Source organism: Bidens hawaiensis, unplaced genomic scaffold (assembly GCF_021521415.1).
Source record: "Bidens hawaiensis isolate Kalapana, Puna unplaced genomic scaffold, B.hawaiensis_p1.1 tig00000296_1, whole genome shotgun sequence".
Classification (NCBI taxonomy): domain Eukaryota; kingdom Viridiplantae; phylum Streptophyta; class Magnoliopsida; order Asterales; family Asteraceae; genus Bidens; species Bidens hawaiensis.
In genome coordinates, this window is record NW_027491024.1 from 3,798,436 (window position 1) to 3,870,524 (window position 72,089).

Below are 72,089 nucleotides of genomic sequence, written 5' to 3' on the forward strand. Positions count from 1 at the left end.
ACATGTTGCGCACTACTCCCTGGTAACGGTGCCAAAATTTTACGTGAGGTCGAAGACTCACTCAAAAATAAACCGAATACAACTAGTTAGATAGCAGTAAGCGGGTATCGAACACATGGAGTATGTGGAAAATGCGTTACTGAGTAGCTATGAAATTTATCTAAATTAAACTAAGTGCAAAAGTAAATTCAAAGAGTTGGTTGTTTGGTTTTGATTAATAAAAAATTGCTAAAGCAATAAACGAGTTTTAATCAATATGCGAAATATGCTTTCCCTCGGTTTCAGGTTTCCATGAATGTTACGGTTAATGTTTAACTGAGATGAACAATAGATAAAGTTCGTGTTTAAGTAAACGATTGTGATAATTGAAGATCAAGTACTTGGATTATACAACGCAAGGTAATCACTCAAAAACCAATTAGTTTATCCAACCCTAAATCCCTCCCGATAAATCTCAATTACTTAAAGCACCAAGAACTGACGGTTTAGAACACAAAATCGATAAACTAACAATCTATCAACCAATAAATAAACACTATAATAATGAAATCAATAAGATCAAATATTATCTCAGAAATTGTTTAAACATTCAACCAAACAAACATAATAAACCTTACAATCCGAGGGAAAACACAAAGAGATTTAGCCGAGCATGATTCGGTTCATCATTCCTTCAATTAAAGTTTGCATATGAATAAAAAACGAGTCTCTAATGATTACCACGCTCAAAATAATGTTAAATTTGATGTGAGGTCGAAGACTCACTCAAAAATAAACCGAATACAACTAGGTAAATAGCGGTAAGCGGGTATCGAACACAGGGAGTTTATGGAAAATGCGTTACTGAGTAGTTATGAAATTTATCTAAATTAAACTAAGTGCAAAAGTAAATTCAAAGAGTTGGTTGTTTGGTTTTGATTAATAAAAAATACCTAAAGCAATAAACAAGTTTTAATCAATATGCGAAAATATGCCTTCCCTCGGTTTCAGGTTTCCATGAATGTTACGCTTAATGTTTAACTGCGATGTACAATAGATAAAGTTCGTGTTTATGTAAACGATTGCGATAATTGAAGATCAAGTACTTGGATTATACAACGCAAGGTAATCACTCAAAAACCAATTAGTTTATCCAACCCTTAATCCCCCCCGATAAATCTCGATTACTTAAAGCACCAAGAACTAACGGTTTAGAACACAAAATCGATAAACTAACAATCTATCAACCAATACATAAACACCATAATAATGAAATCAATAAGATCTAATATTATCTCAGAAATTGTCTAAACATTCAACCAAACAAACATAATAAACCTTACAATTCGAGGAAAAACACAAAGGGATTTAGCCGAGCATGATTCGGTTCGTCATTCCTTCAATTAAAGTTTGCATATGAATCAAAAACGAGTCTCTAATGATTACCATGCTCAAAATAATGTTCTTTTACTCCAAAATCGCCTCTAGGTTGCTCTAGGATGAAAAGATATGATAATCATACCAAAATCCGTCCAAAATACAAGTAAATAAGGGCAGTTACGATTGCAGCGTTACGCCCACCGTAAGCTACGGTGGCCACCCATGGACCATCCGTCATTCACCACCTAATTCTTTTTTTAAAAAAACAATATCATCCAAATTAAATACACCATTAAAATAATAACATGTTTAATAATTGTAAGGCCCCGTTACCGGTGTCTCACATTTGGACGTTGGATTTACTCATTAACATAGTTCAAATCATCAGAGCTAATAAAAATCTTACGCTATAAAATAAAACTTTCATATAACATACTTAAATCCATAACTTGTTTTAAAACAAGCATCTTGTCTTTCAAAATAAACAAAACATTAAACATAAACGTCTTGAGTCTTCCGATTCCAGCCTCTTATTCAATGCCACGTGTTCCCCTCAAGCGAGCTGCCTCATCCTACTCACCTGCGTGCATACTAAAAGTCAGCTACACTGAGTGAGTTCTAGTTAATCATACATCATACAATACAAACATACTTACATACTTCATTCATACTTTCATATTTTTATCTTTACTTACTTACCTTAATTTCATACGTTATAAAGAGCATTACTCCCTACTTTCCTCGAGTATTATTAGGGCCTGGTTCCCTCTTACCTCGAGTATTGTTAGGGCTCGGTCCCTCATTCCTCGAGTATTATTAGGGCTCGGTACTTCTTTCCTCGAGTATTATTTGGGCTCGGTCCCTCTTTCCTCGAATATTAGTAGGGTTCGATTCCCTCTTCGTTACCATACAACCATACATTCGTTCATATATCATGCATACCATATCATCATTAAACATAACATTATAACTTGACAGTACGTGCAATATCCGAAGATCGTTCACATATTGGCAAGCAATCATTCATACCCTTCACATAATCACATAAGACATACACTTATCTGTTAGGATAAATTTATTAACAAAGACATCAAGTATGCACACAACCCCGAAAACATAACAAGGAAATGGGGATAGAAACTCACCTGGATCCTGTTTCTTTCTCCGTTAATCGTTATCCCTTTCTTTAATTGAGCACGGCTAACTGTCAAATATATATATTTGTTAAATAACTGTATGATTGGTTAAGTTGGTATTTTAGTTAACCAATGTATTTTCTAAGTTGGGCTTGTTTGTTAAGCTCAGATGATGGGCTAGTTTGTTTTAAAAAGGATATGGGCTTAGCATCTTGTGGACTTAGTTAATTCAGGCCCAACTGTCCACTATCTGGGACCAGCTGTCCATTATGGTATGTGGGCCCAACTGGACTCAGACCCAAAACCCAACAGAGAACTGTGGCCGAGAACTCCCGGAAGGGAGCCCATGTTGACCGAGAACCCGTGTGTTGACCGAGAACCCCCTGGTTTGACCGAGAACCCTCAGTTTGACCGAGAACCCACCGAGAACACCATACTTGATGCTTTTCAGCTCATCTTTTTCTATCTTGCCGTCTCTTTCCTAACCTTAATAACTGTTAACGGTGCATATCATAAATTTTAAAAATCATTTCTACTTTTCCTAACCGTTTTACACCCAATACCATTACATCATCCAGATCTAATCCGTTATGGATATAAAGCTTAAACCTTTATAGATTTAAAGCGCCATAGGCTAGATCTAGGGTTTATTTACGAGCCATATCTCCCATTGAGTTTATCTAGTCCATTTTAAACATCAAGTTTGTATTTTTATGAAACATCTAGACCCGATCTACTCCAGGGTCAAGTTTCATAACAAACCGTTCATAAAAATGTAACCTTTAATCGTAGAGAACATACGTTTTGATGTTTCTAGGCTACGGCTAGCTTATGTTCAACAATAATCTTGTATCTTGTTTGTATATCAAGGATCTATCAATATTTGGCTTGGTTTTGGTCTTGGATCTCTCTCTTTCTTGCGGCCGTAAGTTAGTATGTATGTGTTTTGTGTGTGTAGGGAATATTATAGATAAGATGGATGGAAATAGAAAGAATTAGGGTTTAAGGGGGTATTTATACTCCCTTAAGCCCATGGACCTAAGGCCCATCTTTCCTTTTTAGTCCATAATTAATTCCATCAATTTAGCCTACTACATTTCCATCTTTATTATTTTATTATTTCTTTACTAACTCGCGTAAACTTGTCTATCGTAAGAAATAATATATTAAATATTATTATTGAAATTTTGGGATGTTACAAGTGTTCCCTCTATAAAGAGGTTTCGTCCCCGAAACCTAACTATCATCTAAACAAAGTAGGGTAAAACTTGCGTATCTCTTACTCGACTTCCCATGTAGCATCAGACCCTTTGTGGTGCTTCCATATCACTTTCACCATGGGTATAACCTTGTGACAAAGTTGCTTTTCCTTGCGATCAACAATCTCTATCGGTTGCTCAATGTAGGTCAACTGTTCATCAACCTCGATGTCCATCAATGGAACGTGTGACATGTCATAAGCTAGAAACTTTCTAAGATGAGAAACATGGAAGGTTGAATGAATTCCTTCTAACTCATCGGCAAATCCAGTTTATAAGCTACTTCTCCCACGCGATCTACAATCTTAAACGGTCCAATGTACCTTGGACTCAACTTTCCCCTCTTCCTGAGATTCCCTTCCAAGGCGAGACCTTGAGCATCACATTGTCACCAACGTTAAACTCAATCGGTCTTCGCCGCTTATCAGCATACGACTTCTGTCTGTCTTGAGCAACTTTCATTCTAGCCTTAATCTGATCGAACTTTGAAGATGTCTCTTGAACAACCTCTAGGCTTCCCATTTCCTTCTGACCAATCTCTCCATAACATACAGGGGTTCTACATCGCTTACCATAAAGCATCTCAAATGGGGGCATGCCAATGCTTGAATGGTAACTGTTGTTATAGGAGAACTCTGCTAGATGCATATGATCATCCCAACTTCCACCAAAGTCTAAAACACAAGCACATAGCATATCCTCAAGGGTTTGGATTGTCCATTCGGATTGTCCATATTTTTGAGGATGATACGCCGTACTGATGTTTAATCTCGTTCCCATAGCTTCATGGAACCTTTTCCAAAACCTCAAAGTAAACCGAGTATCTCTATCAGACACGATCGATAACAGTACTCCATGCTTAGTCACAACCTCTTTTATGAACAAGCTTTCTAACATTTTTGACGAGATAGCATCTCGTATAGGCAGAAAGTGAGCACTCTTGGTCAAACGGTCCACAATCACCCAGATGGTATCATGATGTTTAGCTGTACGAGGTAGCTTAGTTATGAAATCCACGGTGATGTGTTCCCATTTCCACTCAGGTATCTCAAGCGTTTGCATTTTCCCATAAGGTTTCTAATGTTCGGCTTTGACTTGTAAACAAGTTAAGCACTTACTAACATAATCCACTACATCGTTGTTCATTCCTGGCCACTAGTAGTCTCTTTTCAAATCTTGGTACATCTTTGTAGTTCCTGGATGGATTGAGTAACTTGACTTATGAGCCTCATCTAAGATTCGACCTCTAAGATCTCCATGTCGTGGAATCCACATGCGGTCAAACCTAGTCTTAACACCATGAGTGTTTTCCATCAACTCATCTTGTTGGCCGTAACTTTCTTTCTTCACTAACCCTTCATTACTAACACCTCTGACTGCAATTTGATGATTTATTCAAAAAGACTTGAATTCATAATCAGCTGGTATGATTTTACTGTTGCAATGACTTCCTCATTCTTACGACTTAGCGCGTCGGCGACCACATTAGCTTTACTAGGATAGTATTTAATGTCACAGTCGTAATCCTTAATCAATTCCAACCATCTTCTCTGTCTTATGTTTAATTCCTTCTATTCGAAGAAGTACTTTAAACTCTTATGATCTGTGTAGATGGTACACTTAGTACCAAAGAGATAATGTCTCCATATCTTAAGAGCATGCACTACAGCTGCTAGCTCTAAGTCATGCGTCGGATAAGTACTCTCGTGTACTTTCGACTGTCTAGACGCATAAGCTATCAGTTTTCCTCATTGCATCAACACGCAACCTAACCCACGATACGAAGCATCAGCACAAAAAACCAAATCCTCCTTACCATCGGGTAAAGCAAGGATTAGAGCTTGCGTGAGTCTCTTTTTTAATTACTCAAAAGCTTCTTCCTGGAACTTACCCCAACTGAATACTAATGACTTTCGGGTCATACTGGCCAACGGTGCGGCTATCATGGATAAACCTTCGATGAATCTCCTATAGTAGCCAGCTAACCCTAAGAAGCATCGTATATCAGTCAGATTCTGTCGAGTCTTCCAATTCGTTATCGATTCAATCTTAGTTGGGTTCACGGTAATCCCTTCAGGATTAATCACGTGACCTAGAAATTGCACTTCTCGCAACCAGAACGCGCATTTCGAAAACTTAGCATACAACTTCTCTTCCTTCAGAACTTCCATCACTTCCCTCAGATGCTTAGCATGATCAGACTCGCTCTTTGAATAAATCAATATATCATCAATAAAGACGATTACTGATTTATCCAACATTGGCCGACACACCCTATTCATCATGTCCATAAATGCTGTGGGAGCATTCGTTAGGCCGAATGACATTACGAGGAACTCGTAGTGTCCATACTGCGTCCGAAACACTGTTTTAGGGATGTCTGCCTCTTTTACTTTTAGCTGATGATAGCCTGATCTGAGATCTATTCGCGAGAACCAACTTGAACCTTGCAGTTGGTCAAACAGATCATCGATCCTTGGCAAGGGATATCTATTCTTTACCGTAAGTATGTTCAACTCGCGATAGTCTATGCACATTCTCATGCTTCCATCCTTCTTCTTCACGAACAACACCGGTGCGCCCCACGGGGAAACACTCGGCCTTATGAAACCATTGTCGAGGAGTTCCTGCAGTTGGGACATTAATTATTTCATCTCAGACGGCACTAGACGGTAAGGCGCTTTCACGACGGGTTGGGATCCTGGTACTAAATCTATCCGGAATTCTATCTCTCGTTCTGGTGGCAACCCCGAAAGATCGTCAGGGAATACTTCTGGGTAGTCGCACATGATAGGAACATCTTTCAATTCTTTGGTCTCGGCCATAGCGTTGAAAACATACGCCAGGTAGGCACCACACCCTCGCCTTAACAATCCCTCGGCTTTTATCATCGAAATGACATTAAGCCCAGAACTTTCCTTATCACCATAAACCGTCACCACACTACCATCTAAGGACTTTAAACTTATCATCCTACTCTTACACACTATCTGAGCCTCATACTCAGACAACCAATCCATTCCCAAAATCACATCGAACCCTCCCAGGGTCATAACATACAAAGTAACAGGGAACTCATGTCCCTCTAACTCTATCTTACAGTCCTTAAACATTTTCATTATTTTAACTGAAGTGTCTCTAGCGGTTTCTACTATAAAAGTTTCAGACACTCGACAACATTTCATTTTAGCTAATTTACTAAAGCGCATGGCTACGAAACTTTTGTTCGCACCTGAATCAAATAATACTGAAGCGGAAAAACAGTTTACTAGAAAGGTACATGTGATGACATCTGGAATCTACCTGGTCTTGAGTTAGCTTGTAGGCTCTGGTCTTTGGCCTTGTTGTTTCAACATCTTTCTTTCCACTTCCTCCAGCTTCGCCCTCAGTGCATTCCCTAGCAAAGTGACCTGTCTTCCAATATTTGTAACACGCGGGCTTAGCATTGCACTCATGAGCATAATGACCGGCCTTTCCACACTTATAGCAAGTATTCGATCCAGCTCTGCATTCCCCAGCATGCATCTTTCCACATTTATAACAAGTGTCAGAACCTTTACCCCATCTGCACTCACCACCGTGTGCTTTGCCACAAGTTTTGCGCGATCTTTTTTCCCTCACCTTCTGTTTCTTATCCTTTATGTTCCACAACTGAGTACCGGGTCGTTTAACAGGAGCGACCCACTTCTTATCCTTATTCTCTTCCCCCACAACAACATCGTCCGCAGCTAGGTCCTCATAAACCATCTCTGCGAGTTCGACAGCAGAGTCAAAAGTAGCAGGTTTATTCGCACTAACAAGTATGCGAACTTTCTGTGGCAATCACCTCACATAGCACTGAATTCTCTTATCCTCAGTGTTGACTATATCGGGCACCAAACTAGACATTCGGTTGAACTCGGTGGTATACTCACGGTGTGTCATTGTCCCAGCTTTCAAGTTTAGGAACTTCATCTCCGCCCTCTCAACCTCGGCGCCAGCACAAAATTTCTTCATAACTAGTTCTTTCAGATCCTCCCACTTCATACCCTTGATTTCCTCTTGACTCTTCCTCTGCTCAGTCGATTTCCACCAATACATCGCCTCATCACCAAACGATTGGGTGGCATAATCGACAGCTTGGTCGGGACGACACTCGCTAATGCGGATAACCATGTCCATAGTGGTTATCCATTGAAGAGTAGCGATTACGTCTCTCAACTCAGTCAGTTTCGGCGGGTCGCATCCCTTGAAGGACTTATAGTTGCAGCCACCTCGGCCTCTTTTCCTGTCAACTTTAACAGACTTAACCCCACTCGAGGCCTCCCTCTCTCCTTCCCTATCTCTCCTACCATCACCACCCGCTCCTTCAGCAGTTCTTTCATGGCTTCGAGCAGTTCCTTCAGGACTCAGATTCTTCACAGCAGTGGCTACAGCTTGAACATTAGCTGCTTGGATTGCGGGATCCAGTTGAACCCTTTCTTTGTTGTTCGGGTTTCCTCCAGCTGCGCTTCCTTCATCTCCGGTTTTGGAAGCTGTTTCGACAGAAGATTGTTGGACACAACGAGGCCTGCCGCGACGTCCAGTGCGACCTCCAGCTCTTACAATTCCTCCAAATCCCACATTACCTCCCGTTCCAGACATTGTATTCTAAAAGGGAAACACAAACGTCATCACTCAAGGAACTATTTAGTACAAGGATAGTAAGGCTAACAGGTAATAACAGTGGCCGGTTGTGATTAGCTGATCACGTTACTTTCCGTGTCCTATATACTTCCCTTTATGAGTCTATTTGTGCTGATTCTAATCTTAAACAGTTAATCAATCAAACAATCAAGAAATCCTATCCATATCACTAACATATCCTTTCTTTAGAAATCAAGATAACATTAACATTTATTAACTAACCATACGCTTTATCTTTACTGAGCTTGCTTGAGTGACACATGGCATTCTTGAACTGGCATCTTCCTTACTTAAATCTCATTCTCTGTTCGAGTCTAAGCATGTAGGATGCTTAAATATCTCGAACTTTGCTCTGAAAGATTCATAGAACATTACTTAAATCCCTAACTTGTTTTAAAACAAGCATTTGGATGTTGCATTTACTCATTAACATAGTTCAAATCATCAGAGTTAATAAAAACCTTACGCGGAAAATAAAACTTTTATAGAACATTACTTAAATCCCTAACTTGTTTTTAAACAAGCATCTTGTCTTTCAAAATAAACAAAACATTAAAAATAAACGTCTTGAGTCTTCCGATGCCAGCCTCTTATTCAATGCCATGTGTTCCTTTCAAGCGAGATGCCTCATCCTACTCACCTGCGTGCATACTAAAATTCAGTTACGCTGAGTGAGTTCTAGTTAATCATACATCATACAATACATACATACTTCATTCATACTTTCATATTTTTATCTTTACTTACTCACCTTCATTTCTTACGTTATAAAGAGCATTATGCCATACTTTCCTCGAGTATTATTAGGGCCTGGTTCCCTCTTACCTCAAGTATTGTTATGGCTCAGTCCCTCCTTCCTCGAGTATTATTAGGGCTCGGTCCCTCATTCCTCGAGTATTATTAGGGCTCGGTCCCTCTTTCCTCGAATATTAGTAGGTTTCGATTCCCTCTTCGTTACCATACAACCATACATTCATTCATATATCATGCATACCATATCATCATTAAACATAACATTCTAACTTGACAGTACGTGCAATATCTGAAGATCGTTCACTTATTGACAAGCAATCATTCATACCCTTCACATAATCACATAAGACATACACTTATCTGTTAGGATAAATTTATTAACAAAGACATCGAGTATACACACAGCCCCGAAAACATAACAAGGAAGTGGGGGCTAGAAACTCACCTGAATCCTGTTTCTTTCTCCGTTAATCGTTATCCCTTTCTTTAATTGAGCACGACTAACTATTAAATATATATATTTGTTAATTAACCGTATGATTGATTAAGGTGGTATTTTAGTTAACCAATGTATTTTCTAAGTTGGGCTTGTTTGTTAAGCTCAGATGATGGGCAAGTTTATTTTAAATAAGATATGGGCTTAGCATCTTGTGGACTTAGTTAAGTCAGGCCCAACTGTCCATTATCTGGGCCCAGTTGTCCATTATGGTATCTAGGCGCAACTGGACTCAGGCCTAAAACCCAACAGAGAACTGTGGCCGAGAACTCCTGGCAGGGAGCCCATGTTGACCGAGAACCCGTGTGTTGACCGAGAACCCCCTGGTTTGACCGAGAACCCTCAGTTTAACCGAGAACCCTCATTTTGACCGAGAACCCACCGAGAACTCCATACATGATGCTTTTCATCTCATCTTTTTCTATCTTGCCGTCTCTTTCCTAACCTTAATAACTGTTAACAGTCCATATAATAAATTTTAACCATCATTTCTACTTTTCCTAACCGTTTTACACCCAATACCATTACATCATCAAGATCTAATCCGTTTTGGATATAGAGCTTAAACCTTTATAGATTTAAAGCGCCATAGGCTAGATCTAGGGTTTATTTACGAGCCATATCTCCCATTGAGTTTATCTAGTCCATTTTAAACATCAAGTTTGTATTTTTATGAAACATCTAGACCCGATCTACTATAGGGTCAAGTTTCATAACAAACCGTTCATAAAAATGTAACCTTTAATCGTAGAGAACATACCTTTTGATGTTTCTAGGGTACGGCTAGCTTATGTTCAACAATAATCTTGTATCTTGTTTGTATATCAAGGATCTATCAATATTTGGCTTGGTTTTGGTCTTGGATCTCTCTTTCTTGCGGTCGTAAGTTTGTATGTGTGCGTTTTGAGTGTGTAGGGAATATTATGGATAAGATGGAGGGAAATGGAAAGAATTAGGGTTTAAGGGGGTATTTATACTCCCTTAAGCCCATGGACCTAATGCCCATCTTTCCTTTTTAGTCCATAATTAATTCCATCTAGTTAGCCTACTACATTTCCATCTTTATTATTTTATTATTTCTTTACTAACTCACGTAAACTTGTCTATCGTAAGAAATAATATATTAAATATTATTATTGAAATTTTGGGATGTTACAATAATGAAAGCCCGTGTTACACACGGATGAAAGTTATAATAAAAGTAAAAAAAATATTACATGTAATACGTAAATTGAGTTATATTATATAATGATTTTTATTTATGACTTTTATAATAAGTTTTTGATATTTTTATACACTATTAATTAAAAATTATAATTTGCAAACCAAACCTTGGTGTTTGATTTATTTTAAAACAAAACATTTATCCAGATATTAGTATACATTTTATGTGTATAAAATGATATTTAGAACAAAATGTTGTCACATATTAAAAACGCCTTTCTATAACGTTGGAAGAATTGGAGATGAAGACTCAAACAATAATGTAAAATTTCGATATCTTTCAATAGCTAGTAACCACACGCGTGAAAATTGTATATAAATATATATATATATCGACAATGATAATAATAATAATAATAATAATAATAATAATAATAATAATAATAATAATAATGAAATTATAGTGTAATATTTATAAGAAAAACTAATTTTATATTCATTAGAAAGTATTACATTGTTGTTTTTATTAAAACAAAAATAACATACAACAACAAACAAAGTAAAATGCCAACTTAAAACATTTTTCTAACTTAAACTATGAAGCCAAAAAAATATATCAATAAATACTACATCATGATATATGAAGTCATAAGTCTTGTTTATTAAATAATCATCAAAACATAAAGAAATGTGTTATAATTTTTTATACTTTCAAAGAAGAAAACTAAAATCACACCAAAATCAAATTCAATGTATTACTAATAAATAAGAGAAATAAAGGTACTAATACAATTCACAAACTTATAAACAAATCATAAATCCGTATTTACATCCTTGGAATGAAAGAATGAATTTTATGATAAGAATTATATAGAGATAGTCATCATATTATCACACGGTTAATAATAGAAGTTGTTTGACAAAATGATTACACGATTTTTATTTATAGATGATTTAGATAAACTTTGTAAGGATGTGATCGAATTAATTATGATGTCAGTTTTTGTCTAAATCTGAATATTAAATTTGAATATTAAAGTGCGTCAGTTTCGATTTAATTTGAATATTCATATTTTGTCAAATTTGGTTACGAATGATTTATATATGAAAAATGAATGTCTTTTAGTTAAAAAAAATAGTATAACTTAAAAATAACTTGTGACGACATGAATTCATACCGAACAAATTTGATACTCTTTTAAAATTAGAACAACGCGTTTCAAAATAAATAAAAAAAATATAAAAATTGGTCAATTAGCCAACTTAAATAATTATGGAAAGGTTTTTTATTTTTGAAATATTATAATCGAGGGTTTATTTTAGACATTTAGGCATATTAAAAATGGTTAAATATAAGAAAATGGAAAGTTTGTTGAGATTGAAGACTATGGAAAACTTTGAAAATTTGTATTTAATTTGTAAAATTTCGTATGTAATCGGGTTTAAATATGTTATGACTATTAATCATAAATTAAGCAATTATAGTTACTATTTAAAATTTGAAATTTAAATATAAATTCGAATGATTTATTTCAAATTCAGTATTTAAGCAACAACTTACTATATTTTCAGTAAAATTAAAATTAAAAGTAAGTTATAATGATGATTCTAATTTGAATTTCAAATAAAAGATTGAAATTATTAGTTTGGGGGTTTATTTTTAGACATTAATTTTAACATTTAGGCGTAATTAAAATTAGTCAAATATAAACAAATGGAAAGTTGATTGATATTGAAGAATATGAAAAGCTTTAAAAGTTTGTTAGTAATTAGTCAAATTCCGTATTTAATCAGAATTAAACATGTTATGAATATTAATTATTTATTAATTAAGAATAAATTAAGCAACAAAGATAATACTTCTATTTTGGTCAAACTACGTATTTGAAATCATTAACGTTGGGATTCGATAATAATGCTGGAACATATTTTAGGCATAAAAAATGCTTTAATTTTATACCTATTTAATCTTGATTAATTATGTGATGAATATTAAGCAAAATATAAGTAACAAAGACTTGTATTTTAAGTAAGATTTTAAAAAAAAGTCAAATGACTATCTTTATCTGAAATTTAAATATCAATTGAAATCATTAATTTGTATTTTAAAAGGTAATTCGGTAGTAAACCTGGAAAAGGTTTATGTAAAAAGTATATTAAAAAATACAATGACAAGCATGTTCAAAATTGATAGAAATTTTCAATAACATCCACACATGTTAACAATCAAAATATGTTTACAATTAATAGAAATTTTCAATAACATCCACATTTCTTTGAGGACAATTCTCTAATTTACAATGTTGGACCGCCAGAAGCTTAAATGAATAAAATTATATTAATGTTACATAATAATTTTATAATTTATATATACTAAGTTCAAAAAATAAAAAAAACGCATATTTTGGTTTAGCAAGAACTAACAATGGATTTAACCGGAATATGTAAGACAATAATTCTAATGAGCACCTGACACTTTTACATAAATTATGAAATTAAATTGTTGTTTTAATTCAAATACAAAAACATACAAAGATTAATAAAGATAAATAAAAAGTTAAAACATTTTTATAACTTATAACATAAGAACAAAAACACATATTAATTAAAACATAATCATCTAATTAAATCAACTTCCAAAATGTCATGTCTTATACACAATAACTGAATGTAACATTTAATGTATTACTTGTTAATGATGGAAAAGTTTACTATAATTAGTAGAGCATTAATAAAATAATAAAGATGGGTTAAGTAGGCTAATTAAGTGGAAATAAATATGGACCAAAAAGGAAAGATGAGCCTTGGGTCCATGGGCTTAAGGGAGTATAAATACCCCTTAAATCCTAATCCTTTCCATTTTATACATCTCTACACCATAGCCTACACCATCATAAACACACACTAACACCATCCTATAACCCGAGCCAAGATCCGAAGGTGGAAGCCCGAACCCGTTGGTGCTAGAACGTTGTGACATACCAAACCAACATCAATACCAGATCGTGTTCGTAGATCGACTCGTTTAAGGTACGTTTATAACGAGATATTGTTTATTTAAGTTAGGATTCGCTTAGTAGTCATTAGATCAGCTTGAGGATGGTAAAAACAAATCAAACGTGATGATTCTTGTGAAAATCCTTTAGCATATGATAGGGAAATTGATAGAATGATGACCGTATATGAGTATCTATAAATCGAACCATTTAAAACGAGATGTTTAAGTATTTGGACATTCGGGGTTTGTAGGCGCTTGATAGACGAATCCAATGATACCAAAATCATGTTGTTTCGTTAATAATCAAAGGTTTATTGCAGATCTGAAATATGTTGACTAGTTCGTGTTCTTGACGATTTTAAATTTGACCAGAGTCAAAGTCTGGATAAGAACAGACGCTAATTCGTTACGATAAACGAATCATGTCATTCATTATGTGCCAATTCGTTAAGATAACGAATCAAGTGATTCGCTACTCACCAATTCGTTATGCTAAGATAACGAATCAGGTGATTCGTTACTCACCAATTCGTTATGTTAAGATAACGAATCAGGTGATTCGTTATTCACCAATTAGCTATGTTCAGATAGCGAATCAGGTGATTCGTTATTCACCAATTCGCTATGTTCAGATAACGAATCAGGTTGTGTTCTGAATAACGAATTAGACTTTGAAACAAAGAAATGGTCCCTGGACTTAGAAAAGAATTATTTAATTAAATAATAGTCCTTGGACTTTATTGATTGATGAAAGATACATTCAAGGATTAAAAGGTTAACAATAAAATATTATTATGAATTCCTAATGGAAAATGTGTTAAGACGGTTAATGAAAATAAAATTTTTCCAAGCTGACCTGGGCTCTGCCCCTTGGACCCCGCTAAGGGCTGCCGCCCCTAGAACCCCGCTGCCCCCGGACCCCTGTTCGTTGAGGGTTATAACTAAACTAGAAATGCGATATGGATAGGATATACATATATATTTATATATATTGATACGTATAATTAATGTACAATCAGCCGAGCTCAGTTAAGGAAATGAATAACAATAAACGGAGAATGAAACAGGATTCAGGTGAGTTCCTAGCCCCATTTCCTTGTTATGTTTTCGGGGCTGTGTGCATACTCTACGTGATAGTTAATACACTTACCTTAAATGGTAAGTGTATGTCATGTATGATTTATAGGTTAAGTAATGTATGTCTTGAATGTGAATGAAAGCTTGTCGATACGTGAACAATCTTCGGATATTGCACGTATCGTCTGGGAGTATGGTTGTTAGATGATTGATGTGAATAACACCTAGAGTGTTCGTATGCTACGACGTAATTATCGTATATGTGAGGTATGTGTAAGCAGGTACATGAATGGTATTTGAGATCTACGTCCGACATAGTAAGTTAGGATGTCAGATCCATCTAAACTACTATGGGTCCTAGAAACGATATGTGATAGTGTAAATAAGGACTGCGAACCTTACTAGCGTTCCTTATACAGATATTATATAATTGAGCATGCGTTCTTTCTATGGAGTACCTTCTATGGACAATGTAGACAGTTCCTTCTATGGATCAGGTATAGAGTTCCTTCTATGGATAAAGTATAGTGGTCCTTTTATGAAAAGAATATAGGGTCCCTTCTATGGGTAACGTTAAGGATTCTTCTTTGGATAATATCTAGGGATCCTTTTATGGATAGTTTATATAGACCCTTCTATGGGTGATTCAAGTTGTTACTTCTATGAATGATAGTAATTGTTCTTATAATAGATATTATGCAATGGTCCTCTTACGGATAATTATATAATGTCCGAAATGAAGTTCGGTTAAGTAGGAATATGTGTCTTCGGATACGTATACGTGAATGTATGAGAATGTATTGTGTGTTGCCTGATTAACTAGAACTCACTCAACGTAGCTGACTTTTAGTATGCACGCATGTAATTATGTTTAACAAGCTGGCACGAGGATGACATATGCCATGGATTGAATGGCCGACATATGTAGATGGAAGAAAATGATGTTTTAAATATGATGTTGTATATTGTGTTTTAAAGAAAAGATCGAATGTTTTGTATCGAATGATTAAAGTTAACGTTTTCGCGAAAGTTTTAATAAACTCTGATTATAAAACTGTGTTTATGAGTAAATCCAACGTCCAGAGTAGGGCACCGGTAATGGGGCCTTACACTGAAATACAACAAAAATAAACATTATATAAATTTCAACACAAATACATTAGAAAAAAAAACAATTAGTGATAAGAAAATTAATTGAGAAAAAGAAAATATAAACATAATTGAAGAAAATATACCTTGATGGTGTTTGCGTTATCCAAAGTAATTTGGAACCAGTAAAATACCCAACCTATAAATACAATACCTCAAATTAGTTACAAATTTACATATTAAAACAATACCATACATTATATCCTAAACTATTGCAAAATTAATAATAATAAATCCCATAGTTACTTACAAATTAAATATTTTTGTTAATTAGATTGTATATAGATGTTGTTTTAAAATATTTTGATTTTAATAAAATATATAAATAATTTTGAATGAATAGTAATAAAAGTTTTCATTCTATTTTAAGAAAATATTTATTTTATAGTATAGGTAGATTAGATTTAAGTGTAAATATTATTATAATTGTATTAGTTACGAAATTTTAGTTACATTATAATGTATAACAAGAAAACGTATACCCGCGCGTTGCTGCGGGCCAAGTTGGTGCTATGTTTAGTTTGTGTTAGCCCCTGTTTGGGCAACGAAATGTTCAATAGTATTGAAGTTCTTTTGGTTCACAAAATGTTTAAAGAGTATTGGAATTGGAAACCATTCCTTTAAAAAATCAATTTGACTGGAACATGATAGAACTAAAATTGGAATTTACATACATTCCATCATTCATTGGAATGTAATAATTTCACTATATTGATGGACTTTCAACTTGAATGTTACACATTTATCAAAAATACCATCCATTCATCATCCTCATGCGTTACATGTTTCCAGTTGAAACATATGGTATATGAGTTACGAAATATGTCTTCATACCCAATCCAACCTCTACATCATCTCCTATCTCACAAATTTGAGTCTAATGTGTTCCAAGTATTCAACAACATCAATCAACTCTTTGTTTATGATATAAACTTAATTCCATCAGTAGTTCCCCTAATAAAAAAAATACTTTCCATCATGTTTACTAAATTATCAAACCAAATTTAAATAGAAGGATAAAAGAATAAAAATGTACCATAAAGAGTGATCAATAAAGAATAAGGTACATAGTTCTTCTGAAACATATATGGCTTGCTTCCTTTTAAGACTCTCATCAATAATTTCAAACGTACACATCCCTTGAAAGAAAAACATGTAAGTAGGGTCATATATTATGAGGGCAAAAATGGTTCAACAAAATGTTAATATGTAATACCTTTAATAGACCAGGTTTTGGGTTCAGTAACGATTTCACATATTACAACTAAATAACTGATAGAGTAAATCAAGATATCTTACTTACATCATGAAAATTGAAAATAGTTGATGATTTAACAGCTAACACATCAACAAAAACTCTTGTAATGACCTTGCAACAAAGTGAAATATATATCAAATCCAAGAGCAACTACTAACCATTTCCATGATTATCTGTAAGTACCCAATATGCTCAATATGATTGATTGAACCGAACTTTCTAATTCAGTATGGCTTTGTTAAGAAACATTAATAGTCACTGTTAACAAAGGGGAAAACGAAAGCAAAAAACGACAAACTCAGTCGGGTAAATCCTCAAGAACATAGTGGAAACTCGGGGTGAGTCCGTGGCAAAATTATTTGCGAGTTGCAATCGCTCTCTGCCGCTGCCATAGACAACCGTAAAGCCGCCAGCAAGTTACAATCGACGTCCGTCGCCGGCAACAAAACGATTTGTGAGTGGCCTGTTGAATGTCTCTATATCCCTCATCATCGTTGATCATGTCGGTTTCCAGACAAACGAACCCTTGATCCTAACCCTAGCTGTATAGCACCTACAAAAGATGAAAACTACAACTAAAAGATTCAATCAAATGCATAACCCAATCGTCAAGAGATGAAGCCTGGCGATTACCTGCAGCAATTAGACATACGATCTGACAGAAAGATGAATTCGATTGAATTTGTATGGTGATGCTCCGGTGTTCAAAACCACGGAGATTATGATCAAAAAGAGAAAAGGAAGGTGTCAATGGGAAGACACGTGGTTGCAACTGTAATTTATTACAACGTGGCAGGAAAGGGAAAAATGGTGCTACTGCAATTGTACATGAAGCTTTAAGAGTTATACTATTCACCTACAATAACTTTCCTCTCACAAAGCCAAGATGCATTTTAATTATAATATAAATTATAGTTATTATGACGTGGACTTAATTGACATAAAAAACATTAAGAGTATGATAACTTAATATTTTGAAAAGATTGATAAGTTGATTATGTTCATTGTAGAAGACAATTACAACTGGTAACTTTAATGTCTATAAATATGTATACAAAATTTTAAAAGATTATTACAAGATTTTAGCACATTTTACTTTTGACTTTTAAAAGTATTAATTACAAATGTATAAATTATAGGGGTCAAGTTATTCTATAAAAGGGAACAAGATTGCGAATGATGAGAATGATTTGTAGCCACACAAAAAAACCCTTAAAAGAAATTAAAAATAATAAATAAAAAATCATAACTCAAAATATAATAAAAAAACAAAAAAAGTAAAAACACAAAAATGTTTCATCGCCTTTCTCGTTCTCATAAAAAACACAATGGTAAATGAAAAAATTTGTTGTGTCTTTTTGTTTATCATTGTGTTTTTTGTTTATTTTCATCATTGATTGTGTCTTTTTTTCTTTATATTGTGTTATATTACTTAACATTGTGCTATATTTTGTTCGTCATTGTGTTATATTTTGCGATGTATTGTGTCTTCTGTTCATTTTCGTCATTGTGTCTTTGATCTAACCATTGTTTCTTTTCGTCAATTTTTTTTTAATTTTTTTGTATGTTTTTTAATTTTTTTATTGAATGAGAATGATGGCGGAGACATTTTAGTGTTTTTTTTTATTTTTTTTGTTTTTTATTTATATTTTGAGTTATGATTTTTTTATTAATTTTGTTGAATTTATTTTTAGGGGATTATTTTTGTGATAAAAAATCCTTATCATTTTTGTCTAACTTTGTATTTTAATTTTTTCATAGTTTCCAAATATAATAACGTAAGTAATACTGGAAATCAGTAATTAATTCGTTATTGATATAAAGTGTTTAAAGTTTTAAATATAGATTCATAATTTTGTCAATTGTTTCAATTTCATAGATTAAACTGATATATTATTTGAAAAGTTATTGAAACGGTATGTACACGGATGTCAGCGGTAGATTTGTGGCTATTTAATAATAAAATAAAAAAAACTAATGGTGTAAGGTTAAAACATGTATTTAATCCTTCACAGCGAGTTCGTCAATTCAGGGTTTTGAGAAATCAGAGTACATGCGCGTAAGTTTTTTTTATCGCATGCTACATCTAGTGTAACCATGAATGATTTTACATACCTCAAAGTGCAACCACAATTAGAGTTAACAATATAAACGCTAAGCTAACTATAATAAATTTGCATACCTATTGGATAAATTTGTGACACTGTAATTGTCTAAAATCCATTCACATAACATCAAAGACTTAAATTTTTTTATAAAAGTTACAACCACAAAATATGAAAATTAGGTAGCCATGATCTCAAATCATAGAAATGATTGAACCTCAAGCTGTAATAAAAAAATGTAAAATGAAACTTTTAACTTTTAAAGATCTAATGAAAAAAGAAAATGTGTAACATCCTGTTTTTTATAATAAATAAAAGGAAATGTGTTTGTTTAAAAGTGTGATAGTATTTACTTAAGTTAAATAAAATAATAGAGTGCGAGCTTGATTAATGAAAGATGGAATAATGAGTGAAGATGGGCCTTAGATCCATGAGCTTAAGAGAGTATAAATACTCCTTAAACCTCCCTAAAACCCTAAAATCTCTCATTCTTATCCATAAGCCTCCTTACACATTTAAAACACACACAAACACTCTCAAACTTACGGCCGAGATTCGAAATCCAAGAACCAAGCTTAGATTTATTTAGATCTTTAGCTGAGCAAGCAAGAACAAGTTCATAGCTATACAAGAAGCTAACCCGTAGCTTAACATACGTCAAAGGTACGTTTTATAACAGTTTGTCCTAAGACTTGCTACTAAGGCTAATCAGGTATTTTTATGCCATAAAAATATAAACTTGATGTTATAAGTGGACTTAATGGACTCGTTAGTATAACGGTTCGTATAATAACACTAGATCTAGCTTAAACGAGTTTGAAATCAATAAAGGTGTAAACTTTATTGATAAGTAAGCTAGATTTTGGTCTAAGATTTAAAGGAAAACGTTTAGGAGATGATACAACACTGAAAAATGAGAACGTGCGTTAATATATGAGGTAATAATGATGATAAAGGTGTTAATACCCTACAATGGGTATATTGCAATTAAAAGCAAGCATTCGAATGGAAAGCATTCGATTAGAAAAGAGATGAAAGAAGGAAAAAGGTGCAAATACCATTTTAATCGAACAGAGGGTCCATTCGAATAGAATGTCTGAATCGAACAGAGGGTTCAGTCGAATAGAGGTTGATTCGAATGAAGGGTCATTCGAATAGAGGGTTGATTCGAATGGAGGGTCCACTCGAATGGGAGTTTGATTCGAACTGATGTTTCATTCGAATAGAATATGCCATTCTAATAGAAGGTCCATTCGAATAGAATCTCCCATTCGAATAGAAGGTCCGTTCGAATAGAATCTTGTCACACCCCGACCAAAGGCGGCGGAACATGCCGAGGTGTAACGATTGCCCATAAGCGCATGACACTATTTAAAGCGAAAATATTTAACAAACTCATTTCATTTCACAACATCGAAAATGTCACATAACCAAATATTCATAAGTCAAATACAACAAAATATAGCAAAATATAGCAAATAAAATATTGTTCATTTTTGCTAATATCCTAACGGTATTTGTGTCATTTTCTTCACCGAACTCCATAATCAACCTAGATGCAAACCTGTAACATTTCATAAAATAAAGTTGTCAACACAAAGGTTGGTGAGCAATTCATAAGTTTGAACAATAGATATATAGTATGAAAAGCCACAAAACTAGTATACAAAACCATAAATAATAGCTATAAACTTGGATAAATTGACAGTCGCTAATAGAATTACGTTAGCGCCACCTAGCTACAAGGGATTGCCAAGTAGTCTACAATTTAATAGAATATCGTTAATTGCATTACGTAACGACACCTTGCTACAAGGGGATGCCAAGTAGTCTAGGATTTATAGATTCCACCAACCGAAAGCGATAAACACATAGGCATATAAGCATAGGACACCAAATTGAGCAATTATTCAAGTAAAGTATACAACAACGTTTGTGGTTTAAGACTCAAGTATAAAGCATTTGATTTGAATAAGTATGAAATGTCACCCCAAAACAAAAGATAGAAAACGGGGTATGAAGTTACTTACGTTCAAGTATAAAACTTGATCGGTAAAAGATGAATAACCGGATGGATGAAGTTTAACGAGCAAGGCCTAAATGATAATAAAATCTTGGATTTAGAATGGTTGTCTTGAAGATCTTTAAATAAAATAATTGTTGCAAAAAGTAAACAATTAAAGTTCAAGGTTTAAAATGTAACTATTTAAGAATTTATAATAACAATCCATTAAAAATGTAAGTTTGCTCGAAACCGGGTTAAAGTATCTAACCTTAATATATACTTAACCAATGTTAAGTAATAAGGTGGGAAAAATGCTAAAATGCAAGTTCCTTTAGGACAAAGATACTAAAACGGGTTTTTAACGAGTGTTCGGGTTGTCGATTCGGGTCTTGACAAATGGTCAAACCCAAAGTCAACTTTCCGACATATTAATTGTTATGAGATAACTCATTAAAATATACTAACACTTAACCAAGTATGTAGATCTATTGTATAGAACTAACAACGCACGTTAAGCGAGTGTTCGGTTTTGTCGGTCCAAACTATGTGATGAGATCAAGTTGGATCCAACAATTCCAAGTACTTAAGAAAATAATTAAAATCAGTATGTAAACTATTTTTAAAGAAATATACAAGTCTTGATAGCTAAAAACACACTTGTGTGTCTTAAGCGAGTAAAAGTCGGTATAGTTCGGTTTGGTTCGGTCTCCATCTCAAAAATAGTTCATAGATGGTTTCTACATGCCCAAATATCATAGAACTTGTATATTGGTTTATAAATGAAGAAAACTTAAATTTTACAACTAAAAAGTTAACTACAAGTCTTTTAAACAAAAGTTTCGGTTTAGTTCGGTTTCCATCTCCCAACGAGTTCATAGATGGATTCCATATGCTTAATATCAAAGAATTGTAAAAATGATTTTTGAAACTCAAATCTAGCAATAAACATGTTTAAACAACTATTTTAACAAAACTAGTAAACAAAAGTTCGGTTTCTGGTTTGGACTAGTTTCGGTTAAACCGAGGTTAGTCTTATACAAACCCACACCATGGAACTTGTAAATAAGATGAAAAAATTAAAAGGGTTAGAAGTTAGTCATAAGTGATATGTATAATAAGTTATGTGTGTGTATATATATCAAGAACACGAAGTCCTCCATGAAGCCTTGCCTTATGACATTCGAAACTTAACCAACCGGAGTCGTTGAAGTAACAAATAAAGGAAACAAGGGGTGTGTATTATATATATGTTGTACCACCATATTCAAGTGTTAGTAATATTAGATGAACAAGTTAAAATGAAAGACTATAGTTAGTTGACCTTAAGAAATCAAAATAACAAAATATTGAAGATGAATACTTGGATTTGAGAGAGATTTTGGAGAAGATGAACAACCAAAATGGTGTATGGAGCCTTGCTTTTATAATGGTAAGAGTATGGTTCATACAAATAGGGTAAAGATGCATGTGATGGTTGAAATGGTCAAACAAGTTTTTGGTAAATGGCAATAATAGTCCCCAAAGTTTGGTTTAAGTCATTTTAAGGAGTTTTAAGGACCAAAAAGAATGTTTTCAAGACCCAACAAGTGTAAAACAATATTGTAACATAATATCCATCATTTTGATTATATCATAAGCTTTGTTTTACAAATTGGGTCGGTTTACATGATAAACGAATACAAAAACGAATACAAACGAGACTTGAAATTGACGAATGTCACAAATCTCCCATTCGAATAGAAGGTCCATTTGAATAGAAGCTGCCATTCGAATAGAAGGCTCATTCGATTAGAAATGGTTAGTTGATTAGAACTGAGAATTTGATTAGATGAATCCAAGCTTAAACTCAGCCAGGGGCTCTGCGCCTCAGACCCTGCTAGGGCCTGCCGCCCCTAGAACCCCGCTGCCAGGGGTGCTGCCCCCAGACCCCCGTTCGTTGAGGGTTATATTGAACTAGAAATACGATATGGGTAGAGATAGTTAATTGACACGTTTAATTGTTATACAGTTAGCCGCGCCAAGTTAAAGAGAGAAGTTACCATTAACTCGGAAAGGAACCGAGCTTAGGTGAGTTTCTAGCCCCATTTCCTTGTTATGTTTTCGGGGCTGTGTGCATACTCGATGCGATTAGTTAATACACTTACCTTAAGTGGTAAGTGTACGCTGTCACAGCCCGACCAAAGGCGGAACATGCTGGGGCGTAACGTACTGATTGGACAGTAGCTCAAAAGACACTAATTAAAGCGACAATAATTATTAATTTCATTAACATTTAAACAAGTACACAAATTCAATATACAAAATAAATACATCATACTTTTTTGGGTTTAGAATAAATATCCTAACGTAAAAACTAATATCTTCAATCTTGATCAAAGTAAATTACTTGTACCTGTAGCATGTATAAAAATAGAGTTTGTCAACACGAATGTTGGTGAGAATACATAAGTTTTAGTTTTATATATATAAATAAATCACAGTTCATATGTAAATGATGAGTATTACAATTCATATGAAAATGTAAACAACTAAATAGATGTGGACCCGTTCTTATTGATATGAAATCAAAGTACTTGGGTAAATGTATGATCATACTAGATGAGGATAGATGAGGATGAGATACCAACCACCAAACATAAGATAAACAATTAAGCACATAGAGCATTATCATAGAGCATGCAATATTCACACATAAACATATATTGAATTGTGTTATAAATAGATAAGTAAATAAAAATGAGTAATTTAAATAGGGTATACATGCCACCCCCAAAATTTGAAAGATGAAAAAGGGGGATATTTAAACTCACCTTTGAGAATAAGCGAATGAATAAATACGTTAAGATTGGTAGGAGGATAAGCGTCGCGCTCAAGAGGTAGTAAAGTCAAATCCTAACAAGTGTAATAACGGGAAATACTACAAATTATCAAATGGAATAAGAGAGAAATGAGATATGAACGGGTATTGAGCGTATAGCATCTTTTATTTAAAGTTTATGATTAATAAAGATTACTTATAAATTAATATTGCATAAAATATAATTGTTTATAAAATATTCGTACTTATATTATTAAAGCGGTAACAATATATATTTATACAAATGCCATTTGTTTATAAATTACTTAGCCAAGTTATTATGTAAAATAATATTATATACCTTAATTTACGTATTCTAATTAAACAAAATCTTTTTAAATATTTATTACAAAAACCCTTATACTTTAATAATTTTTTATACATATATATATATATATATATATATATATATGTTTATATATAAATAGATATCTATGTATATATATCTAGTTCTAACCGAGATCCGGAAAACAACGAGTTAATATGTTGATTTAATAAAATATAAATTATTTATCACTTATTAAGGTTTAAAACCATTAGAATTGATTAATTTAAACAAATACCAAAAATAAAGACAAAAGTGGGGTGGCAGGGGGTTGAACCCGCGGCCTCTGCCCCCATTTTTCATGTGTTTAACCAGCTGGGCTGACCAGCACTTGCAAACAGATTTGGTTTTAATTAATTAAAAACACTATCAGTTCATAACAGATTTGATTAAACAAACCCTAGAAATCAAATTCATCCAATCCGTCATACTGGATCAAATTAACCATAGGGTTAACGGAGACCAAGGAATCGCGATTAAAATCATGTAATCAAATACCTCAAACAAGGATCAGACGAGGGTGAATGAGATCAAAACAGGGCCGGCTCGAGGTGAGTAAAAACGAACTACTGAATGAACAAATTAATCTAATTATCTATAGGGCTTAGGTTCGTGACAATAAGAGGAGTGTGTGGTACGAGTTAATTGAATTAAGATTGTGTATTTATAGGGTAACTTGATCATGCTAGCCGCGGTTCGTTTTCATTTGAATTAGTTGTCAAATTACTATCGTTTACTATAATTAGGTTGTCGGTTAACGCGTTTATGGGTCAAGGAAGGATTTGGAAAGATTAATTACACCGAAGATTGAGGAACAAGAAAAGGGGGGGGGGTATAGCTCGACGGTGAGTAACAGTGAAGAAGAAAAGGGGTTTGGTAAGTTGGCATAACTAGTCCCTGACTTATGGCTATTGTTTAAAAGTTAGATATGTTAAACTATGGGGGTGAAAATACACAAGTTAGATAGTCCTAATATTTACGAGTGGTGTAATTTAATTAAATGATCAATGACCAACCAAACCAATAATTTATTGGTTTTAATACATAAACAAACGTCCGGTTAATATTAATAAAAATTCAAACGAGTCAAATTTTGGGCTTGAAAAATAACGAATGTTACATACGTTATGTTAATGATTATGAATGATGTATGTATGATATATGAATATTTATGTATGATGTAGAAAATATTAAGAGTAGTATGAATATTTAGGTATGTATGAATTGACGGTAAGAGGGTAGCAGACCCCAATAATATCTGTGAAAGAGGGTGACAGACCCTAATAATATCTGTGAAGGAGGGTGGCGTACCCTAATAATATCTGTGAAGAAGGGTGGCAGTCCCCAATAATATCTGTGAGGTTGTAGGGCGAAAGCCTCTTTAAGGTTGGCATGCCCTAATAATATCTGTGAGGTTATAGGGCGAAAGGCTCTTTCAAACATATAAGTATGTATGTAAAGTAAGATAAATTATGAAAGTGTGAAAGAAAGAACGAATGAAAGTAAGAATGAAGGTATATACTTATGTATGTACGGAAGAAAGAATGAATAGGTTAAGTAACTAACATTAATCTTCGGATACGTATAAGTAAGTATGTGAATGTATTGTATGTTACCTATTTTAACTCGAACTCAGTCAGCGTAGCTGACTTTTAGTATGCACGCAGGTGAATAGACTGAAGCAGTTGGCTTGACAGGCAGACACATGGAATGATTTGAGGGGACTGGCATCCAGAGAAGATCTGTTATGATGTTTAAATAAACTATGTTATGTTTATTTTTTGATAAGTTTGAATGTTTTGTTACGAATGATTTAAGTTTTATTATTTTTACGAAAGTTTTAATTAACTCTGATAATATAACTGTGTTTATGAGTAAATCCAACATCAAAGTAGGGCACCGGGACCGGAGCCTTACAAGTTGGTATCAGAACATAAGTTCGAGAGAAATAAGCATCCTACATGCTTAGACTCGAACATAGAATGGGACTTAAGTAAGAAAAGAGAGAAGATGCCAGTTCAAGAAAGCCATGTGTCACTCAAACAAGCTAAGTAAGGGTAAGGTACATGATTAATTTCATGTGTATTGTAAGAAAGTTAGCTTAATTACTAGAGATAGGGTTTATCTATTGTTGTGGATTGTTTGAATGACTGATTAATTATTTAAAAGTAGAGCCTAACACAAGTGGACTCACAAAGGGAAGTGTATAGGAAACATAGAGTAACGTGATAAGCTAATCACAGCTGACCAATGTTATTACCTGCTAACCTTACTATCCTTGTACTAAATAGTTCCTTGAGTGATGACGTTTGTGTTTCCTTATAGAGTGGCGGGAGCAAGAAAGGTTGTTGGTCAAGGAAGTCGTACTGGGCATCGTGGCAGGCCATGCATTGTCCGAGAACCTTCTGTAGAACCAGTCACTAACACAAGAGAGGAGAGGAGTGGAACTCTACGAGGACCAAGCAACGAAAGGTATCAACTGGATCCTGCTGTTCAAGCCGCCATTGCTCAAGCTGTAGCTGTCATAGTGAAGAATCTGTATCCTAGCAAGTCTGCTGAAATCCATGTAAGGACCGCTGAGAGGTCAGGGGAAAATGGTAAGAAGGATGATGAAAGAGAGAAAGGTGACTCGAGTGAGGTTCGATCTGTGAAGGTTGATGAGAGAAAGAGAGGCCGAGGCGGGTGTAAGTATAAATCGTTCAAAGGTTGTGATCTGCCGTGGCTGACTGGTTTGGGGGATGCAATCGCTACTCTCCAATGGATAGCCACAATTGACAAGGTTATCCAAATTAACGAGCGTCGTCCCGACCAAGCAGTAAATTATGCTACTCGGTCGTTTGGTGATGAGGCGATGTTCTGGTGGGAAACTATGGAACAAAAAAAGAATCGAGAAGAGATTAAAGCTATGTGGTGGGATGACCTGAAGGAGTTGGTGATGAAGCGATTCTGTGCTGATGCTGAAGTTGAAAGGGTTGAGATGAAGTTTCTAAATTTAAAGGCGGGTAAGATGACACACCGCAAGTACACTACTGAATTCAACCGCATGTATAGGTTGGTTCCTGACATGGTGAATACTGAAGCCAAAAGGATCAAGTGTTATATCAGAGGACTACCACAGAACGTCCGCACTTTGGTCAAGACAAGTAAACATGTTACTTTCGACTCTGTTGTTGAACACGCAGAGATGGTTTACGATGATCTGGCTGTGGATGAGGTGGTGGTGAAAGAGAAGAAAGAGAATAAATGGGTTGTTCCTGCTAAACGACCTGGTACTCAGTTGTGGAATTCCAAGGATAAGAAACACAAGGTGTGGGAAAAGAAGTCATGTAAGACTTGTGGTAAGCTACACAATGGTGAGTGTAAGTGGGGTACTAGTGCTGATGAATGCCATAAGTGTGGGAAATCTCATGGTGGAGAGTGCCGGCTAGGATCAAATGCTTGCTACGAATGTAGGAAGGTGGTCCATTACGCTCATGAATGCAACGCCGATCCCACATGTTACAAGTCTGGTAAAAAGGGTCATATGCAAGGGAATGTACCGAAGTTAGAAGGAGTGGAAAGAAGGATGCTGACCAGCCTTGGCCAAGGACCAGGGCCTACATGCTGACTCAGGAGCAATCCAAGCAGATTCCAGATGTTGTGACATGTACGTTTCTAGTAAACAGTATTTTCGCTTCTGTTTTTTTGATTCAGATGCAAATAGAAGTTTTGTAGCTACGACATTTAGTAAGTTAACCAAAAGGAAATTTTGTCGTGTGCATGAAACTTTTATCGTAGAAACCTCTAGTGAAACCTCGTTTGGGATAATGAGAATGGTTAAGGATTGCAAGATGGAGTTAGAGGGACGTGAGTTCCCTGTTAACCTATATGTTATGACCTTAGGAGGGTTCGATGTAGTTTTGGGAATGGATAGGCTATTTGAGTTTGAAGCTCGGATAGTGTGTAAGAGCAGATTAGTAAGGTTAAAGTCCTTGGATGGTGGTACGGTGACGGTTTATGGTGATAATGAAACCTATGGGCTTAATTTCATTTCTATGATAAAAGCCAAGGGTTTTTTGAAGCGAGGGTGCGATGCCTACCTGGCGTATGTTGTCAAAGCTATGGTCGAGATGAAAGAAGTGAAAGATGTTCCTATTGTGCGCTACTACCTAGAAGTGTTCTGTGAGGATCTTCTAGGGTTGCCACCGGAGCGAGAGATAGAATTTCAAATAGATTTAATACCATGCGTACAGCCCGTCGCGAAAGCACCTTACTGCCTAGCGCCATCCGAGATGAAAGAATTGATGTCCCGACTGCAAGAGCTCCTCGATAAAGGTTTTTTAAGACCAAGCGTTTCCCCGTGGGGCGCACCTGTTTTGTTTGTCAAGAAGAAGGATTGAGAGTATGAGAATGTGTATAGATTATCGTGAGTTGAATAAACTTACGGTGAAGAATAGATATCCGTTTCCATATATTGATGATTTATTTGACCAACTACAAGGTACGAGTTGGTTCTCACGAATAGATCTTAGATCAGGCTATCATCAGCTGAAGGTGAAAGAGGCAGACATCCCTAAAACAACATTTCGGACGTGGTATGGACACTACGAGTTCCTCTTAATGTTATTCGGTCTAACAAATGCTCCCGCAACATTTATGGATATGATGAATAGGGTATGTCGGCCGATGTTGGATAAGTCGGTTATCATTTTCATTGATGATATATTGATTTATTCAAAGAGTGAGTCTGACCATGCTGAGAATCTAAGAGAAGTATTGGAGATTTTGAAGAAAGAGAAGTTGTATGCTAAGTTTTCAAAATGCGCATTCTGGTTGCGTGAAGTGTAGTTTCTAGGTCACGTAATCAATCCTGAAGGGATTACTGTGGACCCAGCTAAGATTGATGCGATAATGAATTGGAAGACTCCGCAAAACCCGACTTATATAACGCATATTCTTAGGGTTGGCTGGCTATTATAGGAGTATCATTGAAGGCTTCTCCAAGATAGCCAGACCTTTGACCGGAATGACCCGAAAGTCTGTAGTATTCAATTGGGGTAAGTTTCAGGAGCAGGCTTTTGAGGAACTAAAGAAAAGACTCACACAAGCTCCAATCCTTATTCTACCCAAGGGTGATGAGGATTTGGTTGTTTTTACTGATGCCTCGCATCGAGGATTAGGTTGCATGCTAATGCAACGAAGAAAAGTGATAGCTTATACGTCCAAACAGTCGAAGGTTCATTAGAGTTCTACCCGAGGCATGATTTAGAGCTAGCAGCAATCGTGCATGCTCTTAAGATATAGAGACATTATCTGTATGGTACTAAGTGTACTATCTACACCGATCAAAAGAGTTTGAAGTATTTCTTCGAGCAGGAGGAGATGAATATGAGACAGATGAGATGTTTATCGTTGATAAAGGACTACGGCTGTGACATCAAATACTATCCTGGAAAGGCTAATGTGGTTGCTAACGCGCTAAGCCATAAGAATGAAGAAGTCATTGCAACAGTGATATCTTATAAGTTGATCACTAACTCAAATCTCTTCGAAGATATCATCAAGGTGTAGTCTGAGGTGATTACAGATAAGGGCTAATGAAAAAGGAAAGAATCTTCGGACATCAAGACGAGCTGATGGATAACACCCATGGAGTGAAGACTAGGTTTGACTGTATGTGGATTCCACAACATCGAAATCTTAGAGGTCGAATCTTAGATGAAGCTCATAAGTCTAGATACTCGATTCATCCGGGATCCACCAAGATGTATCAGGACCTGAAGAGAGATTATTGGTGGCCAAGTATGAAGAATGATGTAGTAGATTATGTTAGTAAGTGCTTAACTTGTTTGCAAGTCAAAGCAGAACACCAGAAACCTTATGGGAAGATGCAACCTTTAGAGATACCTGAATGGAAATGGGAACACATCACCATGGATTTCATAACTAAGCTACCGCGTGCAACTAAACATCATGATACCATTTGGGTGATAGTGGACCATCTAACGAAAAGTGCTCACTTCTTGCCTATATGAGACGCTATCTCGTCCGAAACGTTAGCGAAAGTGTTCATAAAAAAGGTTGTGGCCAAGCATGGAGTGCCGTTGTCGGTCATGTCTGATATGGATACTCGCTTTACTTCGATATTCTGGAAGAAGTTTCACGAAGCTATGGGAACAAGACTAAACATCAGTACAACGTATCATCCTTAAACATATGGGCAGTCTAAAAGGACTATCCAACCCTTGAGGATATGCTACGTGCTTGTGTGTTAGACTTTGAAGGAAGTTGGGATGATCATATGCATCTTGCAGAATTCTCTTATAACAACAGCTACCATTTGAGTATTGGTATGTCACCGTTTGAGATGCTATATGGAGGACGTTGTAGAACTCCGGTATGTTAGGAGAGATTGGTCAGAAAGAGATTGGAAGTTTGGAAGTTGTGCAAGAAACCTCTTCAAAGTTTGATCAGATCAAGGAAAGAATGAAAGCTGCTCAGAATCGTCAGAAATCCTATGCTGACAAGCGACTTTGACCTATTGAGTTTAGTATTGGTGACAATGTGATGCTCAAGGTTTCGCTTTGGAATGGGATTATTCGTTTCAGAAAGAGAGGAAAGTTAAGACCAAGGTATATTGGACCGTTTAAGATCGTAGATCAGGTGGGTGAAGTGGCTTACAAGTTAGATTTTCCTGAAGAGTTAGAAGGGATTCACTCTACCTTTCATGTTTCTCACTTGAGGAAATGTCTAGCCGATGACACATCTCATGTGCCATTAGTAGACATCGAGGTTGATGAACAGTTGAACTACATCGAACAGCCGGTAGAGATAGTTGACCGCAAAGAAAAACAGCTTTGTTATAAAGTTATCCCCTTGGTGAAAGTGATATGGAAGCATCGTAAAGGATCGGATGCCACTTGGGAAGTTGAAGAGGAGATGGTCAAGTTATACCAAGATTTGTTTGATTGATAGTTAGGTTTCAGGGACGAAACCTCTTTAAGGAAGGAAAACTTGTAACATCCTGCTTTTGATAATAAATAAAAGGAAATGTGTTTGTTTAAAAGTGTGATAGTATTTAATTAAGTTAAATAAAATAATAGAGTTTGGGCTTGATTAATGAACGATGGGATAATGGATGAAGATGGGCCTTAGGTCCATGGGATTAAGAGAGTATAAATACTCCTTAAACCTCCCTAAAACCCTAAAATCTCTCATTCTTATCCATAAGTCTCCTTACACACTCAAAACACACACAAACACTCTCAACCTTACGGCCGAGGTTCAAAATCCAATAACCAATCTTAGATTTATTTAGATCTTTAGATGAGCAAGAAAGAACAAGTCTGTAGCTATACAAGAAGCTAACCCATAGATTAACATACGTCAAAAGGTACGTTTTATGTATAAAGATTTTGTTTTAAAAGCACAGTTTTTCCTAAGACTTGGTACTAAGGCAAAACGGGTATTTTTATGCCATAAAAATATGAACTTTATGTTAAAAGTGGACTTAATGAACTCTCTAGTATAAGCGGTTCATATAATAACCCTAGATCTAGCTAAACGAGTTTGAAATCAATAGAGATGTAAACTTTATTGATAAGTAAGCTAGATCTTGGTCTAAGATAGAAAGGAAAACGCTTAGGAGATAATACAACACTGAAAGATGAGAACGGGAATTAATATATGAGGTAATAATGATGATAAAGGTGTTAATACCCTACAATGGGTATATTCGAATGAAAAGCAAGCATTCGAATGGAAACCATTCGATTAGAAAAGAGATGAAAGAAGTAAAAAGGTGCAGATACCATTTGAACAAAGGGTCCATTTGAATAGAATGTCTGAATCGAACAGAGGGTTCATTCGAATAGAGGTTGATTCGAATGAAGGGTTCATTCGAATAGAGGGTTGATTCGAACTTTAATAGAGGGAAGACAGCAAGATCAAGAAAACCATGAAAGACAGCAAGATCAAGAAAATTATCATTCACTGGAAGAAATAGAAAATAAGAACTTTAATAGTTGTAAACAGTGTGGCTATAGTAATTTGTGCACTCTTGTAACCACAATATGATAAATAAAAGATATGTGTATGTTCCCAGCCGGATCTACACAGGAGTATCTCGTAAAACGAGGTTGCGGAATCCCCTACGTATACGATACGAGTGCTAAGACGTTGAACACGTAATCACACGTAGACACACAAGTATAAAGGAATGCTTGTTATATTGCAAAGGGTAATAACCAAAAAAACAAGCACGTGACACAGAGAGTCACCAAAGCCAGCCGTCCAAAGTTATGTTCTAGTGAGCCGAAGTTACAATATTAATATCACGACAACTTTGCCTAACAGGCTAGGCGAAGTTGTCTTAACTTCGCTCATACATAAGTTCGCTAAACTACAAAGTAAACCAAACAAGCTCAACAAGAACAAAGTAACGATTACAGACACAAATAAACACGAGATACTGAACTACTGGCATCATGCACCAACAGGCCCCCCCTTTGCAGTAGCTTCATATCTCTAAACTTTCTCGTGTCTTGTAATCCATAAATCATGTACCCTCCATCTTCAAGCATGAACGCCCTGTCTCACACAGACAGAGACCACACTCTGGTACTTCTTTGCTTCTTCTTTCCACGCAGGAATATAGAAAGTCTTCTTGTCATTAAGTACCTGCAAATCAGCTTGAGACAAGTTAACCAAGTGCATTGGATCATACACTCTCAGGATCTCCTGTTCGTCTTCATCTTCTATCACAGCTTCAGCTGTTTGACAGTCAACATACCACCACTTGAGATCCTTCAATACATCCTTGGGCATTAGCTTCATCAGAACTTCTTTCAAACATCGGATTGGCTTATATTTCATCACCATCCAGGGCTTACCATCAGCCCGCATACCACGTTCTTTATTTTCCACTAACTTCCCTTTCTGAGGCTTCAACAACTCAAACGTTTTCTCCTTAATACTTTCCTTCCACACAATCTTCCCTACCCACCTTGCAAAATTATCATCACTTCTGTTTATCAATCTCAACCGGGCAAAATCGTTTACCTCACACTCAGGCCAGGTGTTGAACGATCTCAATGCTTTATTAAAATACTGAACCCCATCATATCGCTTTATCACAAACAATTTCAGCTGTTCATCATACAACCAGCAGATAATACCTTTCTTTGACTCAGCATAACCTTTGATATTGTAGCTTTTCTTGAACATTGTCGGTACCACAGGATTCTTTGTCTTGAAGAACCATTGAGCACAACCTTCTTTCCATCTTGGCTGCTCTTCTCACTCAGAATCACCAGTCACATTATCATCTTGACCCAACTTCACTTCATCAACACTTGGAATATCATGTTCAACATCATCATCAACTATCTCTCCTTCCTCTAACTCACTTTCAATTTCTATCTGTTCCCCAATCTTTTCAATCTCACAAGTCGTCAATACATCATCAACTAACTCATCATCCTCATCATTACCTAACTTATCCTCATCGTCTACAACCACCACAGTCTCACCACCTGTACTGCCTGATGGACCAGCAGACTCCCCCTGAGATGTGGAAGTCCCACGATTTTGTTCAGTTCATGGCAACTCACCACCTGCATCTTTCGATGCATTGGTATCATCGTCTCTGTCTTGTCTCTTCTTTGTCCTCAGCTCATCACCCTTGCAACTCGTCTCCCCCTGAGATGCTAAGAACTGTTTAAGAGCATCAAAGAGTTTACCGTGTTCAATGAGATGTGATGATTGAATCCGATTCTCAGCCACAAGCCACTGAATAGCTTGTGTCTGAATGAGATTAATCCGCGACTGTTCAGAAACAACCCATTCAAGAGCCGCAATCCGCTCAGAATCAGACAGGGTAGCATCAAAGTCAAACCGCATATGAGATATATCTTGAGCATACAGAGGTGGAATTCCCAAACTTGCTGGAATATCATATGTAGGCTGAATAGTAACCGTGGGTGGTTTTGAGACAGGTAACCCAGCAGTCGCTACCAGCGTGAACTCAACAAATCTAGCAACCACCTCTGATGGAGTAAGGGTAACATAGTTGGAGGAATACCAAATGATGACGACACGGTCACCAAAGGTACACTCGAGGTTACCGGCAATGTTACAGTTGAAGAAGCAGGTAACATAGTCATACCTGATAACGATGGTGGAGTAAAACGGACATTACTTGAACTTTCTCCAACCCTGGCCCGCTTTGATTTACGAGCAACACGATACAACTCATCTTTATAATCTGACTCACTATCATCAGAGTCCTTCTTTCGTTTTCCATGAATTCTCTCTTGGGCAACCAGAACACGGTGTGCTTCCACCGCGTCATCGGTGGAAGAATCAGATAAGGTTTCCTCTGAATCCTCCACGGAGGCAATAGACGGTCCCATGGATGGACCAATTGTGGAAGCAGACATAACAGAAACCTCACCCACCGAGGCTTGAACTTCAGCTGCCGGATCAATTCTTTCCATATCAAAGAAACCTTGCCCTCCAAAGGCAATCTCAAGATCAACTTTTTCTTCAGGAGTTGCAACAGGATCAGCAGGAGGTGCTTGTTGTACCACGGGTGGTTGAGCGACAGGAGGTGGTGGTTGAACCCCAGGAGGTGGTTGAGGGATATCGGCATGTTGCGGTGCCGGATCAAGAAATTCATCTTCTGGAGGAGCAACATAAGTAGGATTCACCAAATTCCCAAACAATGCAGTGTGCCTTGGACGAAGTTCAGGCTTGCTACGAGCACTAGAGGACCTGCATTGTGCAAAAATTCTTTTGTTGACGCTTTCCACATAAGAAATAGGACAACGTTGAGGCAGATTGGGAGCAACGTGATTCGGAATCATCTGTAAGAATCTTGGGTACATTAAAAACCTTTCCCGTGCCATTGCTCGCCGCTGACGATCAATCTCATAAAAAACCATCAGACTGAAACTATAAGGCTTGTTGTAAGTCAATGCAGCCATTGCAGATTGCATCATCACACCCATACCATCAGTCCCAGCTTTACGACCAGATATGCACACAATCATAACATGCATCAAGAATCACCACTGATCCAACAAAAACCCCCTTATGCCTCTGAGAATCCTCCAACGGACCTGAGTACCCCATACGAAGAAAAGCACCATTTCTGAAAGTAGCCGAAAAGTCCGTGGGGTCTTGATTTGTTTCATCTCCGAACTGCAAGGCTTCTCTAATATGATCAGCTGAAAACTACACCACTTGATTGTTCACAGTAGCACGCATCACTGGTGGGTCAACTTTACAATCATACTCGACCGTATTCCAGAAATCTTCAATGTTTGGAATGGATATCGGGAGAGTAGTTGTGATAGCATGGAAAATACGTGAACGGATGAGAAACGAGATGATCTCTCGAAAATCCTCAGTTCCACGGCTATCCGGATCTAAGGTGATGTACATGTTGTGACCCGGAAAGAACTCTCTTATCACCTCCGCCTTCATCACCACCGGTACCACCAGCAACAGCCACTGCAGCCATATCTGCAAAACAAACGAGCTAAGTCATATCTCTACATCAACAGGTCTTAACTTTGCTGTTTACCAGTAGCGAAGTTATGATGTAGCGAAGTTGGAAGTTGTTAACTTCGCTGGGTAAAGAACTTCGCTGGATGTAAAGAGTTCTAACACAGAGTGTACCAGGGTCACAATACCCAAGCAAAGTTGCAATTTATTGGACAGAAAGGTTTCGAATGTAAAGTTTTAAAGTGGGCGAAGTTAGGTTCAACTTCGCTCAATCCTAACCTCGCCCCTGTCCAACAAAGTAATCTGACCATTTGATTTATCAAGACACAGTGAGATCAGAGGGAGAACGAAGGTAGATTGGTATGCGATTAAGGTGATGGATGACTCATTATTATAAAACAGCCTTCAATCGATCATACCATGTGTCTATAGGGTTTGTTAAAAAGAAGAATTCAAAATAGTTCATTGTGAAACAGATTAACAACCACAAAATATGCATTATGAGACACAACAATGAGACGAACCTTGATTGCGGTTTCAAAACTGATAAAAATTAGGTTCGTTTTAACCGATAAGTTCGTCGAGGGTTTAAGATTGAAAAGTTTAACCTCGTTTGACCACCGTTGCCACTTATAACTTCGCCCGAAGTCAACTTCGCCCATAGTCAAATTAAATAAAATTAGGAATAAACGATCACAAACAAGTAACCAAGTATTTAATGAGGTTAAACCAAACGAACAAAAGTTAAATAAAAAGGATGGGATCAAATTTCAGTCTTGTAGGAACCCAGCGTGCTTGTAGAAAAGATCCGAGCAGGAATCATACTGATTAAGAGGCTGTCACACAGATCCATGTTCAGCGATATTATGACATAAAGAAACAGGTTGTAGGCAGGTATAAAACTTAGTATGGTTTTCATTGCTTCTGTGATACGGATTAGGTTCAATTAAGCTGAAAATTTAGATGGACATCACATGAGAGATTGTGATGCCTCCTATCTATTCTCAAGGTGTATCTGGCATTCCCCAGGTCACCCTGAGTTGACTTCGACCCATAGTATCTGATCAATCAATATTCACATGTCGACTTTCCGATTCGTCTTTCCGAACTTTCTTATACTTTGAATTATGCTTTCTTGCTTTTTTCATGATATTTGTAAACAGATAATCTTCATAAGGCTTAACGATAATAATAAGTTTTTTTTTGGAGAATAATACAACTTCAAGTCCCGAATCTGGATCACTGCAGAAACATAACACTATCTTCGCGGGAATCAGAACACTCACAGGCTCGTGTATGACTTGGTAATCACTTTTCTGCCTATCATTCGGAGAGATGTATGTGGAGACATGCACAGCTCAAAATGACTCTCCACAGTAAATCGAGAAGATTTAGTTTGTATCAATTCTACTTTTACGCACCATAGAAAGCTACCATAACATACAATGATTGTTCTAGAGTCTTTTAGGCCTAATTACTTCACCGGTTAGGCACACAAAATCAGTTTTTTATCACTTTCCAAGGTTGGATCAATTTTCATTTTTAACACCAATAATGAAACTTCTTGCGAAGTTATAGACTAAAAAAATATATCATTTCCCAAAAAAATTTTAAATTCAGACGCCCCGATCAAGTCAAAGTCTTTAGGTAAACGGCTATCCTGAAGATCCAGCGGATCAGCCGGACCGACCACATACGAATATGTGTCCCTCCGACTAAGTATGAATGATTAATTTTAAGCGAAAGAACAAAAACCCATCATAAACCGCCCTGGTCGCTTTCAGTCATCTGGCTAATGGCTATCCTTATAGTCTACACGTAGATGTAAGGACCAAACATATTCATGGAATATGTCCTTCAAACTTGAGCAACCGACAAATTTTAAGCGATAGTGAAGTGTTTTTTTTAAGACAAAAAGGAAAACAAGGTTACTCGGGATTGATCATCCCATCAAGCTCAACAAGGTTTTGAAAACATGATCGGTCAAACGCTTTTGTAAAAAGATCGGCAAAATTATCCAATGAATCAACCTTTTCAAGCATAATTAATTTCTTCTCAGCACAATCCCGTATGAAATGATGACGAATATCAATGTGTTTAGTTTTACTATGTTTAACGGGATTGTTAGTTACTAAGATTGCAGCAGTGTTATCAATGCAAATAGGAGTTTGAGTGAAATTCAGACCATAATCGCGCATTTGTTGTTGTATCCATAAAACCTGGGAGCAGCAGTTAGATGCTGCCATGTATTCTGCTTCGCAGGTGGATATGGCTACAGAGGTCTGCTTCTTGCACTGCCACGACACCAATCTTCCTCCGAGAAACTGACATCCACCGGTTGTCGACTTCCTATTCTGATTGCATCCTCCATAGTCAGAGTCGGTGTATGCTACCAGATCCAGTTCTCCTCCTTTCGAGTACCAGAGTCCCAACTTAGGCTTTCCTTTAAGATACCGAAAGATCCTTTTCACTCCATTCATGTGTGATTCCTTCGGGTTTGCCTGAAAACGAGCACAAAGACAAACTGCAAACATAATGTCAGGTCTAGAAGCGGTTAGATACATTAAAGAACCTATGATTGCCCGATACTAAGTGGGATCCACATCTTCATCACTGTCGGAATCAGCACCCAATTTGTGGTTGACTCAGATTGGAGTGTCAAACGGGGTACTATCGTCCATCTTAAAGCGCTTAAGCACATCATGAACATACTTAGTTTGATGAATGAACATGCCATCCTTCTTTTGATCTACCTGTAAACCCAAAAAGAAAGTTAATTCGCCCATAGCACTCATCTCAAACCTTTTCTTCATGACTGCTTCAAACTCCTGACACATAGAAACTCATGAGGCAGCAAAGATAATGTCGTCCACATAGATCTGAACAAGAAGAAAATCACTCCCATTTTTTTACAAATAAAGTGTTGTCGATCTTCCCTCTCTCAAACCCATTCTCTAGCAAGTAATCTGACAGAGTTGCATACCAGGCACATGGTGCCTGATGTAGGACGTATAATGCTTTGCTGAGTTTGTACACATGGTCAGGAAAATCTAGGTCAGGGAAACCCGGAGGTTGTTCCACGTATACCACTTCATCGAATTTTCCATTAAGAAACGCACTTTTAACATCCAGCTGAAATACTTTCAACTCGTTGTGTGCAGCGAATGCCAAGAACAGTCGAATGACCTCCAATCTTGCCACAGGAGCAAACACTTCGTTGTAATCGATTCCTTCCTGTTGATTAAACCCTTTGACTACCAATCTTGCCTGGTTGCGAATGATTACTCCCTTCTCATCTCTCTTACACTTAAATACCCACTTTATACCGATAGGGTTCACATCTTGTGGTTTTTCGACTAACTGCCATACTTTCATCTTTTCAAACTGTGCCAGTTCTTCCTGCATGGCTTCAACCCATGAGCTATCCTTCAGTGCCATTTGATAATTCTTTGGTTCTATCTGACTGATGAAGCAGGCGTACAAGCATTCATTTATAATACCAGTGTCTTTAATGCTTGCATACACACATGTGTTTTCATCCAAACTTCTTCTGGTACGTACACCATCAGAAGGATTACCGATCACATTTTCTAAAGGATGATTCTTGTGAATTTTGGTTGTTGGTACCGGACCAACTTCCAGATCATTCTCAAGATTTGAGGAGAGTTCATCAGAGTGATGCTGAGTGTGAAATGGATTGTAGAATTCATCTTCATTCGAGACAGATGGAGTTTCAACCACACTTGACGAGGTTGGTTGATTTTCATTATATTGAGGACGTTGTACAATGGCCTCCTCTTCGTCAAACAGCATCTGTGTGGCCATTTTCTCATCTATGTCTGAAAAATCCAAGTAAGGCACATTAAAAGATTTGAATAGCTTATCATAGTCGAAAGCCTCTACTGGTCCCATGCTAGGCCTTGGTGATTTGTAACTAGTAATGTCAGTGTTACAGACCACCTCAACCTTGCTATTTGATAGATTAAAGACTCTTCTGTTGGGTGTCCCAACAACATAGCCAACTAAGATACCTTCGTCAGCTTTCTCACCAAATTTAGAGTTAGTCTTTAATATCGAACATGGGGACCCAAAAGGTTCAAGACCTTTCAAATTTGGCTTTCTACCATGCATAAGTTCTTAACAGGTTTTATTTAATCTTTTAACAGTTAAAACACGATTAAGGATATAGCAGGCTGTAGCGACAGCCTCAGCCCAGAACACCACGGGAAGTTTAGCATCTGCCAGCATGGTCCTGGCGCCTTCGATTAGAGTTCTATTCTTCCTTTAAGCTACTCCATTTTGTTGCGGAGTATATGGGGCGCTGTACTTATGTTCTATCCCTTTCTTCAAACAAAACATCTCCATCTGATAGTTCTTGAACTCTTTACCATTATCACTTCTGATGAACTTAACCTTTCTCCCAACAATATTTTCCACCTTGGTAATCAAGTTAATTACCAACTGAACGGTTTCATCTTTTGCCTTCAGAAAATAGACCCAAGAGTACCGAGAGTAATCATCAGTCACCACCAAACAGTATGACGTTCCTCCTAGACTTTTGACATTCACGGGACCAAAAAGATCCATGTGAAGGAAATCCAAGGTGCTGATAATTGAGTTAACCTTCTTGGAGTGATGTGGCTTCTTGTGTTGTTTTCCTTTCTTGCATGACACACATTGGTCTTCAATATTGAAGTTCTTCAATGGAACCCCAAGTACCAGCCCATTCTTGACAATGTAGTTCATCTTACGAAGATGAATATGACCCATTCTTCGGTGCCACAATTCTGACTCAGATTATGTTGCTTTTGACAGAAGACACGATTCTCCCGTCACCATCTCAGTTGATCGCATGTCCATTACATATGTGTTCTTTTCTCTTAGAGCCTTCATCACGATCCAAGTTTCAGGTATCTTGAAACCAGGATAAAGCACGAGTGCCTCACCTTTAGTAAAATGAACAGTTTATTCTTTATCACAGATCTGAGAGACACTCAAAAGGTTGTGCTTTAACTCATCCACAAAATTAACTTTTTCCAACTTTATTCTCCCATTTGTCACAGTAACAATACAAGTAATTCTTCCTCCACTTTCTCCTGCAAAACTAACTCTTCCTCCTTGAACAGTCTTCCAATCACGTAACAATTTCTTGTTACTAGTCATGTGACGGGAACAGCCACTATCAACAACCCACATATTGTTTACAGCCCTGCTCAACTGTTCATGCACAATTAAAGAAATAGATTAAAATCTGGGGACCCAAGACCTTCTGGTCTTGGGTTGATTAAACCAGTTATCCGGCATCCAGTACCTTGGTTGCCCAGTGTTCTTTTGAGAGTTTCTATATGATCTGAAAGGAAAATTTCTAGATGACTGGCTATAAGGCCATCCAAACCTTCGTGAGTTTCTAACATTAATGGAATTATAATTGTTGGTTCGGTGATTCACTTGGAAAAAACGAGACTGGTTTCTTTGAAATCTTGGATTAGTCCAATGATCGAAATTTGATGTATTATCATTCTTACCAGCATCATATTTAATATTCGGTTTATTCTCAGTTTCAGTTGGCCTCATATTACTAGATTTCCTCTGTTTCAGAGGACAGTCATTGACAAAGTGTCCTATCCTGTTGTATCTAAAACAACTTCTGTTCGAACTATTTGTGTTCTTTTGAACATTTGTCTCAAAATTTGTTGTAGATGATGAGGTTGTGTTACTATCAGTTTGCCTCACACACGGTGGAACAAACGGATTTAGGGAAGATTTCTTTTCATCAAACTTATAGTCCTCCCCTCGTTTTAGTAACATGACCTCTTCCTTTATTTCACCTGATTCAGACGATTTGTCCGAATTTGATGAGACAGAACTTGTGACATTTGAACTTTTCTGACTCGCTTTACTCTCATTAACTTTAGTTTCTTTAGTAGAGACTTTGATTGGAACTGTCTGACTAGTTTCAACACTAACGGATTGCTGATTACTAGGATTATAAGTATAATTATTATTGTACGGTGGTGGAACTTCTGTGTATCTAATTCCCCCTTTGTTAGTCGGGGAACGTTGAACACTTAGAATATGGTCAAGCATCACTGAAGAATTTCTAAACTGTTCGATTTTCCTATTCAATTCCACCACTTTTACCTGGTAATCAGCTATCTGTTTGTCCTTTTCAGCTATCAGTTTGGTTTTTTCTTCTAAAACTTCATAGCTAAGATCAATGACTTGTAACTTTTTAGCTAGAGTAGCCTTAAGACTTCTAATATCTTTCTCATTGGCTTTTATTTTTACCGAGTATCTATTTTCTTTAGTTTTAGAATAGTGATGTTCTTCTTTTAATTTTTTTAATTCAGTATCCAAACTAACATACTGATCAGTTAATGCTTTCAATTGGTCAGACAGCTTTTCACATTGTTCACAATGAGATTCAGATGATACCTCTGAGAGCTGATCATTTACTTCTGCCATGTATGCCTGGTCCTCCACTGGTTATCGGTTGCATATTCCAGTCTATATATTCACCAAATTTGTTTGTTCAATCACCTCCTCAACTTGTATATTCCAGTTATACCCATCGTTCTGCTGAGATACCATAGCTTTGATTTCATTTCCACTTCCATTATGTTGAGTAGGCATGTTCTGACTTCGTTCGACTCTCTCATTTGTACACTCTCTAGCAAAGTGACCATTTTGTTGACAGTTGTAGCAGCGAACTTTTGACTTGTCAAATCCCGGCCTTTCTCCAACGAACTTTCTACATGTTTTCTTCATAAACCTCTTCACCCTTCTCACTATCATAGCCATCTGCCACTGCAGATCTATTCCTTCCATGTCATCTGCGTCTATCTGATCATAGTCATCATCCAAGGTTACGGGGTCGACTATTTTTCCTTTGATGTAGGTCTCATAAGAGACAATGAATGAAGCATATAGAGCAAATTGTTGTTCAGCTTATTTTACACTCATAGGCATCTATAAGTAATTTTTGCTAGAAGCAATGGCTGAGAAATTACCGGCTGAGGATTGAGATTTTGAGGAACTACTTCCACCTGCTACAAAACATACGTCACCATCCATATTGAGTATCACATGACCATCTTGAGCGGAGTTTGGTTCTCCCCCCGAGTAGTAGGCAGTCGATTCTGTTTTCGAACTTGTGTTTGGAGAGCCTTTAGCACCATACATTCCCGGATCCTGAACCTGATCAGTAGGCGTCTCCTTTCGAGCCATGTTAAGTTCAAAGTTATGTAACTTATTAACTACCTTTTCCGAGTCAAAGCTCTCAAAGTTATGTATACATCTCCCATTTTGGTGGGAGAGCATCGAGAAGTTTTTCCACTATCTCTTCCTCCTTGTAATCAATGGAGTAGTTATTCAACTCAGTCATCAGGTGATAATATCATGTGATTATGTCATCAAGTGATTCATTTTTAAGATATTTGAACACAGAGAATTGAGTTTTCAGCAGCTTTGTTTTGGAGGTTTGAATCCCAACGTTTCCTTCATAGCGATTTTCAAGTGCTTCCCACAATTCTCGAGCAGTTTCGTACTTCTTGAAAGTATCGAGAATCTCTTGAGGAAGTGCCATAGTTATGGTTGCATGTGCTTTACTTTCTGCTTCATACATTTTCTTTTCATCATCCTCCATCTTACTGTACTTCTTAATTTGCTCTCGACCTTCGAACTCAGTAGTCGGTGGAATGTACCCATCTTGAATGCAGACCCACATCTTTGCATCTTGATACTTCACATACTGTTCAAATCTATCTTTCCATGCAACGAAATCAGTACCTTTAAGCAGTTTTGGAGCTTTAGTTGCTGAACCAGCTTCAACCTCCATCTTTACCAGTTTTGTGATGTTTATCGAAGTCATACTTGAACGAGACGAGACTTATAACTCAACAACAAGTTTCTATGAATAGTGAGCAGCGAAGTTAATATAACTTCGCTTGCCTGCAACTTCACTGGTTAATAGCTTTTGATCAACAACTTCGCTGCATAAACGGCTTGTTCTTGGGCAGGCCTGACACAGCTGATTTTGAAGGTAGCTAGGGTGAAGGGAAGGCGTAATTGATGAGTATTATAGAGAACTGACAAAGGAGGGGTATATCAACGTAAAACAGTTCCGTGAATAGTCTAACGGAACAATCTTAACACGCGTGTGATAATCCCGAACCACACAATCACAAGCAAATGCTCTGATACCAATTGTATGTTCCCAGCTGGATCTACACAGGAGTATCTCGTAACACGAGGGTGCGGAATCCCCTACGTATACGATACGAGTGCTAAGACGATGAACACATAATCACACGTAGACACACAAGTATAAAGGAATGCTTGTTATATTGCAAAGCGTGATAACCAAAAAACCAAACACGTGACACAGAGAGTCACCAAAAGCCAGCCGTCCAAAGTTATGTTCTAGTGAGCCGAAGTTACAATATTAATACCACGAAAACTTCTCCTAACAGGCCAGGCGAAGTTGTCTTAACTTTGCTCATACATATGTTCGCTAAACTACAACGTAAACCAAACAAGTTCAACAAGAACAAAGTAACGATTACAGATACAAATATACACGAGATACTTAACTACTGGAATCATGCACCAACAATATGTTTTGATTTCCTCGAACATTGAACTTATCTTTAAATTTATGTGTTATGTCAAGAAAAAGATGCACAAACTCTCAGAAGAATCCTTCCAACAAAACTGGAAGTAAGGAGAACGTTAACAATAAAAATATAGAAACTCCAGTCAAGTATATGAATGGAATCCAGAATATGATCAACGAAGCTATGACTCAGTTCTTGTGGCACTCAAGAACATTTCTACATGTCAAGTTAGACAAAATCTAACAAAGGAAGTCGGAGTAAGTCCGTTCATTCAAGAAAGGAAGAAACTTAAAACAACTAATAGTAATTCATGGGACGAAATCCGAAAGAAGTTAAAACTTTAGAAATACTAAAGCCTACAACCCGAAAGAATGCTATAGCCGCTTTGTGATGGCTAGAGGAACATGTAAGGCCCCGCTCCCGGTGCCCTACTTTGACATTGGATTTACTCATAAACACAGTTTTAAATATCATAGTTAATTAAAACTTTCGCGGATTAAATAAAAGTTAACCATTAATTATACACATTTAAAAATTGTCTTTAAAAATAACATAAAGTAGCTTATTAAAACATCATGACAAATATTCATTGGATGCCAGTCCCTTCAAATCATGCCATGTGTCTCTCCCTCAAGCCAGCTGCTTCAATCTATTTACCTGCGTACATACTAAAAGTCAGCTGCGCTGAGTGAGTTCTAGTTAATCAGGTAACATAAAATACATTCACAAGCTTATACATACGCATCCGAAGATACATATTATATACTTAACCTGCTTATATTTCTTCGTACATACATAAGTATATACCTTCTTTCATGTTTTCATTCTTTCTTTCATACTTTACATTTATTCTTTCATTACATACTTATTCGTTTTAAAGAGCCTTTCGCCCTATAACCCCTCAGATATTATAAGGGTCTGGTCCCTATCCTCTCAGATATCATAAGTGTCTAGTCCCTATCCTCTCAGATATTATGAGGGTCTGGTCCCTATCCTCCTACCTTCATATCTTAATATATTTCTTCATACTATCATTTATACAATTCCATACATACCCTGCTATATCATCCATACATACTTTATAAAAAAAAATCACATCTTCTAACGATTACCTTTCCTGGAAATACGTGCAATATCCGAAGATCGTTCACGTACCAACAAGCATTCATTCATAACCTCAAATAACATCACATAAATCATATATGGCATACACTTACCACTTAATGTAAGTGTATTAACTATCACATTGAGTATACACACAACCCCGAAAACATAACAAGGAAATGGGGGTAGAAACTCACCTATAAGCGATTCCTTTTTGAATTTACGGTTATGCCCTTCTTGAGCTACGCACGGCTAATTGTGTATTAATAATAGTATCAATTAACTACTTCTAGATATACCATACTTCTAAGTTATTGTAACCCCTAGCTATGGGGGTCCGGGGTCAGCGGGGTTCTAGGGGCGGCGGAGCCCCTAGCTGGGGTTAAGTTGAAGTTCAATCATTTAGTCAAATCAAACCCTCATTTTAAACGTTACATTTCATTGCTAATTATTTACTTATTCTTATCTTACTAATCATATAAGTCCATATCTATCGTTTACGTACGTATACGTTGTTTATCTTTCGTTTATTTCATAAAATCATTTCTAAGCTAGCACATAAGTCCACAGACATATAAGTTATTATGGGCGTATAAGTAGTTCCGGCGCATAAGTCTTAACGTATAAGTCTTTACTTGGCGTATAAGTTCCTTCCAACGTATAAGTAGTTCCGGCGTAGAAGTCATACATACACGTTTCATGCATACATATACGTTGATAATACTTATACGGTCCATTCGTACATATACGCTTTCATACATACACAATGCTAGTATACTTATACGTTTTATAGACTTATACGGTACATACGTATATATACGCTTCCATACATATGTGCTTCATACTTACACGCTGCAAATTATATGGCGTATATACTTATACCGCGTATAAGTGCAAGTCAGCTGCTTTTTAATGTGTTTTTAAGGTTTTTCTTCAATTTCGGCGCCGCCAGCCGACGTTGACCACCATGGTTGATCGGGGTTTGATCGTTTATGGCCTGGGTAGCTTCGGGGTGTCTAGATTTGAGCTAAGGTGGTCCTTAAGCTCGTTTTTGGTTGATTAAAGACCCGAATAAAGCCTAGAATAGATCCAAACAGCTCGTACGACATCATGGGGCTACGGTGTCGGGTTCTACTATATTGGTACAGCTGAGATAAATCATTTCTTACCTTCGGTTAGTCTCGGATCGCTTAATATAGTATATTAGAGAGTGCTTGGATTAAGTGTGTGTTTTTGAAGGTGTAGGCTATGATGTAGAGATGGGTGGAAATGGAAAGGATTAGGGTTTAAGGGGTATTTATACTCCCTTAAGCCTATGAACCTTAGGCCCATCTTTTCTTTTTAGTCCATATTAATTCCACCATTAAAGCCTACTTAACCTTTCATCTTTATTATTTTATTATTTCTTATACTAACTCAAGTAAACTTTTCCATCATAATTAAATAATATATTAAATATTATTTTTAGAGATTTTAGGATGTTACAGAACAATAATCAACTGTCTTCATTAGTAAGTGCACAAGTGAAGTAGCTATCCAATATTCTTCACAACTGTTCAAAGGATAAGCTCTTGATCGGTGGAATATCCTGATTCAAAATAAGGGTTGAGAAACATTGTATAACCTAAGCTGGGAGACATTCAAAAGCCTCCTAATACAAAAATTTTGTCCAGTTCATTAGATGGATCAAATTCGAACTCACTTATAAAATCACAAGATTGTTGGTACAAATCTAAGGAATATAATACTAAATTCTTAGAATATTGTCGGTTGGTTCCACATTTAGTTACTCCGGAATATAACAAAGTAACTCATTATATATATGGGTTACCAAGAGAAATAAGAGACATGGTGCAATCCAATATACCACAAACCGTTAATTCGGCCATGGAATTGGCTGAGTAATTAATCAACAGTATAATAAGAAATCAAGACGAAAAAAAGAAACCAAGACCCCGAAAGATTAGGAGAAGATAGAAAAATAAGAAAATACTCCAAATTCAATTTGTAAATTTGTGGAAGAAAACATTCTGGAAAATGTCGACTAAAAGGTACAAATAACTGTGTGTAACAACTCGGTCTTTCCATTTAATATTTTTTTCACTTACCCGACCCGCTTTTCTAATCGGGGAACTTTACCGAGAAAATATCGCTTTATTCGAATAATATTATTTTATTAACATTTGTTTATTATATTAATCATATATATAAAATAACTTTGATTTATATTCAAATCTAACCCTAAACTTAAATTTTAACCCATTGTTGTTTCCATCCTAAATCATGAAGGACCAAATTGTAAAATCTGCAATATTAATATATTATATTATATCTTGACCCGTTAACCCATTAAACCAAATCCTTATCCTCGAACCAGAAACCAAACCCGTACCCGTTATATTTCTTTAAGCTCAATTTTCGACTCAATCTTGGAATTAATTTGGGCATCATATTGTACATACTTATTGCGGCCTTTACCGACACTCGGATTAGGAAACTAGTATCAATATTATACGTATTGCTTATACGAACAATTAGTCTAAAACCCGTTTATCATTATACCCTTTAACGTACACCATAACTCAGTTAAACCTACATAAACAATCTTCTCTACCTCGTCGTCAATAACCCCATAAACAATTGACTTATCATTGTCGTGTGTATCGTGATCTGGAACCCCTGTAGCCATAGCTTGTCTATGCAAATTAACACACTTCAGATCTTTGTTAAAAGTAATTGATTTTACAGTCAGGTTCGCTGTCCATCATAGTACAATAACCCCTCAATTAATCGAATTAAAACTAACATGATTAAGCGATTGATTTTTCTAGGGTTCATGTTTGATTTGGGAGAAACTGGTTTGTCTATATTTAAATATCGTTTTTGTTTAATACTCAGTTGATCAACCATAGAAGTTGGTAGGCTGTGTTGGTGTTGATGGTAGGGTCCTGGAGGTTGCGTGTTTGAACCCCCTCCAGGCCCGTTTTCTTCCTTTTTTTGTTTTTTTATTTAAACGTTTTAAAACATATATATACACATATATTTACTCATCTAATAATATTATAATATTATAAAAGTTAATAATTAATTTATATTTTACAAAAACCGACATACAAACTATTCGTTTACCGAATCATTGCAAAACCACACACACACACACACACACACATATATATATATTAGATTAATAAAATTAATAAAGGTTTTAATCTTAGAAAAGAGTTTTAATTTATAATATATATATATATATATATATATATATATATATATATAATATCGTCAACTCACGTATTAAAAATATAGCTCAAGTGTTTTATAAAAAGATCATATTTTATATAAATATTATTATTTATTATGCATTATCTATTATTTACAATATTTATTTAAAATAAATCTTTATTAATAATAAAAATATATATTAAAGGTATTTTAGTTCAAAATTAATACTTTAAAACAATTTCTTTATATAATCTATCCAAAAATCATGAACATTTATTTATTTAAGTAATTTATAAGAATAAGTTATGGAATTAAAAATGTACTATTTATTATAAACTTGATAAATTAAAATGATAATTTAAAGTATAAAAGTATTGAAAGCCATGTAATATTTAACTTTCGTTGGTACACCCGATCATCAAATCCCGAAAGTCTATCTAATTTATGATTCTTTGTTGAAATCATAAGTTATTTATATCTCCGCAATTATTCTTTACTAGGATATCTCGTCAGAGCTTGATCTACCTTTATCTTTCTTGTCGAATCATATCTCTTACTTAATCGTGAAGGTGAGTAATCACTTCCCCTTTTTTACTTATTTTAAATCTTTTGGGGACATATGCATATTTACAGTATTATCTATTATTTACTATTCAAAACCGCAACTGTTTAATCCTTGCGTGTATATCAGTTTATGCCTAACTTGCTATTTGCTTACTTGCTTTGTTTGAATGCATTTTGGTTAAGTTCATCATTGTTCTATGATCATACGACAATCTTCGGCAACCGATGTCCATTTTTATGGCGCCGGTTTAGTCCTTGCTTGGTAACCAATGTCCATTCATATGGAATTGGTTGAGTCCTTTCTTTATGGTTTGATTTATTGTTTATGTGATATGGCTTAACTGTTTATTCTCACAGGAACAGTTTGCATATTTCTTTATTTATTATATATTATTACTATTGTGTCTTAAACTGGTGTTTTACTCACTCAACATGTGTTGTTGACCAACTTTTCTATTTTATACGCATATGCAGGTTATTGTTTAAACTAGTTGCAAGATTTGATGAAGACTTAGTGAAGAATTTAATTTAGAAAACTTTTAATCAAGATCATTTGTGATATAAATTGTATTGTTGTATGATTATGGATTTTGTACTTTGTACTTGCATTATTTGAATCATTTAATCGAATTAAATAGATATTGTCACTTTTAAATATTGCATATAGTATCTTGAGAGCTGTGAGCAATCAACTCACGCCCCGACATTTCCGCCTTAGGTTGGGGTGTGACATTGTGCATACTGCAAAAAGAAAAACCAAGACACTTAATAGAAGAATGCTAAAAGAAATTATTAGTATGTTTTACATGTGGATAAACGGGCCACTTTAAAACAGATTGCTCAAAAAGAAAAGTTAGTCAAGATTGATACTAAGGAGTAAACAAAGAAACTATCAAAACATTAGCGTCTGAAGAAAACTTTATCTAACAACAAGTTAGACAAGAGCATATCAAAAGAATGTTAGAAATTCTTAAAATAGATTAGTCGGCTTTCATACACTTGTTGTAGCTCATTTTTAAATGAGAAGTTGTATGAACATAAAAAAAAATATTTAATTTAATTCTATATATTATAAAAGAAATATCAGCATACAGATCATGTCAATACACAAGAATGCTTGTATTCATTGTCTCTAAATAAAAGACAATCAGTTGTTCAAGTCTGAAAAATTTCTTGAAACTCAAAAAGAATAAAACGTTAATTTAACCTATCCCCTGAAGGACGACCACAAAGATAAATCAAACGTTTGAAGATATACAAGGACAATATATCATTAAAAGTAGGGGTGTGCAGAATTAGGGTCGGGCCAAAAAAACCTGAAGAACCGATCCGAAAAAACCCGAAATCGGACCGACCCTAATTTTATACAGATATTTTCGGTCCTTAATATTTATTGAAATTAGTTTCGGTTCGGATTCGGTTATCTTCCCCTGAAGACACTCACAAGCCCGAATAACCAATAGGTGCAAAAAAATAATATGCAATAACCCTAACAAATATGCATACGTGCATATGTTTCTGTACCAATTCAAGCTTCTATCAAACTGATATTGTCAATCTGCTAACACTTCAATTCTTGTTGTTCTCCATTCTATCAAATTACTACTGATATTGGTTATAACTTTGTTGCTAGTTCATTTAGACATTTCATCGAACACTTCGAAGGCACACTTAATCAAAAGAAAAATTAAATCCATCTCGATCAATTAACACCGAAATTACACAATCATTGTATACTAATCAATAAAATCTAAAGATTCATGAATATATTTGAACATATACTTCAAAATCACAATGAGAATGTTAATTGATCATGAAGAAAAATGCAATAAAACACATGAAATTTTAGTCGTTTAGTTGTGGATTACTCTATTAATCATTCAGACAATCATCTACATCAATTCCAGCGGTCCAAGCTATATCTTTTTCTTCAATTAAGAAATACAGAAATGGAAATTTTCCGTTCTCGGTCCTTTTGAAGAGAACCGATGACCCGACTACAGGTAGGACCGAACCCGATTATCTCGGACCGGAAATTTTCCTTTGCACACCCCTAAATAAAAGTATATATTGTTTTAGGGTTGATCAAAAAGTCAAAGAAAAAGAGCTCGAAAATATTCAAAAAATACAGTTGATAGAATATTCGATATGATTAAGTAAAGGTACAAAGGTACTTTCAAAATACAATGAAAACCAATGATAAAGATCGATGATGGAATATATTTGATAGACTAAAATCTAGCTAACAAATTATTTAAAATAATAGAAATAGTTAAGCACAATGGTCACGATGAACAAGTACTTAACGAATTGATGTATTGACTAGCATTATTATAAAAGAGTTAATAAGCAATTTCTGATAAACCCTAGACTATAAAAGTCAGATTCTGAAAGAGGAAATATCAAATCCCTATACAACGAATCTTAAGGACGAGATTCAATCCAATACGGGGAGGATGTAACATTCCAAAAATTTTGGTTCAAATTTGACAATTTACAAAAGATGAGGGACTCAAAATATCTCCAAAATTAAAATTTTGTAATGGAGAATGTGAAATAAGAAAAGTGGGTTCATCCCACATTGGTGAAAGAAGAAAGTGGAATTATCCCACGTGGGTATAAAGAAGAAAAGAGAACTTATCCCACATTGATAGAATACAAAACTTGTAAGCACCTTATAAGAAGATGAGTTCATAAAATAATATTCTTATATGGCAAGACACTTGGTGGTTTTAAAAAGGGTGCGAAGAACCCGACGCGTATGGTTTCGGGCCCGGGCACAATATGGCGCTTTGATGACGCACTTTACACTTCGCACATTTGCATCATCGGAGCCGCTTGAGAGCCGCCTTAGTATCTTTGAAAATAAGGACCAAAACTGAAGAAGACCATCGCGATGGCCGTTCAATAAGACCATCGTGATACGCGATGGGTTATAAAATTTGCCTATTAAAGGGGCCTCACAGATCATTCATCACACGAGAAACACACATTTTACACACACACAATACCTCAGGTTGCGTGCCGCGAGTCCCAACTTTGGAAGTTTTGACGGTTTAAGCCTCAATACGCAACATTGGGTAGAAGTGCTACTAATTCAAGCAAAGGCGCTTAACTTCGATTACCCGTGTAAGGTAAGGGTTCTGCTTAAGTTATTATTTTATTATTATAATCGCTTAGACCACAGTCAAGGGTATAGCCCAAATCTTGATCACATTTAAGCATAATATTACTTTTTATAAGAAGAGCTTATCGTCAAAATAATGTTTGTCTATAAGAAAATACCATTTTATATACAAAGGGTATCGTTAAATTAATGTTTCTTCTTGAAGAAGAAACCAGTATAGTCGTTTCTTTAGAACTGGAAACGTAGCATATAATTGGTAAATAAACAAAGGGACTAAATATCCGGATCTTTTATAAAAACAAATAACCTGTCAAGGTTTAACACTATACAAAACATAATAAAGGTCTGAAGCAAGATCGTTGATCTATATATTTATACAAAGGTTATTATCGTACTATAGGTCCGACATAACAATCAGAAGCAGAAATCAATAACGAAAACTGATCATAAACGGAAAGGTGAATACGTCCTAAACTTTTACAAACTCTTAAAGACCTTGTGTTACAATAATAAAAATTGGACACTCTGATTAAAAGTATACATGTGTCTGGATCCATTCATACATGGCAAATCAGGATTTCCTGAGACCATGCAAATCATCAACATGCCTCTAGAAGCCTACTGGGCGGTTCAGAGAAATGATTTTGTGTATATGTTTTAATTATACACGTACTTAGGGTAGTTACAACCCATCGAGTTGGGTGCCTGATGAGTTGTCACAAAGGTATTATTGTTTATTTCACAATGGTATTGAAATGATTTTTCAACAAGAGTTAGCGTCATTCACCGGATGTGTGCTAACGTATTTCCCCCATGTATTTTAAGGAATCGGTAAAGGTTAGATCAAATTTGACAATCGGTTAGAAGATTGGAGATAGTCATTAGAACTTATCTGATGGCTCAGATATTTTAATGCAGGATGTTATAGAGAATCATATTTTCAGAAAGACATGTATTTGAAGTATTAAGCGGGTATTTAATTCCCGAGTTTTCAATATGATAATATTTTATTCAAAGACTTTCGCTAAAAGAACGTAACTATGATATATTACAAAACTGGTACGAACTATGGGTTACAAGCCTAGGCCTTAAGTCAGGGTGTGACAACGGTTGTCACATCCCGGCCAAAAGCGGCGGAACATGTTGTGGCACTGCGGATTTCACATGAGCATAAAGACACTATTAAAGTGGCAATATTTAAACAACTTATTCATTTCATTCAACATCATAACACATCACAACTTGTTCAATACAAATAAAACAAAGTACAAAAAAATAAATTATTCATTTAACAAATAACCTAACGGTCCAAAATAAAATAATGTCTTCAATTCTTTAATCATCCAATAATTAAACTTGAAACATTGCATAATGTTATAATATTACCGCAATTATAAGAATATTGGATATGATTAAAGAAATTAAGAAGTAAATATATGAGAATGTGTACCGGGATGATCTTTCAATTACATTGTAGTATTATTTATACTACACAAAAGTAAAATTACCAACAAACTCAAATTATTGGATTTTACTAGGAGTGTTCATGTGGCTATATGTTTGACAAATGTGTAAAAGGTGACATACAACTTGCAAGATCGTCGGTGGTTTCACAACACTCCCCCTTGGATGACACTTTTTCAAAACTTCGGGGTTTTGAAGTACTGCCTCATTAAAAACCTTGCTAAAGAAAACCCAATGGGATAAAACTTTAGCTAAGGGAAAAAGAGTGTAGCATATAGCTCCCCCTCAAGTTGCAGGTCGTAACATTGTCCGTACATGGAGCATGCCAATACCATGAACATGTTTTCTGAATGTTGTTGTGGGAAGTGCTTTTGTGAAAAGATCAGCTGAGTTGTTGCTGGATTGGACATATCTCATCTCAACCTGATTGTCTTTAATAAGGTCCCGAGTATACTCAAAATATCTTGGTGGTATATGTTTTGTTCTGTCACTTTTGATATACCCTTCCTTCATTTGTGAGACACAAGCTGCATTATCTTCATAGATAGGACTTGGAAATTGATCTTTCTGTAGACCACAAGAAATCAATATGTGTCGTGACATAGATCTTAACCATACGCATTCTCTTGAAGCTTCATGCAATGCAATGACTTCAGCATGATTTGAAGATGTTGCAATGAGTGTTTGTTTCTGGGAACGCCATGAAATCGCAGTTCCTCCATTCTTAAATACGTATCTAGTTTGAGATTTTGCTTTATGGGGATCAGTTAAATAACCTGCATCTAATAACCAGCTAACCCTTATTTTGAATCGTTAGGATAAAATAAACCTAAATCAGCAGTTCCTTTTAGATACCGAAAAATATGTTTAATGCCATTCCAATGTATTTTAGTAGGGGATGAACTGAATCTTGCCAATAAATTAACTGCAAAAGAAATGTCAGGTCTTGTACAGTTAGTAAGATACATAAGTGCTCCAATTGCACTGAGATTGGTACTTCGGGACCAAGAATCTCTTCATTATCTTTGCAAGGACGAAATGGATCATTGTCAACATTGAGTGATCTAACAACCATCGGTGTGCTTAAAGGATTTGCTTTGTCCATATTGAAACGCTTTAAGAGTTTCTCAGTATAAGTTGACTGATGCACAAGTACCCCATTATGCATATGCTCAATTTGTAAACCAAGACAATATTTGGTTTTTCCAAGGTCTTTCATTTCAAATTCTTTCTTTAAAAGAGCAATCGCTTCATTAATTTCTTTTTGTGTCCCAATTAAATTTAGATCATCAACATACACAGCTATGATCACATATCCTGATGTTGTCTTCTTGATGAAGACACATGGACAAATACGATTATTTGTATATCCTTTGCTTATCAAATAATCACTCAAATGATTGTACCACATCCTTCCAGATTGTTTCAGTACATACAAGGATCTTTGTAACTTTATGAAATACGTTTCCTTAGGCTTTGAGCTTATTGCTTCGGGGAGTTTAAATCCTTCGGGAATTTTCATATAGATGTCACTGTCTAGTGATCCATACAAGTAAGCTGTGACAACATCCATAAGACGCATCTCTAAATTTTTAGAGACTGCTAAGCTGATTAAATATCTAAACGTAATAGCATCCATAACAGGATAATACGTTTCTTCATAGTCAACTCCTGGCCTCTGAGAAAAACCTTGAGCTACAAGTCTTGCTATATATCTTGTAACTTCATTTTTCTCATTTCATTTTCTCATAAAAACCCATTTATATCCTACAGGTTTCATTGACTTTGGTGTAATGACAATAGGTCCAAAAACCTTGTCGGTTTTAATTCAGCTTGCATGGCATCTTTCCATTTGTTCCAATCTTGTCGATTTTTACAATCATCTACAGATTTTGGTTCAAGGTCATCATTTTCTTTCATGATATCACTTGCCATAGAATAAGAAAATATATCATCAATAGTTTCCATTTCATCTCGATCACACATTATATATGATTGACCATAGTTGATTGACAATTATTTATTGGAATCATTTATTCCTTCCTGAGGAAATGTTATATCATTTATTCTTTCCTGAGGGAAGGTTTTGTCAATCATTCCTTCCTTAGGGTCAGTATCCTTTTCAGAGCTCTTTATTTTTCGAGGATTTTTATCCTTTGAACCGATTGGCCTTCCACGTTTTAGGGATTCATGAGGTGCATTATTATGGTTTTGCTTGCTTGGAATCTCAACTCGAGCTGGAGCATTAGCAGCTGGTATATTGTATTTAGTAACCCTGTTTATATCAGTAAATGCATCAGGTAACTGATTAGCAATTTCTTGTAGATGTATTATTTTTTGAACCTCTGTCTCACATTATTTTGATCTTGGGTCTAGGTGTAACAATGATGGCACACACCATGATATATCTCTTTCTTGTTTTTTCATTTCTCCTCCTAATGTCGGGAACATTGTCTCGTTAAAATGGCAATCAGCAAAACGTGCTGTAAATATATCACCTGTTAAAGGTTCAAGGTATCTTATAATGGAAGACGTTTCATATCCAACATATATTCCCAACCCTTTTTGGGGACCCATTTTGTGCGTTGTGGTGGTGCAATAGGAACATACACAGCACACCCAAAAATCCTAAGGTGAGAGATATTTGGCTCATGTCTAGAATCAAGTTGTGTGGGAGAGTATTTATGACTTGCACTTTATCTCACACGGATTAATGATCCAGCATGCATAATTTCATGACCCCAAATAGAAACAGGGAGTTTTGTCCTCATTATTAATGGTCTAGCTATTAGCTGTAGGCGTTTGATCAATGACTCGGCTAAGCCATTTTGTGTGTGTACGTGAGCAACAGGGTGTTCTACAACAATCCCCACAGACATGCAATAATCATCAAAAGCATGTGATGTAAATTCTAACGCATTATCAAGCCTTACTCTTTTAATGGTATAATCCGGAAAATGTGCACGTAATTTTATAATTTGAGCAAGAAATTTTGCAAAAGCAACATTACGAGTCGATAATAAAGAGATATTAGACCATCTGCTGGATGCATCTATTAAGACCATGAAGTATCTAAATGGTCCACATGGTGGATGAATTGGTCCACACATGTCACCTTGAATTTTTTCAAGAAACACTGGTGTTTCTTTATCGACTTTTAATGGCGAAGGCCTTATGATTAATTTGCCAAGAGAACAAGATGTACATTGAGACATTTTATCTATTTTGTGGATCTTTTGACCTTTCAGTGGATGCCCATGTGTATTTTCAATGATCCTTTTCATCATTGTGGATCCTGGATGGCCTAATCTGTCATGCCAAAAGTTTATGATACCTGAATCGCAACAATTTTCTTTGACTGCCATATGTGCTTGAGGCACATTTATATATGTATAATGCAAATCAGAATGGAGCATTGGCAATTTTTCCAGTATCTGATCTTTGCTTATGATATGCAAATATTTTTCATTACTAACAGTCCTTGACTGAGTATCATACCCATTATGGTATATGTTTTTGAAACTCAACAAATTTCTTGTTGATTTTGGGGAAAATAAAGCATTTTCTATTTTGAGCTTTGTACCATTTGGTATTGCTAAATTAGCTTTTCCCACTCCTTCTATCAAATTTGTAGGACCTTATATTGTATTGATGGTCCCTTTTGTTGGTTTCAGTTTATAAAAATATTTTTCAGATCTAAGTATAGTATGCGTGGCTCCACTATCCGCTATACATATATCTTCTTCATTTGTTTGATCTTGTGCTCCAGTGATTTTCATTTTAAATCTTGAAAAATATTAAGAAAAATAATAAGTGTATAACGAAGACATATGATATTTTAATAAGAACTTTATTTAATTGAAAAACAAGCAGTACATGAAAGGAACTGCATAATCAAAGATAATGAGAAACACACTTAATTATTGCATATAATTATAGTCGTCAAGCAACTTTGTTTCAGAGTTCCACCTCAAAGTCTTCAACCCTCAACTCAACATTAATATTATTAAAGTTATCAACATGGTTCACTTCTTTCTCTTTTCCTTTGAGGGAGGCTTGGTATAGTTCACATAGATGTGGAGCTGTGCGACAAACCTTTGCCCAGCGGTTTGTGTAACGATTCCGGCAGAATCAGGTATACCCTAACCGGTATATACTACTTATGTGTTATTTAATAATGAATATATGAATTATAATGTGTTTATACGAGTATGTATGATTCACAGTACGGATTATACTCGATTACACAGTTAATCGTATTGGAATACGATTAACCGATTAACGGTTATTGAAGCCCAAACGAATCGGGGATACATTATAGACGAGATATATAATATTTAGTGGTGTTTACGAAGTATTAAAGCTTCGGGATAAGTGAATTAAAGCACAGAAAAAGAATTTCGATTTAATGGTACGTCGGTACGTTAAACGAAACCTTTAATACCAAACCGAGCAAGAGACGATCGATCAAGCCGAAAAAGATGCGCAATTGTTAATAATATGATGTTTCAAGTTAATAAATGTCATGGTTTAAGTTTTTTAAAGTTTTTAAAGTGGTTTTATATAAATTTCATTTTTAAGCCGAAAACGACCGTTTTAGCCTCGTTTTAAGCCGAATTAAACATTTAACCAAAAAACGAACTGAACCAGATTATCCAAAACATTATCCAGATCTCTGATATCCGAATGTGTGGCTAGAAATGGAGAGGTGGGTCCCACCCCACCTCCCTCTCACTCCGGTCGCAATAAGGGGTGAAACCCCCTTTGCTTTATTATTTTTTTTGTAACCATATCCAACATCCACCATTTTCTCTCAATTTCATGAGCCAAAATCTAGAATTTTTGCAAGAAAACCGAGGTAAAAATCGAGTTATTTACGTGTTCATCTTCGTTTCTTGAGTTTATTTGCAAGAAAATGAGGTTTCAAAGATGAAAACCGATTCTTGCATGATCAAGTGATGTATACGAGTTATACAAGGGATCTTGGTCCAAGAAAGGAGTTAAACGAACCAAAAACGAATTTTTACGGTTAAATCTTTGTTTTTAAATCATAACCGAAACCATGAAAGAAATGGCTTGATTGTGGGTGTAAATTGCTTGGTGTGGTGTTATTGTGCTTGTAGGTGTTGTATCTAGTTTTTAGCAAAGGCTAGAAAGCGAGATCCTTGCGATTTGAAGCTAGAGACACAAGGTAGTTAGGTTTTTGTATGATGTTTGTATTTTGGACAGATTGTGATACGTTTAGAGTTAGGTCATGAAATTTTACAAAGGTGTTAGATACATGAAAATATGAGAGCTGAGAAATTTTGGTAATTTTTGGACAAAGGATGAATATTTGGTGAATTTAATGTTTGGTTTTGGCTAAAAATGGTGAAAAATACTTAAATATCATGAAAAATTCTGTAAAATTCCAGATAAGCTTTTTATAACATATATAAGTCACACACAAAATTTTAGGTCATTTGGAGAAGTCTAAGTAGGCTTTTCGGTTAAACGAGTTCTAGGGTTTTCTAGCTCGGTTTTAGTGAAAATGGCATGTAAAAAGAGATTTTGGTTCTGGAAAAATTACAGGGGACTATGGAGATGGCAGGGGTCATCCAGGAAAAATTTGGGATTTTTCTAAGGTCGTTTGGTATTTACGACATATTTAGTGTTTAAATGGTGTTTAAAAATAGATAAATAAATTTTAAATATAAAAATTAATTCTGGAAATATTTTTATAAAATTCCCCACTGTCAAAAAGTGATTTTTGCAAAAATTTCACGACCCGAGATTAAACGGATAATTATTTGTGCTAAAAAGAAGATAAAAACAAACTTTTAAAGCTTAAAACGCGTAAACCGGTAAAGTTCGCCTAAGCGAGCTGACTGGTGTATAAAAACCCTAAAAATGAACTATTTTCATATAATTGAGTTAAACAAGTAAAAATGAATCATCCGAAAATAATTCGGATGATTTGAGTAATTTTTACCCGATTTAACAGTTTCCGATGCACTAAAGACGGAAACGGGCCCCGCGGCCAAACTGGGCGTCTAAACCGAGCTCTAATTTCACATCTTTAATTAAATTATCATTCAACCACTATTTTCGGGTCATGTGTGACCACACTCATTTTTGAAACGTAAAAACGGGTAACCGTGCTAGGCACGCAAAACGGGAAAAACAAACTATTAGTAATTTTGACTGTTGAACTCTAAACGATATCACAATCTGAGTCCGGAGAAGTGTTTTGGGGTTAACATTGCCCCCGGAACGGTTACAGTACTGGGTTAACAGTGTTCCCAGATGTACCGGTTAACACGGTTAAAGTTATGTTAATAATGATTGTATAGTAACGAACTTAGGGATCGTATTACAGATCCGGATTAATAGCTGGTGTACTGTGTTATCTACTTGTTTACGATAAGGTGAGTTTCACGGGCCCCTTTTTTCTGAATTGTTTTTAAATATTTTCCCGGGGCGGAAAGCATGTTACTATTGAAATATTTAAGTACATACTGAACGCATGGATTTGCGTGTATTTATAAATATTTGATTGTACGGGAATTGTACGGAATGGGTACAGTACTGGGTTAACATTGTCCCCAGATGTCCCTAGGAGTGTTTCTGAGTTAACATTGTCCCCGGAATGGGTATTGTACTGGGTTAACAGTGTCCCCAGATGTCCCTAGAAGTGTTTCTGGGTTAACATTGTCCCCCGAATGGGTATTGTACTGGGTTAACAGTGTCCCCAGATGTCCCTAGAAGTGTTTCTGGGTTAACATTGCCCCCGGAACGGGTACAGTACTGGGTTAACAGAGGTTTCACTTGTCGGCTCAGCATAATTACATCGCTAATATATGCTTATTATAATGATTTGTCACAGTTGTTTAAATTAGTGAAACTCACCAACTATTCCTAGTTGACCCGTTTTCTTTACATGCTTTCTAGGTACTCCCAAACTAGAATAAGTGCTACATGGTTGATGATGCGTGCTTTCTGTGGAAGTTTAGTGATCATTTTGTATTAAATATGTTAATGTACTGTTGGTAAAACTTATGTGTTAACGCCTAGACGGTAACTAAACTCGGAACAATGTAATATGATGTAAATTAATGTAATGGTGTTTTCTTTATAAGAAATGCTGTTGATATCAGACGTGTCTGTTGCATCCCGGTTACGTTTTCGCTGCGGTTACGGGGTGTTACAGAACTTGGTATTAGAGCCATTGGTTATAAAAGAATTAGGATGTCTTTAAAAGATACCTAAAATATAACCAGTAGCTCAAGTATTATAGGATCTGAATATCAACTAATAATATATGGTGACGAGTATCGGGATGAACTTGGATGGACAAGTGAGTTATTATGGTCCGGAACATAATAACAGACTTGTCCGCACGAGGGAATTCAGTGGAAGTCACGGGGAACATTAATAGGTAAAATCGGCAACATATGTGTAAGTATATGATAATATTTTTATGTGACAAAGTTGTATAAGTATGTGTATATTAATTTAATTATGATTTACAATATGGAAGGAACTATATGTTTGCTACTTGTGTACAGGTAAGGATGTCGAGATCACGAAGTCTGTCAGTGGAGGAGGACCCGGAGGAGACCAGTTCCGGGGACTCTAGGAGCTTACGCCTAGTATCCAGCACTGAGCCTAGTGAGACTAGCCGTAGGAGTACTAGCCTGTCCTTCCTGCTAGGGTTGCCAGATCCCCCACCCCACCCGCACCACAGGTCACCTCTACCCCTCCCAGACCCGGACCCCGCCTCACGGCGCGGTTCAGTGTCCCCTATGTCCCACCTACCTCTACCACACCCAGACCTACTTTCCACAGGGGCGAGTCCTCCCGCCCCCAGCCCGAGCCTGTGCCTTCACCCGTGTGGGGTACTCCTAGGCTGGAGAGGGATGAGCGTCCCTCCTCCGAGGCTGCATGGCTCCGAGTGCTCACCGAGCAGATGGTTGAGCACACTGTCGCCTTGACGGTGGGTATCCAGAGGAGGAATCACTTGGCGGACTGCATACTGGACAGCCAGTATGCGATTGGCCAGCTGAGGAGTGAGGGCGCATACTCCCAGTGGATGATTGACCGGATGGAGACACGGATCCGGGGTTTGATGGCGGTGTTAGTGGTGATGGTGGCAGTGTTGGTGTGGTTGGTATACCACCATGTTTAGTTATGTTAGGGTGGTAGTAGTCAGGGTCCGCTTTTTGATACTCTGTGTAAGCAGTTAGTGGCGATGCTAACATAGAGTGAATCTTGGGTAGTTATAGTACAACCACTAGCCCATAGGGGGCCCTTTTTGGGGATATCATTGTAGATACTTTTGGTGTATCATTCAAGCACTGACCCATAGCGGGTTATGTCGAAATGATGCCGATGTAGGACTGATGTATGAAAACTTAATCTATGTGATGATGGTAGGAATGTAATGTGTACTGATGTTTATGTAAAATGTACTAATGTTTATTAATGAATGGAATATGTGTTGTGTATCGAGATTGGAATTTGTATTATATATGTATTTTTCTTAATGTTGTGTAGAATGGCACCAAAATATTCAGCTCAAATGTCAGAAGTGGATGTGAGTCGTCTGATTGCTCGACAGTTAGAGGCGGCGATACCGGATATAGTATCGCCCATCGCCGCCAGTATTAATAATACGACCAATCCAGCCCCTGCGAGCAATCAAACGACCACCAATAATGATGGGGAACAAAATGTGAACCCTCCACCGAACGGTAACCCGATTCCGAGTAATGACGCACCGCCTAGGGTGGTCGTTACAGACAAGTAATGGCCCTATACCTAGTGTAGAAACGAACCGCACTGAACCAACTCCTGCAACAAAGGGGTGTTCAATCAAAGATTTCATGTTGTGCAAGCCCCTAGAATTTAGCGGGTCTGAAGGACCAAATGGGTTGGTTAAGTGGATTGAGAAAATAGAGTCTGTTGTGAACATTAGCAACTGCCCTGAGGATTACATTGTTAAGTATGCTACCTGCACGTTCACGGACCATGCCTTGACATGGTGGAACACAATAGTGCAAACTCGCGGTCAGGCAGCGACAAACCGCATGACCTGGGCAGAGCTCAAGGCCCTTGTACTGGAGCATTTATGCCCAAAAAATGAACTGCAGAAATTAGAAAACGAATTGTGGAATCTGGAGATGCAGGGGGCAGACCACTTGGGTTATACGAACCGATTCAATGAGTTGTCGCGATTGGTGCCATGGTTGGTCACCCCAGAGTCAAAGAGGGTTGAGCGTTATATATGGGGACTAACTCCAGTAGTAAGGAGTATAGTCAACGCTGGGGGACACAAGACGTTTGAGGGTGCGGTGACGCAAGCTGGTATCGTCACATACGATTTCGTGAGGAGTGGGTCACTGAAGGTGGCAGGAGAGTCTGCTGGGGGAAAGCGAGGTACGTATGACAATAGGATCCAGGAGAAGCAGCAAAATAAACGTGCTAGGCCCGCTGCCCAGAACTACGCCATGACTAGTTCAGGCGGAAGGCAGGAATCGCAGAAAGGGACGTTCCCTAAATGTGGGAAATGCGGTTACCAGCATGTTGGCGTGTGCAAGGAGGTAGTGTGCCACCGGTGTGGCAGGGATGGGCACTACGCACCGAGATGTAGGACAAACCTGAACAATCTGAACCGACAACCGCAACCTATCCGTGCGCAGCCATTTAGGACCCAACCAGCCCGACAACAAAACCCACAAGGAAACCAAATGATGACCACCAGCCGTGCTTGCTTTGAATGCGGAAGCACAGATCATTTCAAGAGGTACTGTCCGAAACTGAACCAGGGAGGAAATGGGAGGCAAACCGTGGGTCAGGCATCGTCGTACAATCCAGCGAGAGGCCGAGCATTTGTGATGGGGGCGAACGAAGCACGCCAGGACCCCAGCGTAGTGACAGGTACATTCCTCGTCTCTGATCATTACGCTTCTGTATTATTTGATACGGGTACCGATAGAAGTTTTGTCTCCGTTAAATTCCTATCGATAGCAAACCTTCCGGTTAGTGAAACCATAGAACCTTATACCGTAGAAGTCGCTAACGGTAAAACCATGATAGTTAATTAGATAGTTCGGAATTGCCCTTTCATTCTGAACGATCAATCCTTCCTGATTGACTTATTACCGGTAGAATTAGGTAGTTTTGACGTGATAGTGGGAATGGATTGGTTAGCACGTAACAAGGTGGAAATAAACTGTGAAAAGAAAATCGTCAAGATCCGGGTGTCGGATGACGAAGAGGTGTTAGTGCAAGGAGAGAAGTCGGGCACAATGATACCATTTATATCCCACCTCAAGGTGTTAAAATATATACGCCAGGGATGCGTGGCGTATCTAGCAAGCTTGACGGCCACAGATTCTGAGGAGAAACGGGTGGAAGATATCCCGGTGGTACGCGAATTTCCACAAGTTTTCCCAAAAGAACTTCCTGGATTACCGCCAACCCGACAGGTCGAATTCAGAATCGATTTAATACCTCAAGCTGGCCCTGTTGCTAAGGCACCCTACCGACTTGCACCGTCCGAGATGCAAGAATTATCCAATCAATTGCAAGAATTTTTGGATAAAGGATTTATACGTCCTAGTCATTCCCCATGGGGTGCACCTGTATTATTCGTGAAAAAGAAGGACGGGAGCCTTAGAATGTGCATTGATTACAGGGAGTTGAACAAGTTAACGATCAAAAATAGGTACCCTCTTCCTCGAATTGATGATCTGTTTGACCAGCTGCAAGGTGCGAGCTATTTCTCAAAAATCGATCTTAGATCGGGGTACCATCAGGTTAGAATTCAGGAAGAAGATATCCCAAAAACCGCATTCCGGACTCGCTACGGCCATTACGAGTTCTTAGTTATGCCTTTCGGGCTAACAAATGTGCCGGCAGTATTCGTGGACCTCATGAATCGAGTCTGTAAACCCTACCTCGACAAATTCGTCATCGTGTTTATTGACGATATTTTGATTTACTCGAAAAGTAAAGAAGAGCACGAGCAACACTTAAGAATAATTTTAGAGCTTCTGAGTCAGGAGAAGTTATATGCAAAATTCTCCAAGTGTAACTTCTGGTTACAAGAAGTGCAATTCCTCGGTCACGTTGTAAACCATCAAGGAATACACATTGATCCGAGTAAGGTTGAAGCAGTTAAGAATTGGCAAGCGCCTAAATCGCCAAAGGAAATCCGCCAATTCTTAGGCTTAGCTGGATATTATCGTCGATTCATAGAGAACTTTTCCAGCATCGCCCAACCTTTAACTTTCCTGACTCAAAAGGATCGAAAGTATGAATGGGGAGAAGAGCAGGAAACGGCGTTTCAAACGTTAAAGCAAAAATTGTGCCAAGCGCCGATTTTAAGTCTCCCCGATGGAGACGATGGTTTTGTCGCGTATTGTGACGCATCGCGTAGAGGGTTAGGATGCGTGTTGATGCAGAATAATAAGGTTATAGCCTATGCTTCCCGACAGTTAAAAGTACACGAGAAAAATTACACTACTCACGACTTAGAACTGGGAGCGGTTATCTTCGCACTTAAAATCTGGAGACATTATCTCTATGGTACAAAGTGCACCATCTTCACCGGTCATAAAAGTTTGCAACACATATTCGATCAGAAAGAACTGAATATGAGGCAACGAAGATGGGTCGAGTTGTTAAGCGACTATGACTGTGACATCCGTTATCACCCCGGCAAGGCTAACGTTGTAGCTGATGCCTTGAGTAGGAAAGATCGGGTTAAGCCCTTGCGAGTGCGAGCGCTGGGGATGATAGTCCAGTCGAACCTTTCGGACCTGATTCGAGTCGCTCAACGTGAGGCGTTGAAAGAGGAACAATTGGAAAATGAGGGACTTTACAGCAATGAGAAGAATTTCGAACTGCGCGTGGACGAAATTCTCTATTTCAAAAATCGGATTTGGATCCCGACCCTCCATGACCTTCGTGAATTAATCATGGACGAAGAGCATAGATCGAAATATTTCATTCATCCGGGATCGGATAAGATGTACAAGGATGTGAAGGAGTTCTACTGGTGGCCGTGTATGAAAAAGGACATAGCAACGTATGTCGGTAAGTGCACGACTTGTGCGAGAGTTAAGGCGGAGCACCAGAAACCCTCGGGGATGTTACAACAACTGGAGATTTCCGAATGGAAGTGGGAGCAAATCACAATGGATTTTGTGACACATCTCCCTAAGACGTCCCGAGGACATGATGCAATTTGGGTAATCATGGATCGATTAACCAAATCGGCACATTTTATCCCGATTAGGAATAATTATAACACTGAAAGACTTGCGCAGATTTATATAAATGAAATTGTGTCCCGTCATGGGATACCCATCTCAATCATCTCCTATCGAGATAGCCATTTCACCTCCAATCTTTGGCAAGCTGTGCAAGAAGCGCTGGGAACGCGTATTGATCTAAGCACAGCTTACCACCCTCAGACCGATGGTCAGTCTGAGAGGACCATCCAGACCCTGGAGGATTTGCTTCGTGCATGCGTACTGGATTTTAAGGGAAATTGGGATCAACATCTCCCACTTGTTGAATTTTCCTATAATAACAGTTACCATAGCAGTATAAAGGCAGCGCCTTACGAAGCATTGTATGATCGGAAGTGTCGATCACCACTCTGCTGGACTGAAGTGGGCGACACTCAGGTTATTAGATCAGACCTGGTCCAAGAAACGACCAGCAAAATCCTTGAAATTAAGAACAATCTGAAGGCCGCGCGGGACCGGCAGAAGAGTTATGCCGATACCCGTAGAAAACCATTGTCGTTTGAGAAAGGTGATAAAGTGTATCTGAAGGTATCACCTTGGAAGGGTGTAGTCAGATTTGGAAAGGCGGGGAAGTTAGCCCCGAGGTATATTGGACCATTCAATATTACTGCAAAAATCGGTCCCGTAGCATACCGATTAGAACTACCCGATGAACTGAGTGCAGTTCACAACGTGTTTCACGTATCGAACTTGAAAAGATGTCTGGCGGATGAGACATCGGTGTTACCTTTAGAGGGTGTCCAAATAAGTGATAAGCTCAATTTCGTAGAGGAACCCATAGAAATAGTAGACGGGAAAATCAAGCAACTTAGACACAATAAGATTTCGTTGGTCAAAGTTAGATGGAATTCGCATCGAGGCCCAGAATATACATGGGAACGAAAGGACGAATTCCGGAAGAAATACCCCTACCTATTTCCTCAAAAGGAAGTGGTCGAAGCGTAAAATTTCGAGGACGAAATTTCTTTTACGGGGGGAGAATGTAACGATTCCGGCAGAATCAGGTATACCCTAACCGGTATATACTACTTATGTGGTATTTAATAATGAATATATGAATTATAATGTGTTTATACGAGTATGTATGATTCACAGTACGGATTATACTCGATTACACAGTTAATCGTATTGGAAATACGATTAACCGATTAACGGTTATTGAAGCCCGAACGAATCGGGGATACATTATAGACGAGATATATAATATTTAGTGATGTTTACGAAGTATTAAAGCTTCGGGATAAGTGAATTAAAGCACAGAAAAAGAATTTCGATTTAATGGTACGTCGGTACGTTAAACGAAACCTTTAATACCAAACCGAGCAAGAGACGATCGATCAAGCCGAAAAAGATGCACAATTGTTAATAATATGATGTTTCAAGTTAATAAGTGTCATGGTTTAAGTTTTTTAAAGTTTTTAAAGTGGTTTTATATAAATTTCATTTTTAAGCCGAAAACGACCGTTTTAGCCTCGTTTTAAGCCGAATTAAACATTTAACCGAAAAACGAACTGAACCAGATTATCCAAAACATTATCCAGATCTCTGATATCCGAATGTGTGGCTAGAAATGGAGAGGTGGGTCCCACCCCACCTCCCTCTCACTCCGGTCGCAATAAGGGGTGAAACCCCCTTTGCTTTATTATTTTTTTTGTAACCATATCCAACATCCACCATTTTCTCTCAATTTCATGAGCCAAAATCTAGAATTTTTGCAAGAAAACCGAGGTAAAAATCGAGTTATTTACGTGTTCATCTTCGTTTCTTGAGTTTATTTGCAAGAAAATGAGGTTTCAAAGATGAAAACCGATTCTTGCATGATCAAGTGATGTATACGAGTTATACAAGGGATCTTGGTCCAAGAAAGGAGTTAAACGAACCAAAAACGAATTTTTACGGTTAAATCTTTGTTTTTAAATCATAACCGAAACCATGAAAGAAATGGCTTGATTGTGGGTGTAACTTGCTTGGTGTGGTGTTATTGTGCTTTTAGGTGTTGTATCTAGTTGTTAGCAAAGGCTAGAAAGCGAGATCCTTGCGATTTGAAGCTAGAAACACAAGTTAGTTCGGTTTTTGTATGATGTTTGTATTTTGGACAGATTGTGATAATTTTAGAGTTAGGTCATGAAATTTTACAGAGGTGTTAGATACATGAAAATATGAGATCTGTGAAATATTGGTAATTTTTGGACAAAGGATGAATATTTGGTGAATTTAATGCTCGGTTTTGGCTAAAAATGGTGAAAAATACTTAAATATCATGAAAAATTCTGGAAAATTCAAAATAAGCTTTTTATAACATTTATAAGTCACACACAAAATTTTAGGTCAGTTGGAGAAGTCTAAGTAGGCTTTTCGGTTAAACGAGTTCTAGGGTTTTCTAGCTCGGTTTTAGTGAAAATGGCATGTAAAAAGAGATTTTGGTTCTGGAAAAATTACAGGGGACTATGGAGATGGCAGGGGTCATCCAGGAAAAATTTGGGATTTTTCTAAGATCGTTTGGTATTTACGACATATTTAGTGTTTAAATGGTGTTTAAAAATAGATAAATAAATTTTAAATATAAAAATTAATTCTGGAAATATTTTTATAAAATTCCCCACTGTCAAAAAGTGATTTTTGCAAAATTTCAAGATCCGAGATTAAAGGGATAATTATTTGTGCTAAAAAGAAGATAAAAACAAACTTTTAAAGCTTAAAACGCGTAAACCGGTAAAGTTCGCCTAAGCGAGCTGACTGGTGTATAAAAACCCTAAAAATGAACTATTTTCATATAATTGAGTTAAACAAGTAAAAATGAATCATCCGAAAATAATTCGAATGATTTGAGTAATTTTTACCCGATTTAACAGTTTCCGGTGCACTAAAGACGGAAACGGGCCCCGCGGCCAAACTGGGCGTCTAAACCGAGCTCTAATTTCACATCTTTAATTAAATTATCAGTCAACCACTATTTTCGGGTCATGTGTGACCAAACTCATTTTTGAAACGTAAAAACGGGTAACCGTGCTATGCACGCAAAACGGGGAAAACAAACTATTAGTAATTTTGACTGTTGAACTCTAAACGATATCACAATCTGAGTCCGGAGAAGTGTTTCTGGGTTAACATTGCCCCCGGAACGGTTACAGTACTGGGTTAACAGTGTTCCCAGATGTATCGGTTAACACGGTTAAAGTTATGTTAATAATGATTGTATAGTAACGAACTTAGGGATCGTATTACAGATCCGGATTAATAGCTGGTGTACTGTGTTATCTACTTGTTTACGATAAGGTGAGTTTCACGAGCCCCTTTTTTCTGAATTGTTTTTAAATATTTTCCCGGGCGGAAAGCATGTTACAATTGAAATGTTTAAGTACATACTGAACGCATGGATTTGCGTGTATTTATAAATACTTGATTGTACGGGAATTGTACGGAATGGGTACAGTACTGGGTTAACAGTGTCCCCAGATGTCCCTAGGAGTGTTTCTGGGTTAACATTGTCCCCGGAATGGGTATTGTACTGGGTTAACAGTGTCCCCAGATGTCCCTAGAAGTGTTTCTGGGTTAACATTGTCCCCGGAATGGGTATTGTACTGGGTTAACAGTGTCCCCAGATGTCCCTAGAAGTGTTTCTGGGTTAACATTGCCCCCGGAACGGGTACAGTACTGGGTTAACAGAGGTTTCACTTGTCGGCTTAGCATAATTACATCGCTAATATATGCTTATTATAATGATTTGTCACAGTTGTTTAAATTAGTGAAACTCACCAACTATTCGTAGTTGACCCGTTTTCTTTACATGCTTTCTAGGTACTCCCAAACTGGAATAAGTGCTACATGCTTGATGATGCGTGCTTTCTGTGAAAGTTTAGTGATCATTTTGTATTAAATATGTTAATGTACTGTTGGTAAAACTTATGTGTTAACGCCTTGACGGTAACTAAACTCGGAACAATGTAATATGATGTAAATTAATGTAATGGTGTTTTCTTTATAAGCAATGTTGTTAATATCAGACGTGTCTGTTGCATCCCGGTTACGTTTCCGCTGCGGTTACGGGGTGTTACAGTTTGTACTTCCACATCTAAAACAATAAGTGCCATTGTTTTCGGACCTACCAGCTTCATTCCTTTTGTTGTGTTGGTTGGAATTGTTATATTGTGGAACATGGTAATTGTTGGCTCTCTGGCTACGACCACGGCCACGACCACGACCGTAAGAATTAGTGTTCCATTTAAAGGAATGGCTACGATCATTAAAATGCCTTTTGTCAAAATGACCACGGCCCTCGTCCACGAATTTGTTCCCATTTATGACCATAATTTTTATGAGAATTTTTGTGAGCAACATTTGCTTCTGGTATTGCTAATGAACCCGTGGGACGAGATTGATGATTTTTCATCAATAATTCATTATTTTTCTCTGCTACAAGGAGTAATGCATTTAGATCAGAGTATCTCCTAAAATTCTGCAAACGATAATGTCTTTGCAAGTTTATATTTGATGCATGAAACGTGAAGAAAGTTTTCTCTAACTTTTCTTCCTCTGTTTTGGGATACCCACAAAATTCTAGCTTTGAGCAAATTCAGTATAAAGCAGAGGTGTAATCATTTACCCTCTTAAAATCTTGGAACCTAAGACTGTTCCATTCATCTCTAGAAGTAGGAAGTAAAACTTCCCTTAGATGACCAAATCTGTTTTTCAAATCTTCCCATATCATATATGGGTTATCACAATTAAATACTCATGTTGTAGTAATTCATCAATATGTTTATGGATGAAAGCATCAGCCCTTGCATTATCCTGGTCAGAGCAATCATTGTCTTCTTGGATTTTTTCTAACACATCCATTGATTTCAAATGTCATTTGACATTTGCTGTCCAAGACATATAGTATTCTCCAGAAATGTTGAGTGCGGGGAATTCAAGTTTTGATAGATTTGACATTTTGTTGCTAAAGATAATAGAGAAAATAATAAGATAAATATTAGAATCCATATATATCAATCAACAATGAGATACACTACATTAGTAGAGCTATAAACATATAAAAGAAAAAGAAAATGCCGAAATCTTCAGATGGGAGATTAAAAATTAGAATGAGAAGTAGTATAAGCATTATAGTGACCAACAGCAAAACCGGTTTAATCATTTTGAAAGCTTTATCTTGGATAAATTTAATAGGAAGAATGTTTGTTGTAATGAAATGGGGTTGATAATTGGTTGTTTATAGTGAAAATTTATAACCATTTTACAACGCCTATATTACCGTTTTATAACGGTAATATTACCGTTTGTATGTGTGTGTGTGTGTGTATTAATGTAAAGAATAAAATGAGATAAAAAATTATTAGATAATACATAGAATTAAAGAATGTTAGTATGCATAAATAAATGCTAGTAAGCATAGTTAAATGTTAGTTAACGTAAATATAAAAGTTACTTGACAGAAATATAAATGTTAGTCAAAGGTTAGATAACATAACAGGAAAAGTTAGTTGCATAATTAAATGTTAGATGCATAAATAAATGTTAGATTGTTAGTAGTCCCATAATCGTCAAATGTCCATAATAAGGTGTCATTTATGTTTTATAGAGTACTTATCTTCTCAATGT